Genomic DNA, 72,089 nt, shown 5'->3' with positions numbered 1-72,089 from the left:
ACAGGAACGGGCCGGCCAGAGGCGCTAGGTAAGTATCTCCCTCTCTCTGGTTTTCTATTTATTAATGTTTTCTATTTTCTGCAATTTGTTTGGACTTAGTAATAATACTAATCCATTTTATTTAATTCTGTCAAATTTTGCGGGGACCTAAGGAATTAATCCAAAGCCCCTCACCAAAATTCAGAATTTTTGGACATATATTATATATATAGCAAATATATATCCAAAGCAAATAATTACTGGATTAATTCCAAATTCCCAAAATAAATACTTATGAGTTCTTAAAAATATTGATTTGATTTTTATCGCTGTCCAATATTTTCAGAGAGCAACATGAGCATTTTTTTGGATCCTTTTGGATCAATTTTTACTTGGGTCGTTTTCAGAAATGATTCTGAGGGTTTCACAAATCCCCATTTCAAATTTAAATGGAATTTAAACATGATGCAAACATGAAGGCTAGCCTAGGTCATACCAGAACTGGGGATGTGACATCAAGTCAGATTCGAACCACTCTGTGTGAGGAGCACTCGGAGTCCCCGATTCGTCATAGACATAAACTTCCAAAACTTCTTTGTGTGTTTTGGTCTGACCGATTCATCCATTTCGGTCATACTGAGATCACTAAGTCGATCTAGGGTTTCAATCTCGGTGAAACCGATTCGAACTTTTCGGTCACACCGAGTTTCAGTAACTACTTGCAGTTACGAATCTTGGTGCCACCGAGTTGTTCCACTCAGTCACACCGACAGGATCGGGCTATATATACCCATGGGCAAAATTTTGGAAATTTTCTCCGAACTCTGTCGCCCGCGCTTAGCCCGCTCTGCCTCCAGGCTATCCGGATATTCCTCCTCGTCGCCAGTTGCCTCTTGCCTCTGGTCTCCGCCACCGTCAACGGGAATCATCCCCGTCGTAGCCACCATAGCAAGTTCATCGCCGAACTAGGGTATGGACTTGAACTTTGTGCTGTTCTAACTCCGATTCCCCAGCACATTGCTTTGCCATGAATCTTGCCACGATTGAAACCATTCTATCCATCGAAAACACTCCGTAGTTTAGTCGTGAATTGAGAATTTAGGGTTAGGTTTCCGCTGAAACCATCTCAGACCGACCGAGTTGATGAAATCGGTTCCACCTATTTGGCTCAGGCCATTGCATATGTGATTCTCGGTCTGACCGAGAATTGCAAATCGGTGTGACCGAGTTCAGCACTTTGTGAAACCTTAGCAGTCTTGATGCCACCGAACTGTGACTCGGTCTGACCGAGTTCACTAGTTTAGGTTCCAAAAGCTGCTTCGGTATCACCGAGTTTGCAAATCGGTAGATCCAAAATGCTTTCTATGGAAAACTAAAACTAAGTTTTTAATTCATTCTTTTGCAAAAACCTCTGTATTTTGTGATGCTCATCCACTCTACCTCATCTATAATCTATTCACAGGGTCTGTTGTCAGTGTTTGCATCATGTCAGATCAGAGTGACAGTCAGAACAAGTCAGAGGAGCAGGTTCACTTGAGTGAGGGCACTAGTCCCTCTAGCAGCTCAGATGATGGCAGCAGGAGAACACCAAGCAATCTGCCAAAGGCTGCCACCAGGGCCAGCAAGAAAAGAACCTCAGAGTCAGAGGATGAAGACTATGTGGTTGAGGAAGAAGAAACCACCTCAAAGAGGAAAGTCCTGAAGAAGGAATATGGCACAGTTGCTGCCACCAAGCGAGGAATGAAGCAAAAGGTTCCTGCCAAGAGAGCTCCAATGTCTAAGGCCAAAGCATCAACTCAAGAGACTTTGGGATCTGCACCCAAAGAGCAGGTTGTGGCAGAAAAGACAAGGAAAGAGAGGGTCAAAAAAACCACTGCCAGAGTGCTTGGGAGATCTTTAATCATGAAAGACTCTGAAGAAGAAGAGGAAGAGGATGCTGCACCCGCACCTAAGGCACAGAAACTTATGGGAGATGCCATAAGATTAGGGGCTGCTTCATCTAAGCCCAAAGGAACTTCTAAGCCATCTGCTCCAAAACCCAAAACTGCACCAAAGAGGAGTACCAGGAACATTCCAGCTGCTGAGAAAAACAAGGCCCCATTGCCTGAAACTGCTGCTGAAGAAGAAGATGATGAGACACATGTTTTGAGGAAGCTAAAGCCAAAAATTCCAGATCATAATGATGCTCATCAATGATGCAGAAAACATGAAGATCAGGAAGGACTCAGGATTGAGGATATGAAGAGAGTCAGATCCATATGCCACCAGAAGGAGAACAACTGTGGACTACAGGTTCCATACCAAAGAACATCAGGATTTTTATGAGATAGTGTTACTTGACAAGAACCAATAGTATGTGACATGAGATGGGTCAACTGGGAGTACATCAAGGAGAATGAAGAACATTATCCAGGAGTATATGACAGTTTCAAGGCTTGTGGAGTTAATGAGTTTGTGGCTCAGAAGCTCACAAAGTGGAATGATGAGCTTATCATGCAGTTCTACTCCACAGCTCACTTCTACCCAGATGGCAAGATAGTCTGGATGTCTGAAGGCACTAGATACCAGTCAACAGTAGCAGAATGGGCTAAGTTGATCAATGCCCCTAAGGAGAATGAAGATGACATGGATGTTTATGCCAAGAAGAAGAAGGATCACAACACCATGACACACATGTACAAGGAGATCCCAGATGCTGCTCTTGAGACACACAAGTTTGGATCTGTACATTACCTTCTGTCAAGCTTGCCAACTATCAACTGGATCCTCAGGCACACTCTCTTGCCAAAGTCAGGTGATCACACGATGATCAGAGGCCATGAAATTAACTTGATTCACATCTTTGATGTCCCACAGAAGTTCAAAGTCATGAGCCTACTAGTGGAAACCATAAAGAGGACAGCTGCAGATCAGAAAAGGAGTTGTGGATATGCCCCACAATTCAGGAGCTGATTAACTCCAAGATGGGCACTGGCACATACTTGTTGGACAAAGAGCACATGCCTATCTATCCAGACTTTGAGGACAACCAAGTGGTCATGAATGAGGATGAACCATCTTCTGTGCACGTTCAAGCAAAGAGGGAGAAGGCAAAGGCTGAGAAAGCTGCAAAGATGCCAACCATGGAAGAGGCATCTCAGTATCTTCTGAAGAGCAAGCAAGATCAGCTCGGCTACTTGATTGCATCCACTCTAAGGATTGAGAAAGGGCTGGCAACCCTGACTCAAAACCAGGAGAGCTTGGAAAGAATCATGGAGCCGAAGTTCTATGACATGGATGTGAAGGTAACTGATATCCAGTCTGTTGTGGAGCAACTTCAAGATGATATGCAGGAGAGGAAGGGCAAGACAACCACTAATGCTTTTGCTAGAGTGCCTAGAGGACAAAGATCTACTGAAGTGCCTGTTCTAGACACCAGATCAACTTCATCTGCACCAGCTACAACTTCAGTGGCACCAGCTCCAGCACCTACTCCATCAGCTCCATCTACATCGACTGAAGCCTTCGTTCTTGGAGTTATCCGGACACCACCACCTGAAGACCAAGCCTGAGAGATGATTTAGTGCTATGCATTTTCTATGAACTTTTTGGTAACTTATTGCCAAAGGGGGAGAAAAATGTATAGATCATAGCCTTTGAGAGAGAGCCTGCCTTTTTATTCTCTCTTGCTTTGGTGGTTGAACTTTATTTGCTTATTTGAGATACTTTATTTCTGTGTGATACTTGGATGATCATGTGTGTTTGATCATATGCTACATTAATGCTTGTTGGATGACATTATCATTTTATCCCTATATGATCATTCACTTTGCTTGGTGATGAGTGCATGTATTTAATTATTATCATTTTGAGCGCTCCACCAAGATGTATGTGACATGGAACTCTTGCTTTGCAGTCCAAAGCAAATCATAAACTATGCACAAATTTAGGGGGGAGCTCTTGCTTTTCACATACTTCTCAAAGCGACAATGTTTTTCAGTCTTATTATCATTCATCGAAGCTTTGATCTATATGTTGTCATCAATTACCAAAAATGGGGAGATTGAAAGTGCAACTATCCCTGGGTAGTTTTGGTAATTCCTAACAACATATATCTCATTGAGCTAACATTATTCCAAGATTAATATTTCAGGAAAAGCTCAATGAATGGCATGCCATGGATGAGGAAAGTGGCCCCTCAAAATACTAAGGACAAAAAGATTGGCTCAAGCTCAAAGCTCAAGACTCTACATTTTATATTTTAGTGATCCAAGATCACATTGAGTCTATAGGAAAAGCCAATACTATCAAGGAGGGATGAGGTGTTGCTTGATGAGGTTCTTGCTTCATAGTGCTTAGTGATATGCTCCAAAATCCTCAACTACCTTCCCACATCCACATATGACCTAAACCAAAAGTCAAACTCAGCCCCACCGATTCTTCCTATCCGGCGCCACCGAGTTCAGATGTCATAGCCACTGCCAAAAACACTAGGCAAATCGGTCTCACCGATAGGGATCTCGGTCACACCGAGATGGGGTTGTAATCTCTCTGTTTCCCTTCGTAACGTTTCGGTCCTACCGAGATGAGCGATCGGTCCCACCGAGATTGCAATGTAAACTCTCTGTTTCCCTTTTGTAACATTTCGATCGCACCGAAATGAGAAAATCGGTCCCACTGAGTTTACCTGACAAACTCTCTGGTTAGCTTATTACCAAAATCGTTCCCACCGAGTTTGTGTAATCTGTCACACCAACATTACGTTATACCCAAACCCTAACCATATCGGTCCCACCGAGTTGCATGTCAGTCCCACCGAAAATTCTAATGGTCACTAGGTTTGCTAAATTGGTCCGACCGAGTTTCTCAATTCGGTCTCACCAAGATTGGTAAATTGTGTGTAACGGTTAGTTTTTGTGTGGAGGCTATATATACCCCTCCACCCACTCTTCATTCGTGGAGAGAGCCATCAGAACATACCTACATTTCCAATACACATTTTCTGAGATAGAACCACCTACTCATGTGTTGATGCCAAGATATTCCATTCCCACCATATGAATCTTGATCTTAGCCTTCCCCAAGTTGCTTTCCACTCAAATCTTCTTTCCACCAAATCCATATCCTGTGAGAGAGAGTTGAGTGTTGGGGAGACTATCATTTGAAGCACAAGAGCAAGGAGTTCATCATCAACACACCATTTGTTACTTCTTGGAGAGTGGTGTCTCCTAGATTGGCTAGGTGTCACTTGGGAGCCTCCGACAAGATTGTGGAGTTGAACCAAGGAGTTTGTAAGAGCAAGGAGATCGCCTACTTTGTGATGATCTACCGCTAGTGAGGCAAGTCCTTCGTGGGAGATGTCCATGATGGGATAGACAAGGTTGCTTCTTCGTGGACCCTTCATGGGTGGAGCCCTCCGTGGACTCGCGCAACCGTTACCCTTCGTGGGTTGAAGTCTCCATCAACGTGGATGTATGATAGCACCACCTATCGGAACCACGACAAAAACATCCGTGTCTCCAATTGCGTTTGAAATCTCCAAACCCTTCCCTTTATATTCTTGCAAGTTGCATGCCTTACTTTCCGCTGCTCATAGACTATGTGCATGCTTGCTTGAATTGTGTTAAGATTGCTTGACTTGTGCTAAGATAGCTAAAATCTGCTGAGGCAGTCCTAGATTAGGGGGTCTCTAGACAGCCGGACTATCTCCATTGGCCGGATTGTTAGACTATGAAGATACAAGATTGAAGACTTTGTCTCGTGTCCGGGTGGGACTCTACTTGGCGTTGAAGGCAAGCTAGGGGATACGGATATGGATATCTCCTCCTTTGTAACCGACCTTGTGTAACCCTAACCCTCTCCGATGTCTATATAAACTGAAGGGTTTTTGTCCGTAGGCGACAACAACCACAACATACAATCATACCATAGGCTAGCTTCTAGGGTTTAGCCTCTCTCATCTCGTGGTAGATCTACTATTGTACTACCCATATCATCAATATTAATCAAGCAGGACATAGGGTTTTTCCTCCATCAAGAGGGCCCGAACCTGGGTAAAACATTGTGTCCCTGCCTCCTATTACCATCCGGCCTAGACGCACAGTTCGGTACCCCCTACCCGAGATCCGCTGGTTTTGACACCGACATTGGTGCTTTCATTGAGAGTTCCTCTGTGTCATCACCTTTAGGTTTGATGGCTCCTCCGATCATCAACAACGATGCGGTCCAGGGTGAGACCTTTCTCCCCAGACAGATCTTCGTGTTCGGCAGCTTTGCACTACGGGCTAATTCGCTTGGCCATCTGGAGCAGATTGAAAGCTACGCCCCTGGCCATCAGGTCAGATTTGGAAGTTTGAACTACACGGCCGACATACGTGGAGACTTGATCTTCGACGGATTCGAGCCACAGCCGGGCGCGCCGCACTATCACGATGGGTATGACCTAGCTCTACCGCCGAATAGTACCCCAGAGGCCGCGCCCGCATCAGCTTCGACCTTTAGCTCGGAGCCAACTGTGCCAATTGAGGACGGGTGGCTAGACACCGCCTCAGGGGCTGCAGTCTCAACGGCGATCGAGCCGAACACCAGCCTAATCCTCTACGAAGCCCGTGACTCCAAGGTGCCGGACTCTTTTCCGGACTCCGAACCGCCCGCGCCCCTGCCAATCGAATCTGATTGGGCGCCGATCATGGAATTCACCGCCGCGGATATCTTTCAGCACTCGCCCTTCAGCGACATTCTGAATTCACTAAGGTCTCTCTCTTTGTCAGGAGAGCCCTGGCCGGACTATGGCCAACAGGATTGGGATGCGGACGACGAAGAAATTCGACGCCCACCCACCACCCACTTCGTAGCCACTATCGATGATTTAACCGACATGCTCGACTTCGACTCTGAAGACATCAACGGTATGGACGATGATGTACGAGACGAATATGAACCAGCGCCTATAGGGCACTGGAAAGCCACCTCGTCATATGACATATACATGGTGGATACACCCAAAGAAGGCAATGGTCACGAGATAGCGGAGGATGACCCCTCCAAGAAGCAACCCAAGCGCCGACGTCAGTGGCGCCGCTCTAAGTCCTGCCAAAGCAAAAGTGGTGATACCGGCACAGGAGATAATAACACTCCGGATAGTGCCGAAGACAACAACAATACCCTCCAACAAGATTTAGAGCAAGAGGATGGAGGAGCCAGCTCTCCCGAGAGAGCGGCAGATGGAGAGGAGGAGGATGACAATTACATGCCCCCTCCGAAGATGAGGCAAGCCTCGGTGACTATGAATTCTCCATATCAGAGGATCCCGTCGAACAAGAGCGCTTCAAGCGCTGGCTTATGGCCACGGCAAATAGCCTGAAGAAAAAGCAGCAGCAGCTTCAAGCTGATCAAGATCTGCTAGCTGACAGATGGACTGAACTCCTCACGTCCGAGGAATATAAACTCGAGCGCCCCTCCAAGAATTACCCAAAGTGCAGGTTACTACCCTGACTGGAGGGAGAAGCGTATGATACGGCTGACCGGCCACCTCGTGGCCGCGATAGAGAGGCATTCCAGCCAAAAACTTAGCCTCCACCCCAACGCCATTTAAATAAAAAGGCATGGGGAGATACGCCAGACCTGCGAGACATATTGGAGGACAAAGCAAAGCATGCAAGATCGATCTACGAATCACAAGGGTGCACAACTCTGCAGGACGATAAATGTCATGCCGGATATAGTAAAAGGAAATCCGGCTGGGCCGAACACAGTGGGCAAGACCCATTGGAGGTGCCTTGCGATATAGCCCAATATAGAGGTGCCACACACCCCTTATGCTTCACAGACGAAGTAATGGATCATCAATTCCCAGAAGGTTTCAAACCTGTAAATATTGAATCATATGACGGCACAACAGATCCCGCAGTATGGATCAAGGATTTCCTCCTCCACATCCACATGGCCCGCGGTGATGACTTACACGCCATCAAATACCTCCCACTAAAGCTCAAAGGACCAGCACGGCATTGGCTTAATAGCTTGCCAGCGGACTCCATTAGCTGTTGGGAAGATCTGGAAGCCGCATTCCTCGAAAACTTTCATGGCACTTGTGTGCGACCATCAGATGCCGATGACTTGAGCCACATAATTCACCAGCCAGAAGAGTCGGCCAGGCAATTCTGGACTCGGTTCCTTACAAAGAAAAATCAAATCGTCGACTTTCCAGATGCAGAGGCCTTACCGGCTTTCAAACACAACATCCGAGACGAGTGGCTAGCCCGGCACCTTGGTCAGGAAAAGCCGAAATCTATGGCAGCTCTCACGACGCTCATGACCTGCTTCTGTGCGGGAGAAGACAGCTAGCTGGCTCGCAGTAATAACATATCAAAAAACCATGGTACCTCCGATACCAAGGACGGCAATAGCAGGTCACGTCACAACAAACATAAGCGCTGTATTAACAGCGAAAATACCGAGGATACGGAAGTCAATGCCAGATTCAAAGGCTCTAAACCCGGTCAGCGGAAAAAGCCATTCAAACAAAGTACGCCGGGTCCGTCCAGCTTGGACCGTATACTCAATCGCTCGTGTCAAATACACGGAACCCCAGACAAGCCAGCCAATCACACCAACAGGGATTGTTGGGTGTTCAAGCAGGCCGGCAAGTTAATTGCCGAAAACAAGGACAAGGGGCCGCATAGCGATGACGAGGAGGAGCCCGGCAGCCGCACAACGGAGGACAGAAGAGGTTTCCCCCGCAAGTGCGGACGGTGAACATGACATACACAACCCATATACCCAAGAGGGAGCGGAAGCATGCGCTCAGGGACGTATATGCGTTGGAGCCAGTCGCCCCAAAGTTCAACCCTTGGTCCTCCTGTCCGATCACCTTCGATCGCAGGGACCACCCCACTAGTATCCGTCATGGCGGATTTGCCGCATTGGTCCTAGACCCAATCATTGATGGATTTCACCTCACTCGAGTCCTTATGGATGGCGGCAGTAGCCTGAACCTGCTTTATCAGGACACAGTGTGCAAAATGGGTATAGACCCCTCAAGGATCAAACCCACAAAAACGACCTTTAAAGGCGTCATTCCAGGTGTGGAGGACCATTGCACAGGCTCAATTACACTGGAAGTGGTCTTCAGATCCCCGGATAACTTCCGAAGCGAAGAGTTAATCTTCGATATAGTCCCGTTCTGCAGTGGTTATCACGCGCTGCTCGGGCGAACCGCATTTGCTAGATTCAATGCGGTACCGCATTATGCATACCTCAAGCTCAAGATGCCAGGACCTCGCGGAGTTATTACAGTCAATTGAATCATAGAGCACTCTCTCCGAACATAGGAGCACACCGCGGCCCTTGCAACAGAAGCGCAAAGCAGCCTCTCAAGGCAATCAACCAGTTCGGGGCTTCAAAGCCTGGACACCTTCAAGCGCGCTTGGAGCAATCGGCAAATAGACCGCCTGGCGCGATCTGAGCTCGCGTAGCAATATGGCGGCCACCCCAATCCCAGCCCAACGGCGAAACTCATGTCACGCGTACATAATTATGCATTAAAAATACCATGGGCACAGGTGGGGAGGGGGGCACAACTGCGGCACGCCCCAAGACGCGGCTTAAACTGCACTAGGGGCTTCCCGTTTGGTTATTTTTCTCCTTTTTCTCAGGACCTTAATCTCTAGAAACACTGTCCGACAGAACTATTGCCGAACACATGATGTAGCAACCAAGGAGGCAGTCAGCTACGTCATACCACGGAATTCCTAGGTGGATTACAGTAACGAGCGAAATATTCGATTTAATATCATTCCTCAACTTGCCCTTGGAAGGGACATAGTCCTACTCTTTGCTTATCACACTATCTTTATCACTCTGCTTTAACGCAATTTTTTGAATAATCAATGCATGACATTACGACTATTATTGCATTCTTGTTATATATATATATATATGTGTGTGTGTTCATTAATGACGCCTTGCAACCGTACACTTTGGTACGGACAATACACCAGGGGCTTACGTACCCCACAATACGGTGTGAAAAGTCCGAACACTTTCACAAGTGCGGCACCCCGAACTTATAGCATTATATGCATTAGCTCCGAATCATGTCTTTGGTCAAATGTTGGGTTTGCCCGGCTCGTATGTTTTGGTACCTTACGTTCCGCTCTATCGGCTAAGGTAGCACTAGGAGAACTACTGCGATTGTGCCCCGGTTCTGCTGGGTTCAGCACCTCAGTAGAGAAAGCTAAAACTGACTGTCATGATAAGGCGAGAGACTTGTCGCTGTTCGGTGAGGTTTTCGAGTCCCTAAAGACTTATGCCGCTTAAAGCGAGGGGCCGACCCTGTCCGGCTTAAAGGCGTGTATCGCGCCCTAAATTCGGCCTTCTGAATACCAGGGCTTCGTCGAAATTTAAAATTATAGAATTCTATGGCTAAGTGAGAGTGATAAAACATCATTAGTCTGGTTGCCTTGTTCGCTGTGCTGAGCACCACCCTCGAAGGACCCAAACATGGGAACAAGAGTGCTCAGGTTTATCCCGGACACCCCAGCACTCATGGCATGGGGGAAAAAGTCGAGGACTAGCCATCTGTCAGATTGGATAAACAGCCAAACAGAAGGTAATATTTTAAATTCAAACAAGCGTTGCATAGCGCATATGAAACAAGTTTTCATAAATACAAGATAAAATGAGCAAGTCTCACTCAAATATTAGATCTTTTGAACACTCGTCCGCTATAAGACGGGCACCCGGCAGAACACCCTCATAGTACATCTCGGGGTGGCGGTGCTCCTTGCCCTCCGGTGGCCCCTCCTTGATCAGGTTCACGGCATCTAGCTTGACCCACTGCAATTTCACATGGGCGAAAGCCCGGCGTGCACCTTCAATGCAGACAGATCGCTTGACGACCTCCAGCCGTGGGCAGGCATCCACAAGCCGCCTTACCAGGCCGAAGAAGCTGTTCGGAAGGGCGTCGCCAGGCCACAGCCGGACTATAAAGCCCTTCATGGCCTGATCGGCCGCCTTATGTAGCTCGACCATCTGCTTCAGCTGGTCGCTCATTGGCACCGGGTGTACGGCCTCAGCATACTAAGACCAGAATAGCTTCTCCGTTGATCTTCCATCCTCGGCCTGGTAAAATTGTGTGGCATCGGACACGCGGCGGGGAAAATCTATGAATGCTCCTGGAGAGCTCCGGATTCGGGTATGTAATTGGTAATTTACTTTTACATGCTTGCTTTGCATATAGAAAGCCTTACCCGCCGCTATCTTCTTCATTGCGTCGATCTCCTGGAGGGCCTTTTGGGCTTCGGCCTTGGCACTTTTTGCGCTCTCGAGGGCCGCGACAAGCTCAGACTCCCGTGTCTTTGAGTCAAGCTCCAACGCCTCGTGCTTCGCCACGAGAGCCTGGAGCTCTTGCTGCACCTCGCCCACCTGAGCCTCGTGCTTCTCTCGCTCGGTGTGCTCCTTGGCCGCTTTATCTTCGACCTTGGTTAGCGCTTGCTTTAGGGTCGCCACCTCGGTCGTGGCCCCTTGCAAATATACGATGATCCTGTCATTTTGCAATCGCGTCTTCTTTTATATATACATATCTGTAGACAGGGTATTACTTACCCTTGTTCTCCTCGAGCTGCCTCTTGGCAAGGACGAGCTCTTTCCTGGACCCCTCGAGGTCCTGCTTCAGTACGGCGACCTCCGCAGTCAGTGCGGCGGACGCCAGCAGCGAAGCCTGCATATGCATATTGACATACTTATATTACACTCCTGCGATATTATTTGATCCTCTGTTTGGCTTTTCTTTGTGAACACCGAACAAAGCATCAGGGGCTACTGTCTATGCGGTAATATTTCTACTACATTTTAAAACACTTACCTCAAAGCCTCTTAGAAGGTTGGCACATGCTTCAGTCAACCCGCTCTTGGCGGACTGAACCTTCTGGACCACCGCACTCATAACAGTACAGTGCTCCTCGTCGATGGAAGCACTGCGAAGCGCTTCCAGCAGATTGTCCGGCGCCTCTGGATGGACAAAGGTCACCAGCACAGGCGTCTTGCCCCTCTTAGAAGGAGGCCACCTGCCCGAGCCCGAAACTGCTGGAGGTTCCGACGCGGTGTTCGGCTGAGTGCCGAACTCGGAGCTCTCAGGGGCCCCGTCCCCTCGGCTCCCGGAGTCCGGAAGGTCGCCTTGAGGCACCTCCGGGACTGTCTCCCCTCGGTCCGGTGCCTCTTGAGACAGCACCTCGGCGTCGTCGGCAGGATGAGGGGAGGTGGTGGTCGGGACTGGATCGCTATCCATGTCCGATGAGCCCAGGGAGCCATCCGATGATACATCGATACTGGCTCGTGCCGGCCTACATAATTATGTTCGGCGTTAGGGAAAGCAGTGCGACAAAGGAATGCTATGAGTTAATCTGGTATCTGAATACTTACGATCTCCCCAGGGGCTTGGCCCTGGGCAACCACTCGTCTTCGCCTTCAAACTGTCCGGAAGGAGAGTCCTTCCCTTCTTGGACCCTTCGGCCCCCCAGTTGGGGCGGCCTTCCTTTTCTTATCTCCCCCAGCCAGTGGGAGAGCATCTTCTTCTTCTTCCTCGTCTTCGGGGGAAGAGTGCGCCGCAGAGTCATCGGACGGTGGGTCCGATGATGCCTGGCGTCGGGAACTCTTTCGGGTTCCCTTGGCCTTCTTGGTCTTCTCCTGCACCGTATAAGGGGCCGGAGTTAGCATCTTCGCTAGAAGAGCGTCTGCGGGGCCTTCGGGCAAAGGAGCCGGACAGTCGATCTGTCCGGCCGTCTCCTGCCAGTCCTGTCAAAGGTATGGGAGTTTAGATCCTGCATGGAGTCAATCTATAAAAAATAAGTATCTTGTGAAAGGTAAAGCAGCTTACCGCACTGGCTTGGCGCTTCGCGCTGAATCCGCGATCCTCAGCAATAGGAGGGGGGACATCGACGCTTTTGAACAGCACCCTCCAGGCATCTTCGTGAGTTGTGTCGAAGAGCCTGTTCAGAGTTTGGTGCTGCGCCGGGTCGAACTCCCACAAGTTGAACTCCCGTTGTTGGCACGAGAGGATCCGGCGGTGGAGCATGACCTGGACCATGTTGACAAGTTTGAGCTTCTTGTTCACCATGTTTTGAATGCATGTTTGGAGTCCGGTCAGCTGTCCCAAACTACCCCAGGACAGGCCCTTCTCTTTCCAGGAGGTGAGCCGCGTGGGGATGCCAGATCGGAACTCGGGGGCCGCTGCCCATGCAGGGTCGCGCGGCTCGGTGATGTAGAACCACCCCGATTGCCACCCCTTTATGGTTTCCACAAAGGAGCCCTCGAGCCATGTTATGTTGGGCATCTTGCCCACCATGGCGCCTCCGCACTCCGCCTGGCAGCCGGCCACAACCTTCGGCTTGACATTGAAGGTCTTCAACCATAAGCCGAAGTGGGGCTTGATGCGGAGGATGGCCTCGCACACGACGATAAACGCCGAGATGTTGAGGATGGAGTTCGGGGCCTGATCGTGGAAATCCAGGACATAATAGAACATGAGCCCCCGGACGAATGGATGGAGAGCGAATCCCAGTCCACGGAGGAAATGGGTGAGGAACACTACCCTCTCATGGGGCCTGGGGGTGGGGATGAGCTGCCCCTCATCTGGGAGCCGGTGCGCGATGTCGTTGGGCAGGTATCCGGCTCTCCTTTGTTTCTTGATGTCTCCATCCGTGACGGAGGATATCATCCACCTGCCTCCCGCTCCAGACATGGTTGGAGAAGGTTGACGTAGGAAGTGTGGACTTGGGCGCTAGAGCTCGAGTGTGCGAAAACGGATGAGCAAAGGAGGAAGAAGGCGTGGATAGAAAGGTGAATCCTTATCCCTTTATATGGGCGGACGAAACTAAGCATCCCCACTTGCCTGGTAAAACTCGCTTATCCCCCAAGCCCCGTAATCGATGGTGTGGTTGGGTTACCCATGCTCGTATTGATGAGAATCCCGTAATAAGGGGACACGATCTCTGCTTTGACAAAGACGTGTTGAAAAACTGCCTCGCGTTATGTGCGGTGCTAGTTAAAGGAAACGGTTCGAATAATCACCGGGCCATGACATAACGTCATACTGTCAAAACAAGTCAGCAAATTAGATTTGCGAAAATATTATTCTCTCTACGGTGGTATGTGGAACTTATTTTGCAGGGTCGGACACTATCCTTGTATTCAAATTCTTCTGTGATGTATTCGGAGAAGGAACCCGCCTTGCAATGCCGAAGACAATACTGCGCGACGGACTCATCATCATTGAAGCCTGGTTCAGGGGCTACTGAGGGAGTCCTGGATTAGGGGGTCTCCAGACAGCCGGACTATCTCCATTGGCCGGACTGTTAGACTATGAAGATACAAGATTGAAGACTTCGTCTCGTGTTCGGGTGGGACTCTACTTGGCGTGGAAGGCAAGCTAGGAGATACGGATATGGATATCTCCTCCTTTGTAACCGACCTTGTGTAACCCTAACCCTCTCCGGTGTCTATATAAACCGAAGGGTTTTAGTCCGTAGGCGACAACAACCACAACATACAATCATACCATAGGCTAGCTTCTAGGGTTTAACCTCTCTGATCTCGTGGTAGATCTACTCTTGTACTACCCATATCATCAATATTAATCAAGCAGGACATAGGGTTTTACCTCCATCAAGAGGGCCCGAACCTGGGTAAAACATTGTGTCCCCTGCCTCCTGTTACCATCCGGCCTAGACGCACAGTTCGGGACCCCCTACCCGAGATCCACCTATTTTGACATCGACATCTGCCAAAGACTAAAATTGGGAAAAGGATATATTTTTAATTGGTCAAGTAGTCTAATCCCCCCTCTAGACATACTCTCGATCCTACACATCTCTTATTCTTCCTCCTCTCTTCTTCTTCCTCCTCTCTTCTTCTTCCTCCTCTCTTCCCCAGCGTCGGCCGCACACCATTTACCCCCGCTCACTGCTCGCCCGCCCGCACCATCTTCCTTGGTAGCTCGCGCGTACCATATCCCCCCGCTCACTTCTCGGGCACACGAGGAGGAGCTTCTTCGCTCGCCCGCCCGAATCCACTTCCCCGCTGGCTCACAAGCACCGAAAACCCCAATGGCAGAACCGACTTACACGCAGAGCCATGATTGGAATTCCCTCCCCGATGTTCTCTTGGAGTAGATCTGTAGTCGTATGGACCTACTCAGCACCGTTCGTCTGGCCGCATGCTCGGTGTCTTTGTACCGTCTACTCGTCTGCAACCGGCCGGCTCTTTTCAAGACACCCTGCTTGGTGATGCCCAATCCTCGCAGGTGGCCCAGACACCAACTTGACGATCCTACGGAGGTTGCCGTGGTGCCCCTCGACATGCTACCACTACCCGTCCACCTGTCCTTCATGTGCGGCCACTACTGGGCGGGCATGAAGGCTAACTGGATCGTCCTCATCCACCACACTGGTAGTTCGTGGCGTCTCGTGGATATCTACACCCAGCGAGACATCACCCTTCCATCGTTGGATACCGCCGCCATCGAGCCTCGCGGCCCGCCGGACACACCTGCCTACTATGCATGAGACGCGTCAAGCTTTTGGCTTGAGCTCTGTTTGCAAAAAGTTGTAATCTGCAAAGTGCCCACACAATCAGAAGACTACATGGATTACAAGCTCATTGCCTTGTTCAACATGGGATTAGTCTATCTGGAATCTGTTCGCCATACATGGTTATGGCTCATCATCAATCCTGTTGAGGCAACATTTCTGTCTGATGCTATAGTGCATGATGGCATCATTTGCGCGGTCGACGCATAGATTGGCTGCCTATACTGGTGGAATCTATTGTCGTGTAATTGTTCCATATCATCTCATCTTTACCTTATGAATACGACTGCCTGTTCATTTGTTACAAATTGAGAATGCATAGCATGTCTATAACCACATCATTGCTATATGTTCCTCCCATTTCCTAGATTTTTATGACCACACATGTTATTGTTAGAGTTGATATGAGAACAATTGGCATCTAATGATTGTTAGAATACATATTATGAGCATAACATCATGATTGCTATATGTTACTCTCGTTTACAATATTTTTATAACAACACTTGTTATTTCTTAGAGTTGATATGAGAACAGTAGTAGTAAGTGCTATGGTAGAATATGAGTAGGCGTTGTCATAACTGTTTTCCTCTCATTGTTACATGATGTTTGAACCATGACATATTGCTAGAATATGAAAGCCATTGGCTTATTTTTTTAACTTGGGGTATGATTATGACCACAGCATTGCAATTCTCTATCTATGATATGTGTCACTGTTATAATAATCTTAATTCCCCACATACTCTGAACATGATTGTTTATTTTTGTCCTTTTGGTCCCCAATTTGAATTGTTGCAGCAGACGCAAATGCACTCGCCTTCATGATTCCAGGACCTAGAATCATACCAGCCGATGGCTGGTGGTTTATCGCTCATTCAGCTGACGGCGGTCATTTGATGCTCATTCGCATGTACCAAATTGACCAAACCATTACATCAAACCGCATGCAGTACAATGCGTGGGGCATTCGTGACATTGATGGCTATGGCTGCTTCATGTTCAAGAAAGATCCCAGCTCCGTTGGGCCAGACATATTCAACTGGAGGCAGGTTTACAGCCTCGGCAACCACTCTTTGTTCCTCGGGCTCAATTATCCGATCATCCAACCAATCATCGATCATATCACCAGCGATTATTACTATGCTATGCAACTTCCATTCACAAGGGGGGATGTGTTTACACATCATACCATGGGTTTCATGAATCACCATATACAGAGATTCATCGACACAGCTTGTTGCCAGATAATCTTCAGTGTGTGAAAGGCATCAAGCTTCCATACGATGGATGGATTTTGCAAACCCGACATGCGGCAATGTGGTTCATGCCAACAGCAAATATGCACAACTTGATTCGTGCTGATATCTAGACTGAGCCATGTATTCTGCTGCTGTAGCACAACCCTCTTTTGTTGGATATTATGTACTGTTGTTAGTTTGAAGCACTCCTCTGGTTTGAAGGATAGATACCTTCCTGGGATCAAGTGCAGCCTAACTCACCTGCGTAGGATGTACTGATAATGATGATGGAGATGTTGTGCAGAAGCCATATATATATATATATATATATATATATATATATATATATATATCAGTTAGGCTTCAAGTGCGTACTTGTTAGTTAAACCTATGTATAAATTGTGACACTAAATACGACTATTAAGAACTCCAGTATAGTAGCAGTACTAGTATACGTCGGTCAAATTATTCATCATGTCCACACATTGAATTGATGTGACAACACGCTGCGCGTGATGTGACACAAGAATCCCGGCGGCATGTTCGCGTATTCCGGTCTTCATATTTGGAGTACCACTTGTCTGTCGAAATCTTTCATCATTCACTTAAAATAGTCGATAGATCATACATTGAGTACCATATAACTGGAATTACCGATGCAAATCAAAGAAGGATTGGCCAGTGCTGCCAGCTGGCGTCAAGTTCGATCCCATGGATCAGGAGCTGATTGAGCACCTTGAGGCCAAAGTGAGTGCTGACAGCGCGAGATTTTAGTCTCTCATCGATTTGTTCATACCAACCATCGACAGCGAGCACGACATATGCTACACCCAACCTGAGAAACTTCCAGGTAAGACACCGATCGGCCGTCTACTTGCACAAACATATTACTTTTTTATAGCTCTATTTTTCTTTTTAGACGCAGACCTGGTGAAGCAATTACAATTTGACAGTTAATAAAAAGTGAAACAAGTGACTGCACATGCCAAAGATGTTATGAAAATGCCAACTAGGTACACTTAAACATGTATTCCACAATACTGCAGGTATCACACTGAGTGGCCTAAGGAAGCATTTCTTCCAGCGCAATTCCAGGGCATTCAAAAGGGTCACGTGGACGTGTCACAAGATAAAGTCGGAGTGCGGCATGCACGCGATGTGGCACAAGACCGGCAATACCTTGCCAGTGATGGTCAACGGCCGGCAGACGGGTAGCAAAAAAGGTTCTGGTGCTCCACACCAACAAGAACTTCGACCAGCAGAGGACCAACTGGGTGATGCACCAGTACCACTGTGACACCCCGAGATCTGATGTGCCAGGTGTCTTCCAGTGATTCGTTGTTGTTGCCTTGTCATTTGCTTGCATGTCGCATCTTGCCATGTCATCATCCGCATTGCATCATCATGTTTTCAAAACTTTCATCCGTCCGGGTTCCCCCAGTTTCGTCCGTTGTCCGTTCTGAGCCCAGACACACTTGCACGCGCCTGCGGCATGTCCAAAGTAGTATTTTATAAGTGGCCGAAAAATGTTCTCGGAATGGTATGAAAGTTGGCGCGTGGTCTTATTATAGTGTAGATAGGCCGCCTGTCAAGTTTCATCACATTTGGAGTCCGTTTGACGCCCCAACGAATAACTATTGTGGCAGTATAGCCGGCCTAACGTCGGACGTTTTTGGTCTCCGGAAATGGTTGCCGGGTTGCATTCCCCCTCTCTCCTCTCAGTCCGCACACTAGACCTTGTCCGTCTAACCCTCTCTGCACAGTGCATCAAACCCTTCGCGCGCGTTCGAAAGTTGTCCCGGACCCGACCCGGACAGTCGTCACCGTTGGGTCCGGATCATCCCTAAACATCTACAAAACATCTCCGATTCTTTGTTTGGTCTCCCAAAGCATTTTATTCTCGACCGTCCGATTACGATCGGAGGGACGATATAGTCTTACCCTAGCCACCTACTATATACATAGCCAATGCATTTCTAGACCAAACCCTATTTTCTAGGGATCCTTCCCTATCCACTCATCGCCGCCGCCGCTCACCAAATCCCCCTCGGGATCCATCCATCCCCAACCATCGCTCGCCACCTATCGCCACTAGGATCCCATCGCCCTCTCCTTCATTTTCTTCTCCCTGCCTCCTTTTATTTTTCCTTCTACTTTCTCCTCCTGTTTGCCTCGCTCTTAAGATCTCCCGATCTCTCCCTGCTTGCTCTCGCAGGACGGCCCGCCAGCACCAGGGAACTGGAAGTCCGCCGCCGGTCAAGTTCCTCGCCGTCATCTGCGACCGCCGCCCCGGATCAGCTGGCGTCGCCAGGATCGCCGTCAAGTCAGCCGCCGACAAGCCCTGCCTCAGCCGCCGCGCCAAGTCCCTCTGCTTCCCTGCAGGTCGAGCATCAAGCGCCGCTGCCTCCCCTATTGACTGGAACCCCGCCGGATCCGGTGGCGCGAAGCACCGCTGCCGCTCGAAGCTTCCTTGACCCCGTCGTCGACCAGATCCGCATCTGCCCTGCGCCACCTTGCCTTCCTCACTTGCATCTCGCCGGATGGAGCAGCCGTTGCATCCCTACCGTCGCTGCTGCTTAGTCTCTGTTGAGCAGAGAACGAACGTAGCCTGCGCCTCCACTTGCCTTGTGTTGACCACGCCGCACAGACCATGCCTCGATCTCCTCCAGGCCCAGTTCTAGCCTGCCTCTTTCACGAACTAGGCCGAAGCCCATGGGTGAGGCCACCCCAAGCGACCCCTCCTTTTTTTCTCTTACTGCTGGGCCAGTTCAGTTTCGGCACAGTGGATGTTTTTTTCAGCGTCTGCGAATTTAGCTAATTATCCAAAGTTGGCAGTTTTGCAGAAAAGCCCTCATACTTCATTAATTTAATAACGAACAAACTATGCATCATATGCAAAAACTTAATATATGAAACTTGCTTAAAATTGTGTCTAGTTTCATAATATGTCATTTTCATCCATGTTCAAAATGTTTAAAATGCTGTTTGTTTGAATTTTCTCTTATGTCATGCTAAAATGCTTTAATTCATAACTAAATAACCGTAACTCGGAATTTAATAAACTTTATATGTAAATGGGGTAGAAAAATGCCTAGTTTAACATGATGCACTCATCTATCATGTAACAACTCTAAAATTATGTTTAGGGCAGAACAATACCAAACCTTAAAATATGCACATGAGGAGTTTCTAGACTTGTTGTTTGTTGTTCCAGCCTCATTTAAACTTGCCTAGATAGGTAGTTTTGTTTTGCTTCACCTCTTGCCATGCTAACAACATTTAATATTGTTGGGTACATAAACGAGATCGAACTAAATAACTTGAATTTGGTGTTTCGTCAATATGCAACGGAGTTGCATATTGAGCTCCACTTAATTTGTAGGGTTGTTTGCGCACTTTGCCATGCCATGCATCTTCAAACCGGACATGCATCATACTCGATTGTGCATCTTGCCATGCTTATGTGGTGGTTGTTTACTATGTTGTTTGCTTTCTTTCCGGTGTTGCTTCTTCGGGTTGGTTCCGATAACATCGCGTTTGTGAGGATTCGTTCGTCTACGCCCGTTTGTCTTCCTCATGGACTCGTTCTTCTTCCTTGCAGGATTTCAGGCAAGATGACCATACCCTCGAAATCACTTCTATCTTTGCTTGCTAGTTTCTCGCTCTTTTGCTATGCCTATGCTGCGATACCTACCACTTGCTTATCATGCCTCCCATATTGTTAAACCAAGCCTCTAACCCACCTTCTCCTAGCAAACCGTTGTTTGGCTATGTTACCGCTTTGCTCGGCCCCTCTTGTAGCGTTGTTAGTTGCAGGTGAAGATTGAAGTTTGTTCCTTGTTGGAACATGGATATTTTGTTGGGATATCACAATATCTCTTATTTAATTAATGCATCTATATACTTGGTAAAGGATGGAAGGCTCGGCCTTATGCCTGGTGTTTTGTTCCACTCTTGCCGCCCTAGTTTCCGTCATATCGGTGTCATGTTCCCGGATTTTGCGTTCCTTACGCGGTTGGGTTATAATGGGAACCCCTTGACAGTTCGCCTTGAATAAAACTCCTCCAGCAATGCCCAACCTTTGTTTTACCATTTGCCACCGAGCCTTTTCTTTCCCTTGGGTTCTACAGACTCAAGGGTCATCATTATTTTAACCCCCGGGCCAGTGCTCCTCTGAGTGTTGGTCCAAATTGTCAGCCGCCGGTGGCCACCAGGGGCAACTATGGGCTGGCCTACCGAAAGTTTGGACAATCCGGTGTGCCCTGAGAACGATATATGTGCAGCTCCTATCGGGATTTGTCAGCACACTCAGGTGGCTTTGCTGGACTTGTTTTACCATTGTCGAGGATGTCTTGTAACCTGGATCCAAGCCTGATCGGATTCTCTTGGGAGAAGGAATACCCTTCATTGACCATGAGAGCTTGTGATGGGCTAAGTTGGGACACCCCTGCAGGGATTTGAACTTTCGAAAGCCGTGCCCACGGTTATGGGCAGATGGGAATTTGTTAATGTCCGGTTGTAGAAAACCTGAAGATGACCTTAATTAAAACACATCAACTGCGTGTGTAATCGTGATGGTCTCTTCTCGGCGGAGTCCGGGAAGTGAACACGGTGTTGGAGTAATGCTTGACGTAGGTTGTTCTTGGATCACTTTTGATCATAGATTTCTCGAACGTGCTTTGCCTTCTCTTCTCGCTCTCTTTTGCGTATATGTTAGCCACCATATATGCTAGTCGCTTGCTGCAGCTCCACCTCATACCTTTTACCCTACCTATATGCTTAAATAGTCTTGATCGCGAGGGTGTGAGATTGCTGAGTCCCCGTGACTCACAGATACTTCCAAAACTAGCTTGCAGGTGCCGTTGAACCGTGCAGATGACGCAACCAAGCTCAAGGAGGAGCTCTATGAAGATCGTGTTCTTTATGTTGTTCCATTTTCCAGTTGATCAGTAGTGGAGCCCAGTTGGGTTGATCGGGGACCTGTGTAGCATTTGAGGCAGTCTTGTTTTATTTTGGTTCCGTAGTCGGACCTTGATTGTGTCTAGTTGATGTAATGCTTTATTCATGTATTTGTGTGAAGTGGCGATTGTAAGCCAACTATGTATCTTTTCCCTTATTGTATTACATGGGTTGTTTGCGAAGATTACCTCACTTGCGACATTGCTTTCAATGCGGTTATGCCTCTAAGTCGTGCTTCGACACGTGGGAGAGATAGCCGCATCGAGGGCGTTTCAAGTTGGTAATAAGAGCCTTCCCCGACCTTAGGAGCCCCCTGCTTGATCGAATCGCTAGCGTTATTGAGTCTAGAAAAATGTTTTGAGTCATTTAGGAATTATATATATCGGAGAGTTAGGATTTCTTTTTACTCCTCAGTCTCTTCGTCGCTCTGGTGAGGCATCCTGACGTAGAGTTTTGACTCTTCTCTTATCAAATTTCACTAATTTTTTTAGGATCACGCGGGTATTTTGGAATCATTTCGATGGTTTTGTGACGAGAACATTGTTCTTGGTGCCTCCGGACATTTAGGGGTTGTGGCAGTGTCCCGGGGAGTTGAGCTCTGAGGTGTTGTCGTCACAATTTTATCGTTGCAGTTCTAGAATACCTGAGTTTAGTTTCGCCGACATCGAAAATATCTTTTATGCAGTTGTTGGTGAGATAACCTCGACGCCACCCAGTACTGGGGCGGGAGTTCGGGAGTATTTCCATAACTCGTATAACGGATGCTTTTCGAAGGTTGAGGTAAACGATTTTCGAAGGTTTCTTGGTTATGTGTTGAAGGATGGATACAGCTGGATGTAGGATTTGTTAGTTTTGGGTGAGATATTATGCTTCCCCTGTATCCCCAACACCTAATTGCATAACCAGAAAATTTCGGGAGTTTATAAGTGGGAATTCAAGTAGCTCTTAGGATATCTTTCCGACAGATGTATGATATGAAATTGGGGTTCGACGTCTAGTGGTCTGCCTATCCACGGTTGGTTTTACAGTGGTCTCGTTGTGTCTTAAAGACTCCTTGGCTATGCCGACTCGGGGATGCTTCGTATGCCATGTGCACTGCCTTGTACATGATGGTGCTGTACGATCGAGCCTGTGTAGGCCCCACCACGAAAACTTCGGACGAAATCTCTATCATATGTTTGTTCCAGCTTATTTTGCAAGCCAATCCTTTGTTTTGTTTTGTTATGGTATTCGAGTTGCTTCGAAGTCAAGTGTTGATTCCATACCTTTCCTAAGCGGTGTTCTCATGTTCATATGTGAATACTAATCCCTCTCGATCATCGAGTTTGTCATTTCAATTTCTTTTCAACCGATGTGCTCCTCTTCAGGTGGATCCAATCTTGTCAACATTCGCAAGATCAACTCTAAGTATTCTCAACGGTGTTTATTTCATCCGTTCCCAAATTGTTTTTGTTTTCCCACCCTCCCACCCTTTTTCTTCAAGGACTCAGATTTCTTATTCAAGTATCCTTTTATTGATGGGAAGTCTCTCCATTCTTTTCTTTCAATGTTCTTATCCGGTGTTTCTCATGAAGATGTTCTACTAGTTCATCATTCTTCGTTCTCTTTCTTCTCCGGTGGATTCAATTCAAGCTTTGGTGTTGAGCATATTCTTTTCGTCATTTCAAGTGTTTTCTCATGCCGGTGCTCTTCTTAATCATCCACTTCTCGTTATTCAATTGTTCCGGAGTGCTGAAGATATCTCAGAAGACTCACGGTTACATTCTCGAGCCATTTGAGTTATCTCGAGGTTGTTATCTCATTCAAGCCATTTAATCCAACTGGCACAATCTCTCTTTTAAATTGTTCAATGGTGTATCTTTTGAGTGGGCCCTAACCCACAGGTCTTTTTCCAGGATCTTACCTAACTCTTCTAATTTTCCCGGAGCTTCTCAAATTCTTTTCCAAGTTTGACGTAAGAATGAGTTATCATCAGTCAAATGCCTGTCTCCAAGATCTGTCAAATTCTTTCATCGTTGGTTCAACCTTTCTAATATCCATTCCGGAGTATCTCAACATTTCATAGTGGTGTTTCTCGTCGTTATTCTCGAATTTGAAGACCGAATAAGATTTTTTTTCTCTCAATCTTGTCCATCCTCTCGAAGATTCGTGATTCTAGCTTGATGCCATCCCCTCATAATTGTTTTTGATTGTGAGAATTCTTTCCACCTATCCGGAGCAATTCAAGATTCTTTTCAGTTTGATTCTCCGAAGCCCATCATTTCAGAAGATTTGTTCATTCCCATCTTTCAACTATTGTTCTCCAAACCTTACCGGTGCATCGTTCAAGTTTTCTCTAATCAGCTCGTGATCTTTTCGTTCACTTGTATCTAAATCCCCTCAAGCATCTTCGTTCATGTGCTAATTCTTCTCGGTGTTTCGCTATTTTCCTTGATCGTTTTTAATTCTTACGGTGGTTCTTCCAAGATTTTCTTCCTTCGTTTATCATATCAATGCATTCGTGCTTTTCAAATTCTACCGGTGGATCATTGAAGACTTTCTCAAGTTTGCGCCATATCTCTATAAATCCTTCCAACGGGAATAAGTTGTTTGCAATCCGTTGCTTGTCATCAACTTAAATCGATGAAGGATATGCATAACGTAATTCTTATTTTTGTTTGAGCCAAATGATTAATTTCCTGTTCCGGAGGCTCAACAAATTCTCATCTTCATTTGTTTCATTTTTCTTTTTCGGAGTTCCAAGGTTTCTCTTTATCTCGTTGCTAAGCTTCATCTAATCATTGCAAGGCTTCAACCTGACTCTTCTCATCTTTCTTTCCGTTTGATCATTCTTTTGTTTACCGGAGTTCTTCAGGAAGGTTCTACATGTTGGTTCATCTATGAATTAATTCATTCTCGAAGTGTTCATTGAGATTCTTTTTAGAGAAGCTCAAGTATTCTGTATCTTGCAATTTAAATTGCAATTCTTTCAACCGTATCATTCGAGGTGGTATTATGTCATTCTTGATAATTTGAGTTCATGTCTCATGATTCACATGTTGTTAAGAATGAGGTATTGTAAATCCATCAACCTCTTCGTTGAGGTGATCTTGGGTTATATTTCACCTGAATTTTTCCCTAAAGGATTGTTACTTTTGGGGTGCTTATATATGAACCAAGTTCTTCATTTATCCTTCCGGTGAAATAAGCTTCTCATCTCCTTGTTCATATCAGTACAATCTATTGTTTTTCCCGTTAGTGGCAGAATTTCACCTCATAGTTTTGAGATGTTCTCCATAAGCCCACTACAACCTTGGTCTTTCCATTGTTGATTTCCCAACAACTTCGTTCAATCCTTCTTTTAAGGATGCTCTCTCAAATTCATTTCAGGCAGAACTTGTTGCCTTCTTCTCTGTTCTTTTGGGTCCATTCTTATATTTCTCCCGGAGGCTTTGTGAAGTTGCTCTATTCAACTCATCTTCTTGTTTGTCAGGACCTTGTTATTTTCATGCTTATCCGTTTAACCGGAGTGTTGTGCCCTTTTTCTCAAGTTCTTTTCATTTTATCAAGTTTTTGCCTTCCGTTTCAAATGGTGTGTTGTCCGAATTTGTTATTCCTTGAAACTCTTCCCTACCGGAGTGCTTTCAACTTTGTTCTACATCGTTGCATTCTTACTTTCAATTTGCTCAACTTCTCAAGGTTCTTTGGTTTCACTCGTTTGTCAAAGAAGAAACTTAGTTTTACCTCTTCTCTTTTCCTTCCGTTTTCCCTTCGGTGTCATTCTAGATCTCGGGACGAGATCCTCTCGTAGTGGTGGAGTGTTGTGACGCCCCGAGATCCGATGTGCCAGGTGTCTTCCAGTGATTCGTTGTTGTTGCCTTGTCATTTGCTTGCGTGTTGCATCTTGTCATGTCATCATCCGCATTGCATCATCATGTTTTCAAAACTTGCATCCATCCGGGTTCCCCCAGTTCCGTCCGTTGTCCGTTCTGAGCCCAGACACACTTGCGCCCGCGGCATGTCCGAAGTAGTATTTTATAAGTGACCGAAAAATGTTCTCGGAATGGGATGAAAGTTGGCGCGTGGTCTTATTATAGTGTAGATAGGCCGCCTGTCAAGTTTCATCACATTTGGAGTCCGTTTGACGCCCCAACGAATAACTATAGTGGCAGTATAGCCGGCCTAACGTCGGACGTTTTCGGTCTCCGGAAATGGTTGCCGGGTTGCATTCCCCCCCTCTCCTCTCAGTCCGCACACTAGACCTTGTCTGTCTAACCCTCTCTGCACAGTGCATCGAACCCTTCGCGCGTGTTCGAAAGTTGTCCCGGACCCGACCCGGACAGTCGTCACCGTTGGGTCCGGATCATCCCCAAACATCTACAAAACATCTCCGATTCTTTGTTTGGTCTCCCAAAGCATTTTATTCTCGACCGTCCGATTACGATCGGAGGGACGATATAGTCTTACCCTAGCCACCTACTATATACATAGCCAATGCATTTCTAGACCAAACCCTATTTTCTAGGGATCCTTCCCTATCCACTCATCGCCGCCGCCGCTCACCAAATCCCCCTCGGGATCCATCCATCCCCAACCATCGCTCGCCACTTATCGCCACTAGGATCCCATCGCCCTCTCCTTCATTTTCTTCTCCCTGCCTCCTTTTATTTTTCCTTCTACTTTCTCCTCCTGTTTGCCTCGCTCTTAAGATCTCCCGATCTCTCCCTGCTTGCTCTCGCAGGACGGCCCGCCAGCACCAGGGAACTGGAAGTCCGCCGCCGGTCAGGTTCCTCGCCGTCATCCGTGACCGCCGCCCCGGATCAGCTGGCGTCGCCGAGATCGCAGTCAAGTCCGCCGCCGACAATCCCTGCCTCAGCCGCCGCGCCAAGTCCCTCTGCTTCCCTGCAGGTCGAGCGTCAAGCGCCGCTACCTCCCCTATTGACTGGAACCCCGCCGGATCTGGTGGCGCGAAGCACCGCTGCCGCCCGAAGCTTCCTTGACCCCATTGTCGACCATATCCACGTCTGCCCCGCGCCACCTTGCCTTCCTCACCTGCATCTCACCGGATGGAGCAGCCGCTGCATCCCTACCATCGCCGCTGCTTAGTCTTTGTCGAGCAGAGAACGAACGTAGCCTGCGCCTCCGCTTGCCTTGCGTTGACCGCGCCGCACGGATCAGGCCTCGATCTCCTCCAGCCCCACTTCCAGCCTGCCTCTTTCACGAACTGGGCCGAAGCCCATGGGTGAGGCCACCCCAAGCGCCCCCTCCTTTTTTTCTCTTACTACTGGGCCAGTTCATTTTCGGCCCAGTGGATTTTTTTTCAGCGTCTGCGAATTTAGCTAATTATCGAGAGTTGGCAGTTTTGCAGAAAAGCCCTCATACTTCATTCATTTAATAACTCACAAACTATGCATCATATGTAAAAACTTAATATATGAAACTTGCTTAAAATTGTGTCTAGTTTCATAATATGTCATTTTCATCCATGTTCAAAATGTTTAAAATGTTGTTTGTTTAAATTTGCTCTTATGTCATGCTAAAATGCTTTAATTCATAACTAAATAACCGTAACTCGGAATTTAATAAACTTTATATGTAAATGGGGTAGAAAAATGCCTAGTTTAACATGATGCGCTAATCTAGCATGTTTAAAAACTCTAAAATTATGTTTAGGGCAGAACAGTACCAAACCTTAAAATATGCACATGAGGAGTTTCCGGACTTGTTGTTTGTTGTTCCGGCCTCATTTAAACTTGCCTAGATAGGTAGTTTTGTTTTGCTTCACCTCTTGCCATGCTAACAACTTTTAATATTGTTGGCTACATAAACGAGATCGAACTAAATAACTTGAATTTGGTGTTTCGTCAATATGCAACGGAGTTGCATATTGAGCTCCACTTAATTTGTAGGGTTGTTTGCGCACTTTGCCATGCCATGCATCTTCAAACCGGACATGCATCATACTCGATTGTGCATCTTGCCATGCTTATGTGGTGGTTGTTTACTATGTTGTTTGCTTTCTTTCCGGTGTTGCTTCTTCGGGTTGGTTCCGATAACATCGCGTTTGTGAGGATTCGTTCGTCTACGCCCGTTTGTCTTCCTCATGGACTCGTTCTTCTTCCTTGCAGGATTTCAGGCAAGATGACCATACCCTCGAAATCACTTCTATCTTTGCTTGCTAGTTGCTCGCTCTTTTGCTATGCCTATGCTGCGATACCTACCACTTGCTTATCATGCCTCCCATATTGTTAAACCACGCCTCTAACCCACCTTGTCCTAGCCAACCATTGTTTGGCTATGTTACCGCTTTGCTCAGCCCCTCTTGTAGCGTTGTTAGTTGCAGGTGAAGATTGAAGTTTGTTCCTTGTTGGAACATGGATATTTTGTTGGGATATCACAATATCTCTTATTTAATTAACGCATATATATACTTGGTACAGGGTGGAAGGCTCGGCCTTATGCCTGGTGTTTGGTTCCACTCTTGCCGCCCTAGTTTCCGTCATATCGGTGTTATGTTCCCAGATTTTGCGTTCCTTACGCGGTTGGGTTATAATGGGAACCCCTTCACAGTTCGCCTTGAATAAAACTCCTCTAGCAATGCCCAACCTTGGTTTTACCATTTTCCACCTAGCCTTTTATTTCCCTTGGGTTCTGCAGACTGAAGGGTCATCACTATTTTAACCCCCCGGGCCAGTGCTCCTCTGATTGTTGGTCCAAACTGTCAGCCGCCGGTGGCCACCAGGGGCAACTCTGGGCTGGCCTACCGGAAGTTTGGACAATCTGGTGTGCCCTAAGAACGAGATATGTGCAGCTCCTATCGGGATTTGTCGGCACATTCGGGTGGCTTTGCTGGACTTGTTTTACCATTGTCGAGGATGTCTTGTAACCTAGATGTCGAGCCTGATCGGATTGTCTTGGGAGAAGGAATACCCCTCGTTGACAGTGAGAGCTTGTGATGGGCTAAGTTGGGACACCCCTGCGGGGATTTGTACTTTCGAAAGCCGTACCCGTGGTTATGGGCAGATGGGAATTTGTTAATGTCCAGTTGTAGAAAACCTGAAGATGACCTTAATTAAAACACATCAACCGCGTGTGTAACCGTGATGGTCTCTTCTTGGCGGAGTCCGGGAAGTGAACACGGTGTTGGAGTAATGCTTGATGTAGGTTGTTCTAGGATCACTTTTGATCATAGATTTCTCGAATGTTCTTTGCCTTCTCTTCTCGCTCTCTTTTGCGTATATGTTAGCCACCATATATGCTAGTCGCTTGCTGCAGCTCCACCTCATACCTTTTACCCTACCTATAAGCTTAAATAGTCTTGATCGCGAGGGTGTGAGATTGTTGAGTCCCCGTGAATCACAGATACTTCCAAAACTAGCTTGCAGGTGCCGTTGAACCGTGCAGATGACACAACCAAGCTCAAGGAGGAGCTCTATGAAGATCATGTTCTTTATGTCGTTCCGTTTTCCAGTTGATCAGTAGTGGAGCCCAGTTGGGTCGATTGGGGACCTGTGTAGCATTTGAGGTAGTCTTCTTTTATTTTGGTTCCGTAGTCGGACCTTGATTGTATCTGGTTGATGTAATGCTTTATTCATGTATTTGTGTGAAGTGGCGATTGTAAGCCAACTATGTATCTTTTCCCTTATTGTATTACATGGGTTGTTTGCGAAGATTACCTCACTTGTGACATTGCTTTCAATGCGGTTATGCATCTAAGTCGTGCTTCGACACGTGGGAAATATAGCCGCATCGAGGGCATTTCAACCACCTTGGGGACCTGGAGCAAGAGAAGGAGCGGGAGTTGGTCCTCTGCAAGATTTTCTACCAGATGAACACTAGGGCTAGGAGTAAAAAGATTATTAGTTAGTTTGGTATTGGTAGTTGTACTACCTTGTCGTTCACCAACTGGTATTTTTGTTAACGATCTTTTGGTATGAACTTGCATTTGCTTCCAACCATCATGCCGAGGGTCGACGTGGATATAAAGCTGAATCATTTGTTTCGAAACGAATTTTCAGGCACCTGATTTTTATTTGATGGGTAGCATAAGCACCCGCCATTCGAATTCCCAGTTCTCCAATTTTTTTCGAAACAAGTGCATGCACTTATTATAACGATAAAAAAACAATATCCGTGCTGCATCCTAGTTATCAGTCTGTACTTGCAGAATTCTCTCGTTTATTGAGCACGTATATTGTTTTTTCAGGTCGAGCAAGTTTCAACTGGGCTGTAGACTGCCCAGGGTTGGTTTTGTTTTTTAACTGGCCCAGCCCATGACGACAATGAGTCACAAAGATCCAGCACGTATCTACTGGCCTCTGGCCCGCGAGCGTTAGTTATATTTTGTCTTACAACATCCGCATGCAGTTTTTTTACTGAATCAAACACACAGCCCAGTTCTATTATCCTCTTGAAACGCATGTCCTACATCCATTTTCTAATCTCTACCTATAGTTTTACTAGTTCATATACACGTATCATTATATTGAAAACACATAAAATTCCCTTTTCATATTTACATCCTTATTTTTTTTGTTTTTCCCACCCAGTGTTGATTTTATTACCACTGGTTTTCCTTAAACCAACTCAATTGTCCCACGTCTTATTTGCTTACAAAAACAAAACGATTTCTTTGGCAAATCAATATGTTCTTAAAGAAATGTTTATCATTTCAGGATTACAATAGTTCGGACTCCACCGAAATATGCAAAATAAGGTTGAACTTTTTGACCGTGGTCTTGGGCAGAAAATGGGCTGTAATAAATTACTTAAGAATTAGCAAATGGGCTACAAATTATAAAAAATAGAAAATGGGCTTTATGTTGTCTGCCACAGATTTGGAGGCTGACTTGTGGGCCTACTAAGTTCATGCGTACACAAGGTTTCTCAAAAAAGAAACTTAGTCAACAATCGACTCTACCAGCGTCAGACCGTTAGATGTCAATCTAACGGCAATTGTGCTTCTTCAGTCTCTGATCTTCCTGCCCCAGCCGCCCAAACCAGCACCGTCGGAACCGCCTGCTCCCGCCTCCCGTGGCTGGAAGTGCTGCCGGGTAGGCCTCACGGCCCCATCATACTCACATCCCTGGCCTGTCTATCCCTCTACTCACCCACACCTCCTGTTATTTTGCAGCGACGGCAGCCGAACCAGTCAACCCTCGTACTCTCCACTGCATGGGCAGCCACTGCCGTGTCTTCCCCGGCTCCGTGTCATTCCCTTCGTAGGCCTCGCCGTCGTCCACCGCCCTGGTGCTCTCGGCGCGGCATGGTCAACGATGTCCATCCAACGACCATAGTGCTTCTTCAACCTCTGGTCTTCTTGCCCCAGCCGCCCAAAGCAGCGCCGGTCGTGCCGCATGCTCCTGCCTCCCGTGGCAGGCTGTGCTGCCGCGGAGGCCTCATCGTCCCCATACTACTCCAACCGCTGGCTAGGCCATCCATCTACTCACCCACTCCCCCTGTTATTCTACGGCGACGGCAACCTCACACCGCCACCGAACCAGTGAACCCTCGTATTCCTCTCCGCGTGGGCATCCACTGCCTCGTCTTCCCCGGCTCCGCGTCGTCCCCTTCCTAGGCATCGCCGTCGTCCACCGCCGTGGTGCTCTCGGCACGGCGTGGTCAATGTGGTCAACAACCGACTTCCATCAGAAGAGTACTGTACGTGGAGAGGCTGACAGCTGGGTCCACGGCAGCCGCAAGGAAGTGTCTCCTTATTACGCACAAAATAATTATTCCTCCACCTGACAGCAGGGACCCACCGGACGGGCCACCAGTATTTCGCGGAAAAAACGTTTCCCCCTGACTGCTGGGACCCACCGGACGGGCCACCGTATTTTGCGAAAAAAACGTTTGCCCCTGACTGCTGGGACCCACGAACGGACCACCGTATTTCACGAGAAAATGTTCCCCCAGCTGTCAGCTCAGACCCACCGTTAGTGCCTCCTTATTACGCACCGAAAAATGAATACTCCCCCTGCTAGATGGGACCCACCATGGTGGGAGGCTGACTTGTGGGCCTACTAAGTTGACGGGGACAGAGGGCTTAGTCAATATGAACGATTGTAGCTCCAGTGATCATACGATGTCCATCGAACGACCGTCGTGCTTCTTCAATCTCTGCTCTTCATGCTCTAGCCGCTCAAACAAGCGCCAGCAGGACTGCCTGCTCCCTCCTCCCCGTGGCCGGCTGTGCTGCCGCGCAGGCCTCACTGCCCCACTGTACTCCCATCGCTGGCCTAGCCATGCCTCTACTCACCCACACCTGCTGTTATTCTCCAGCGACGGCAGAGGAACCAGTAAACCCTCGTACAGTCGTACTCCCCTCCGTGTGGGAAACAACTGCCGAGTCTTCCCTGCCTCCGTGTCGTTCCCTTCCTAGGCCTCACCATCGTCCACCGCCCTGGTGCTCTCGGCGCGGCCTGGTCAACATGGTCAATGACCGACATGCATCTGAAGTGGACTGTACGTGGAGAGGCCGACAGCTGGGTCCACGGCCGCACGCAAGGAAATGCCTCCTTATTACGCGCAAAATAATGATTCCTCCACCTGACATCAGGGGCCCATCAAAAGGGCCTCTGTATTTCGCGAAAAAAACGTTACCGCCGCTGACAGCTCGGACCCACCAGCTATATCTTTGCACGCAAGGAAGTGCCTCCTTATTACACACACAAAAAATGAATACTCCCCATGTTAGATAGGACCCAGTATAGTGGCAGGCTGACTTGTGGGCCTACTAAGTTGATGGGGGCGGAGGGCTTTGTCAACTTAGTCAATATGCATGATTCTAGCTCTAGTGACCGTACGATGTCCATCCAACGGCCGTAGTGCTTTTTCAACCTCTGGTCTTCTTGCTCCAGCCGCCCAAACCAGCGACGGTCATGCCTCGTGCTCCTGCCTCCCGTGGCCGGCTACGATGCGGCGGAGGCCTCACCGCCCCCTACTACTCCCACCACTGGCCAGGCCATCCCTCTACTCATGCACACCCCCTGTTATTTTGCAGGAACGACAGCCTCACACCGCAGCGAACCAGTGAACCCTCGTACTCCTCTACGCGTGGGCATCCACTGCCGCGTCTTCCCCGGCTCCGCGTCGTCCCCTTCCTAAGCCTCGCCGTCGTCCACCGCCCTGGTGCTCTCGGCGCGGCGTGGTCAACGTGGTCAACGAACGGCTTCCATCGAACGTGGACTGTACGTGGAGAGGCTGACAGCTGGGTCCACGGTCGCAGCAAGGAAGTGCCTCCTTATTACGTGCAAAATAATTATTCCTCCACCTGACAATTGGGACCCACCGGACGGGCCACCGTATTTTGCAAAAAGAACGTTTGCCCCTGACTGCTGGGACCCGCCAGCTACATCTTCGCACGCAAGGAAGTGCGTGCAAAAAAACGATTCGCCCCACTGACTGCTGGGACCCACCAGCTACATCTTCACAGGCAAGGAAGTGCCTGACAGTTGGGACCCACCTGGTCGAAGCGTACGTAGAGTTGTCATTCTGGTCGCGAACGTGTACGTACATATATACCGGTGGATGTAGAGGCACGCACGTGTTGTAGTAGAGGCGCGTACGTGTCGTAGTAGAGGCACGCACATAGCATGTACACGTACGTATAGCGGCCAGGGTGCAAGAAAGAAAATACGGCCACGTATGTGTACATACGGGCGGGGTCTCAAACGCCTACTCGCGCATATGTACGGCGAGGGCTCATGTACATGGCTGGGTTGGAACGAAGAAACATCGTCGTCGTCGTGTTCATGGGGAGGCAACGGAATGCGTCGTGTTCATGCGGAGGCAACGGAATGCGTAGTGTTCATCGGGAGGCAATGGAACGCGTGGGAGCCAACAGGCTGGGTCGGAACGGAATGTGTGGTCGTATTCATCGGGAGGGCTTGGATGGAACAGGCAATGGAAACGAGGCCTGAACGGGGTCCTCTTCATCGGGAGGGGTCTGGCGTACCGCAAACGGAGGAAACGGACCTCCTACGGTCGAAACGGCGGTCCTGTTGATCGGGAGGGGAGTGGCCTACCGCAAAACGGGCGAAACAGACATCCTACGATCGAAACAGGGGTCCTATTGATCGGGAGGGGTGTGTCGTACCGCAAAACGGACGAAACGGACATCCTACGGTCGAAACGGGGGTCCTGTTCATCGGGTGGGTGTGGTGTACCGCCAAACGGGACTCCACGAGATACTGTTCATCTCCACCGTCGACCTCCTCCAGCCTCCACGGGCTCCTGTTCATCCAGCCTCCACCGCGCGCTACTCCACCGGCTACTGTTCAACCACCCCTCCACTGTCTACTGTTCATCCAGCCCTCCACACCACGGGGTCCTGTTCAACCACCCCTCCACGGGCACCCCTCCACCGTCTACTGTTCATCCAGCCCTCCACCACAACACGGGGTCCTGTTCGTCCAGAGGCAACGCCACCGCTCACTGTTCATCCAACCCCCCCCACACAACACTCACTGTTCATCCCAGAGGCAGCATCGATCGGCTTCAGTTAGCAACAGTAGCGAAGGAATCGCTCAATCGGGTTCAGTTAACATCCATCGATCGATCGCTCGGGTTCAGTAACGCATAGCATGCTATGCAATCACTCGGGTTCAGTTAGAGCCCAGCGCCTCGCTCGGGTTCAGTTAGAGCGAACGCCTCGCACACACACGCGTACGTGTACGAGAGAAACGTGCATCGCTCGGCCCCCGACCTCCCACCGTAACCGGGAACTCCCCGAAATTTTCCTCCCCTTGCTTCTACCATGGTTTTTTCTGTCATGGACGGCCCAAAGAATGTCATGCAGCTGCGTCTCCGGCCCGCCCAGGACGAAAAGCCCATTTTCTGTCATGATTTTTTATCATAGAAGTAGGAGCCCACCACATCTATGATGATACCGGGTTTTGTCACAATTATCGTCATTGAAGTGTCAAATGTATGACAGAAAAAAATTTCGTTCGGCCCAAAATGTCACGGATGTGTCTTTTTTTGTAGTGTTTGAGGAAACGCAAGGTAATGCTTCTGCGTCGGGACTTTGATGTGACCCTGTAGCACAACCGTTATTGGGGGAGAACTTGTCAGTGTACCCGAATCATGGTGGCTCTTGATAAAAAACCTAGTTGGTCTTGCCAACGTGCGAGAGCTCCAAAAACTGATCTGGCTTTGAATTGGATCACCCATCGGCATCATTAACTCGACCACTTTTTGGCAGCACACATAATGCAACCCTACTTTCTTGAATTTTTCTTCATCTGATGAATTGCGAGCTTCTCAATCCTTCAGAGAGATCCCTTCAAGAACTCAACACCACTGTGTGTAGTCCCCACGGTGGGTGCCAACTGTCGTGGATTTGTCATGGCAGATGTCCTGGTGTGAGGACTTAGTCGTGAGGCCAGCGCATATACATAGTAGCTTGAGAAGGGTTGAGCAAGACGAGAGACACGAGATTTTTACCCAGGTTCGGCCCCTCACGGTGGAGGTAAAATCCTACAGCCTGCTTCATTGATATTGATGGTGATGATCATGATTAGAAGGGTGCTCTATCTCGAGAGCCATTGACTTGTCTGTCTAAACCTAACTTGTGAAAAACATGTCCCTCTTGGGGTGCCCTATCCCTCCTTATATAAGTTGGAGGGCCGGGTTACATGTGGAGTCCTAGTAGGACTAGGACTACTCTATTACAAGCGGAGTCCTATTCTTGCTTCCTTTTCAAGGGAATATTCCTTATGCCTTTCATATTAAACCGGCCCACTATAACATGAGCTGGCCTTCCATGAACCGCCTTCTGGGCCTCCGGGTCTTGTTGCTCCTCTGACCTGCCTGCTGGGTCACCAATGAGTCACCTAGCTTGGTCGGGTCATCAGTGAGTGGAGAGATCCGGGCGGGTCATCACTGAGTCCCCAAGTCCGGCCGGGTCATACCGCGGGGTATATCCCCGACATGTTCTGAGGCGGATCCAGATGTAGCTGACCACTCCTATTTACCCCCAAGGTGTTTGCTCTACCTTTACATGATGATGTTAGTCATATCATGCATATGTTGCCTTGCAGTGCCTACGTTTGACATCATATATGTCATCTGCTTAGTTTAGACATGTTCTGTAATGCCACCTGTTTAGTTTCTATATCATATATGGGAATTATGCATTCTCATGTCTTTTAGCCAGCCATAATATATGTGAAATGTGCAATGCCATCCTGTTTAACCTTGCATCATATATTTGAATGATATCTTCCCCATCCTTTTGTTCTTTACATTTCCATTTGTTGACAATGTTTGTGCATTAAACTACTCTTCCTATGAATCAGCCATTTGGGTGGGAGATGGAAAAATCTGGAGTGAAAACAAGGCCTTCGGAGCAGACAGTGCTACCTGTCGAACCAGATCTCTTGTTGGGTCCCGATAGCTCCTCAGAGATGGATTCAGAGACAGATGACCAGTCCTATTTCCCCACCAAGGTGTATGCTCTAACTTGGCATGGTTATACTGCTCATATCATACATATGGTGTCTTGCATTGCATACTTTAGACAACATTTACACAATATTAAACACCAAGTTCTTAGTTCAGACATCATATATGCGGATGCCCTCTGCTTAGCATATAAATCACATATGTGAATTAAATCATGTGATCCTGATTACTTAGATAACTTGTATGTGAATTATGTCATGCCATCATGTTTAGTTATTCATCATATGTTTGAATTATGTTATGCTATGCTATCCGGTTTAGATAAACACAATATATGTGAAATTATTTCATGCTATCTATTTTAATTAAACAATATACATGTCAACTATTTCATTCCCCCTTTTTTCCACACTATCTATTGCATCTGTCTCTCATATAATGTATGTACATTCAACTATGTTTCCTGTTTATCAGCCATTTGAATTGGAGCGGGTGATGCCAGTATCTAGCAGAGTAAAAACACGGTCTTCAAATAAAACAGTGCTACCTCTTGGTGGAGATAGCACCCTGGTTGTACATGCACGAGAACCAGCCCTACCACACATAACCCAGACTCTCGCAAATTGTACCCCTACTACGATGGACAGAGAACTAGCTTCACCCAATCTAACCCCAACCCCAGTAGATAGTAACCCAGTTCCTGTTGACACAGCACCATCCCCACCACAGAGCTCCCAAACAAGAGCAGTTAGTAAGGCAGCTCCACTACCCAAAGGGCCAATACTACCACGACGAACCCCAACTCCACCAATTAGAACACCTATTCCCGTGGAGGAAGCACAACCAGCCAGTCGTAGTTTAGCATCTATCGCATTTGATGTTGTTAAATCCTATGTGTGTATCTTCCCATCTTGGAAATATTATACTGAAGATGGAGGAAAATGCTAGTTGCAGGTGTTTGTCTAGATGTTATGTGTAAGTAATGTTATTCATGGCAATTACTTTGCTTTGTCCTATACATTCTACCTCCATGATGGTTATAATACAACAAGTTTTCCCATTTTTCTCTATAGAGAAGAACCGATTTGGAAACTCAGGATGAGGTAACCTGTGCTAATTCCTCTACTATCTTCAAGAATGCTTGGTGGCAGTATCGGAATTACCTGAACAAAACATACTTCACTGGCAAAGAAACTCATCAGATTCCCTTATGTTCTCCTGAGACACATTTACTGGATAATGACTGGGAACGCCTTGTTCTGTACTGGTCCCGAACCAAGAATGTGGTAAGGTCTATGAGCTCATTTTCTATTTTTAAGTACTATATTCTTGCGTCTTATTATACCCTGAAGAACAACTGTTCTAATTTAAGATTCCATTGCTATCATGCATACGGCTTTGCTCTTGTATCACTGTATTTACTCATACAAACTTATTTTTAAATTGAAGGATCCAATCGAAACTCCAATGGCACAGCAGGTATGTTCATGCATGTTTCTTTAATAGGTTTGCTCTTATCAATAGTGTTGGGGAATGTAGCAATAATTCAAAATTTTCCTACGTGTCACCAAGATCAATCTAGGAGATACTAGCAATGAGAGAGAGGGAGTGCATCTTCATACCCTTGAAGATCACTAAGCGGAAGCGTTCAAGAGAATAGGGTTGATGGAGTCATACTCGTCGTGATCCAAATCGCCGATGATCCAAGTGCCGAACGGACGGCACCTCCGCGTTCAACACACATACGGAACGGAGACGTCTCCCGCGCCTTGATCCATCAAGGAGGAGGGAGAGGTTGAGGAAGAGAGTCCAACAGCAGCACAATGGCGTGGTGGTGATGGAGTGGCACTTCTCCGGCAGGGCTTCGCCAAGCTCACGCGGAGGAGGAGAGGTATTGGAGGGGAGTAGCTGCGCCAGGTGCAAGGGTGTGGCCGCCCTCCCACCCCTACACTATTTATAGGTGGGGAGAGGGGGGGCCGGCCCCCCTAGATCCCATCTAGGGTTGGGGGCGGCGGCCAAGGGGGGAGGAGTGCCTCCCAAGTCAAGTGCAGGCCCTCCCCCTTAGGGTTTCCCCTCTCCCATGCGCATGGGCCTTGGGGGGGCTGGTGCCCCTGGCCCATTAAGGCTAGCGAGGCCCCCTACAGCCCATCCTATTGTATTGGACGTGGTGGAACATTTTCCGGACCTCCGGACCCCTCCGGAATCCTCGGAACCTTCTGGAAGCTTCCCGGTACAATACCGGAAAAACCAAACAACAACTTTCCATATATAAATCTTTACCTCCGGACCATTCCGGAACTCCTCGTGACGTCCGGGATCTCATCAGGGACTCCGAACAACATTTGGTAATGACATACAAGTCTTCCTAATAACCCTAGCATCATTGAACCTTAAGTGTGTAGACCCTACGGGTTCGGGAACCATGCAGACATGACCGAGACATCTCTCTGGTCAATAACCAAGAGCGGGATCTGGATACCCATGTTGGATAACCACGATGTCAAGGATTCAGTCAATCCGGTATACAATTCCCTTTGTCTATCGGTACGATACTTGCCCGAGATTCGATCGTCGGTATCCCGATACCTCGTTCAATCTCGTTACCGGCAAGTCTCTTTACTCGTTCCGTAACACATCATCTCGTGATGAACTCCTTGGTCACATTGTGCACATTATGATGATTTCCTATCGAGTGGGCCCAGAGATACCTCTTTATTACACGGAGTGACAAATCCCAGTCTCGATTCGCGCCAACCCAACAGACACTTTCGGAGATACCCGCAGTGCACCTTTATAGCCACCCAGTTACGTTGTGACGTTTGGTACACCCAAAGCATTCCTATGGTATCCGGGAGTTGCACAATCTCATGGTCTAAGGAAATGATACTTGACATTAGAAAAGCTTTAGCATATGAACTACACGATCTTGTGCTAGGCTTAGGATTGGGTCTTGTCCATCACATCATTCTCCTAATGATGTATTCCCATCATCAACGACATCCAATGTCCATGGTCAGGAAACCATAACCATCTATCGATCAACGAGCTAGTCAACTAGAGGCTTACTAGGGACATGGTGTTGTCTATGTATCCACACATGTATCTGAGTTTCCTATCAATACAATTCTAGCATGGATAATAAACGATTATCATGAACAAGGAAATATAATAATAACTAATTTATTATTGCCTCTAGGGCATATTTCCAACAGTCTCCCACTTGCACTAGAGTCAATAATCCAGCTCACATCGCTATGTGATTAACACTCAAGGTCACATCCCCATGTCACTAACACCCAAAGAGTTTACTAGAGTCAATAATCTAGTTCACATTACCATGTGATTAACACTCAATGAGTTCTGGGTTTGATCATGTTATGCTTGTGAGAGATGTTATAGTCAATGGCTCTGAACCTTTCAGATCCGTGTGTGCTTTACGAATCTCTATGTCATCTTTTATATGCAGCTACCACGCTCTATTTGGAGCTATTCCAAATAACTGTTCTACTATACGAATCCGGTTTACTACTCATAATCATCCAGATTAGTGTCAAAGATTGCATCGGCGTAACCCTTTACGACGTACTCTTTTACCACCTCCATAAACGAGAAAATTCCTTAGTCCACTAGTTACTAAGGATAACCTTGACCGTTGTCCTGTGATCCATTCCTAGATCACACTTGTACCCCTTGACTGACTCATGGCTTGGCACACTTCAGATACGGTACACAATAGAGCATACTTTAGAGCCTACGTCTAAAGCATAGGGGATGACCTTCGTCCTTTCTCTCTATTCTGCCGTGGTCAGGTCTTGAGTTTTACTCAATACTCATACGTCATAACACAGCCAAGAACTCCTTCTTTGCCGATCTATTTTTGAACTCCTTCAAAATTCTGTCATGGTATGTGTTCATTTGAAAGCACTATTAAACGATTTTGATCTATCCTTATAGATCTTGATGCTCAATGTTCAAGTAGCTTAATCCAGGTTTTCCATTGAAAAACACTTTTCAAACAACCCTATATGCTTTCCAGAAACTCTACATCATTTCTAATCAACAATAGTCAATAACATATACTCATCAGAAATTCTATAGTGCTCCCACTCACTTCTTTGGAAATACAAGTTTCTCATAAACTTTGTATGAACCCAAAATCTTTGATCATCTCATCAAAGCGTACATTCCAACTCCGAGATGCTTACTCCAGTCCTTAGAATGATTGCTGGAGCTTCGCATACTTGTTAGCATCTTTCAGGATTGTCAAAAAACTTCTGGTTTTATCACATACAACCTTTCCTCAAGAAAAACATCGAGGAAACAATGTTTTGACATCCTATCTGCAAGATTTCATAAATAATGCAGTAACTGCTAACATAATTCCAACAGACTCTTAGCATCGCTACGAGTGAGAAAGTCTCATTGTAGTCAACTCCTTTGAACTTGTCGGAAAACATCTTAACGACAAGTCGAGCTTTCTTAATGGTGACATTTACCATCATTGTCCATCTTCCTTTTAAAAACCATCTACACCCAACAGCCTTACGACCATCAAGTAGTTCTTCCAAAGTCTATACTTTGTTTTTATACATGGATCCTCTCTCGGATTTTATGGCCTCGAGCCATTCGTCGAAATCCGAGCCCACCATCGCATCTCCATAGCTTGTAGGTTCATTGTTGTCTAGCAACATGACTTCCAAGACAGGATTACATACCACTCTGAAGTAGTATGCATCCTTGTCGACCTATGAGGTTTGGTAGTGACTTGATCTGAAGTTTCATGATCACTATCATAAGCTTCCACTTCAATGGTGTAGGTGCCACAGGAACAACTTCCTGTGCCCTAGTCCACACTAGTTGAAGTGATGGTTCAATAACCTCATCAAGTCTCCACCATCCTCCCACTCAATTCTTTTGAGAGAAACTTTTCCTTGAGAAAGGACCCGTTTCTAGAAACAATCACTTTTGCTTCCGGATCTGAAATAGGAGGTATACCCAACTGTTTTGGGTATTCTATGAAGATGCATTTATCCGCTTTGGGTTCGAGCTTATCGGCCTGAAACCTTTTCACATAAGCATCGCAGCCCCAAACTTTTAAGAAACGGCAGCTTAGGGTTTTTCTAAACCATAGTTCATACAGTGTCGTCTCAACGGAATTGTGTGGTGCCCTATTTATAGTGAGTGCGATTGTCTCTAATACCTAACCCATAAACGATAGAGGTAATTCGATAAGAGACATCATGGTATGCACCATATCCAATAGGGTGCAGGTGCAGTTGTGATGTTCGGACACACCATCACACAATGGTGGTCCAGGTGGTATTAGTCGTGAAACAATTTCCATAATGTCTTAATTGTGTGCCAAACTCGTAACTCGGATATTCATCTCTATAATCATATCACACACATTTTATCCTCTTGTCACGACGATCTTCAACTTCACTCTGAAATTACTTGAACCTTTCAATAATTCAGACTTGTGTTTCATCAAGTAAATATACGCAGCATCTACTTGAATCATCTGTGAAGTAAGAACATAACGATATCCACTGCATGCCTCAGCACTCATTGGACTGCACACATCAAAATGTATTACTTCCAACAAGTTGCTTTCTTGTTCCATCTTACTGAAAATGAGGCCTTTTAGTCATCTTGCCCAGGTGGTATGATTTGCATGTCTCAAGTGATTCAAAATCAAGTGAGTCCAAATGATCCATCTACATGGAGTTTCTTCATGCATATCTACCAATAGACATGGTCCGCATGTCTCAATCTTTTCAAAATGAGTGAGACCAAAGATCCATCAACATGGAGCTTCTTCATGCGTTTTATACCAACATGACTCAAATGGCAGTGCCACAAGTATGTGGTACTATCATTACTATCTTATATCTTTTGGCATGAACATGTGTATCACTACGATCGAGATTCAATAAACCATTCATTTTAGGTGCAAGACCATCGAAGCTATTATTCAAATAAATAGAGTAACCATTATTCTCCTTAAATGAATAACCGTGTTGCGATAAACATAATCCAATCATGTCTATGCTCAACGCAAACACCAAATAACAATTATTTCGGTTTAACACCAATCTCGATGGTAGAGGGAGCGTGCGATGTTTGATCACATCAACCTTGGAAACACTTCCAACACATATCGTCATCTCACCTTTAGCTAGTCTCCACAGCCTTTTATTTCGAGTTACTAACGCTTAGCAACCGAACCAGTATTTATTACCCTGGTGCTACTATGAGTACTAGTAAAGTACACAATAATATGACGTATATCCGAAATACTTCTCTCGACCTTGCCAGCCTTCTCATCTACCAAGTATCTAGGGTAGTTCTGCTTCAGCGACCGTTCCCCTCATTATAGAAGCACTTAGTCTCGGGTTTGGTTCAACCTTGGGTTTCTTCACTAGAGCAGCAACTGATTTGCCATCTCATGAAGTATCCCTTATTTCCCTTGCCCTTCTTGAAACTAGTGTTTTAACCATCAACAATTGATGCTCCTACTTGATTTCTACTTTTGCGGTGTTAAACATCGCGAGTTGCTCAAGGACCATCAAGTCTATCCCTGATATGTTATAGTTCATCACGTAGCTCCAATAGCTTGGTGGCAGTCACTATGGAGAACCATCACTTTCTCATCTGGAAGATTAACTCCCACTCGATTCAAGCAATTGCAGTACTCAGACAATCTGAGCACATGCTCAACGGTTGAGTTTTTCTCCCTTAGTTTGCAGGCTTAAGAAACTTGTCAGAGGTCTCATACCTCTTGACGTGAGCACTAGTCTGAAATTCCAATTTTAGTCTTTGGAACATCTCATATGTTCTGCGACGTTTCAAAAACATCTTTGGTGCCATAATTCGAAACTGTTTGCATTACGCACTGAACTATCACGTAGTCATCAAAACGTGTATGTCAGATGTTTCCCAACATCTATAGACGACGCTCGAGGTTCAACGCACTGAGCGGTGCATTAAGGACATAGCCCTTCTGTGCAGCAATGAGGACAATCCTCAGTTCACGGACCCAGTCTGCATAATTGCTACTGTCAACTCTCAACTAAATTTTCTCTAGGAACATATCTAAAATAGTAGAACCAAAGCGTGAGCTACGACATAATTTGCAAAGACCATTTGACTATGTTCATGATAATGAAGTTCATCTAATCAAATTATTCAATGAACTCCCACTTAGATAGACATCCCTCTAGTCATCTAAGTGATACATGATCCGAGTCAACTACGCCGTGTCCAATCATCACGTGAGACGGACTAGTCATCATCGGTGAACATCTTCATGTTGATCGTATCAACTATACGACTCATGTTCGACCTTTCGGTCCTCCGTGTTCCAAGGCCATGTCTGTACATGCTAGGCTCTTCAAGTTAAACTAAGTGTATTGCGTGTGTAAATCCGGCTTACACCCGTTGTATGCGAACGTTAGAACTTATTACACCCGATCATCACGTGGTGCTTCGGAACAACGGACCTTAGCAACGGTGCACAGTTAGGGCGAACACTTTCTTGAAATTATTGCAAGGGATCATCTTATTTATGCTACCATCGTCCGAAGCAAATAAGATGTAAACATGACAAACATCACATGCAAATCATAAAGTGACATGATATGTCCAATATCATCTTGCGCCTTTGATCTCCATCTTTGAGGCGCGGCATGAACACCATCGTCACCAGCATGACACCATGATCTCCATCATCATGTCTTCATGAAGTTGCCTCGCCAACTATTACTTCTACTACTATGGCTAACGGTTAGCAATAAAGTAAAGTAATTACATGGCGTTTTTATTAACACACAGGTCATAAATAAATTAAGACAACTCCTATGGCTCCTGCCGGTTGTCATACTCATCGACATGCAAATCGTGATTCCTATTACAAGAACATGATCAATCTCATACATCACATATATCATTCATCACATCCTTTTGGCCATATCACATCACATAGCATACCCTGCAAAAACAAGTTAGACGTCCTCTAATTGTTGTTGCATGTTTTACGTGGCTGCTATGGGTTTCTAGCAAGAACGTTTCTTACCTACGCAAAACCACAACGGTGATATGCCAATTGCTATTTACCCTTCATAAGGACCCTTTTCATCGAATCCGATCCAACTAAAGTGGGAGAGACAGACACCCGCTAGCCACCTTATGCAACTAGTGCATGTCAGTCGGTGGAACCTGTCTCATGTAAGAGTACGTGTAAGGACGGTCCGGGCCGCTTCATCCAACAATGACGCCGAATCAAGATAAGACTAGTAACATCAAGCAAATTGAAAAAATCATCGCCCAAAACTACTTTGTGTTCTACTCGTGCATAGAATCTACGCATAGACCTAGCTCATGATGCCACTGTTGGCGAACATAGCAATAATTCAAAATTTTCCTATGTGTCACCAAGATCAATCTAGGAGATACTAGCAACGAGAGAGAGGGAGTGCATCTACATACCCTTGAAGATCGCTAAGTGGAAGTGTTCAAGAGAACGGGGTTGATGGAGTCGTACTCGTCGTGATCCAAATCACCGATGATCCAAGCGCCGAACGGACGGCACCTCCGCGTTCAACACATGTACGGAACGGAGACGTCTCCCGCGCCTTGATCCAGCAAGGAGGACGGAAAGGTTGAGGAAGAGAGTCCAACAGTAGCACAACAGCGTGGTGGTGATGGAGTGGCAGTTCTCCGGCAGGGCTTCGCCATGCTCACACGGAGGAGGAGAGGTATTGGAGGGGAGGGGCTGCGCCAGGTGCAAGGGTGTGGCCACCCTCCCACACCTACACTATTTATAGGTGGGGAGAGAGGGGGCCGGCCCCCCTAGATCCCATCTAGGGTTGGGGGCGGCGGCCAAGGGGGGGAGGAGTGCCTCCCAAGTCAAGTGGAGGCCCTCCCCCTTAGGGTTTCCCCTCTCCCATGCGCATGGGCATTGGGGGGGCTGGTGCCCCTGGCCCATTAAGGCTAGGGAGCCCCCCTACAGCCCATGCTGCTGTATTGGACGTGGTGGAACATTTTCTGGACCTCCAGACCCCTCCGGAATCCTCCGGAACCTTCCGGAAGCTTCCCTCTGGACCAATACCGGAAAAACCGAACAATAACTTTCATACATAAATCTTTACCTCTGGACCATTCCGGAACTCCTCGTGACGTCTGGGATCTCATCCGGGACTCCGAACAACATTCGGTAATCACATACAAGTCTTCCTAATAACCCTAGCGCCATCGAACCTTAAGTGTGTAGACCCTACGGGTTCGGGAACCATGCAGACATGACCGAGACATCTCTCTGGTCAATAACCAACAGCGGGATCTGGATACCCATGTTGGCTCCCACATGTTCCACGATGATCTCATCGGATGAACCACGATGTCGAGGACTCAGTCAATCCCATATACAATTCCCTTTGTCTATCAGTACGATACTTGCCTGAGATTCGATCATCGGCATCCCGATACCTCGTTCAATCTCGTTACCGGCAAGTCACTTTACTCATTCCATAACACATCATCCCGTGATCAACTCCTTGGTCACATTGTGCACATTATGATGATGTCCTACCGAGTGGGCCCAGAGATACCTCTCCGTTACATGGAGTGACAAATCCCTGTCTCGATTCGTGCCAACCCAACAAACACGTTCGGAGATACCCGCAGTGCACCTTTATAGCCACCCAGTTACGTTGTGACGTTTGGTACTCCCAAAGCATTCCTACAGTATCCGGGAGTTGCACAATGTCATGGTCTAAGGAAATGATACTTGACATTAGAAAAGCTTTAGCATACGAACTACACGATCTTGTGCTAGGCTTAGGATTGGGTCTTGTCCATCACATCATTTTCCTATGATGTGATCCCGTCATCAACGACATCCAATGTCCATGGTCAGGAAACTGTAACCATCTATCGATCAACGAGCTAGTGAACTAGAGGCTAACTAGGGACATGGTGTTGTCTATGTATCCACACATGTATCTGAGTTTCCTATCAATACAATTCTAGCATGGATAATAAACGATTATCATGAACAAGGAAATATAATAATAACTAATTTATTATTGCCTCTAGGGCATATTTCCAACAAATAGCTCTGTTGATTTCAATTTCAATTGTGTACACAGTTGACTTCTCATATCATGCACATTACTAGCATCGCAACAGAGCCAATAGTGTTGTTGTACATGTAGACTCGTGGTACCCATTTGAAATCTTGTTGTGCCGTGTAGTTTCCCACACTTTGTATTCTTTCAGTGCTGCTTTGTTTTGAACTGATATGATTTGAAATGTGTCTCTATTTTGATTTGGCAAGACAATGCAGTGACCATAGGACATAGATATATGTTTGTTTGATGCTTTCATTGTGTACTACTTGGCAATAGAAGACTTGGTAGTTTAATCCTGTCCACCTCACTGATGAACTGGTTCACCGAAATGCATATACTAATACAAGCTAAACCTATTATGTGTCTGCTTGTTTGTTCTTTTAGAATGCTGACGGAATATTGGGGAAGAGTGCCTTATTAAGAAATTGTAAAGGAAGTAATGCAGATAAGGTTCAGGATAGTGAGACATCCTTGTTGGTCTCCAACAAAGCTGATAAAACAGCTAAGGAAACCTATCTTGAAGACAGTGAGACAACCCCAAAGTCCTGTCTTGGTTTAGTGTTCGAGTTACTAGCCACTACTGCTTGCACAAGCTATTCAAACTCACTGTCTAAATCAGTTTGGTTTCTTGAGTCTCAACTACAAGCTGCAAGACATCGATCAGCTATGCTGTGACAAGAAGTGGATGGACCACGGAAGTCCCTGGAGCATTCAAATGTATACTTTCTGGTGCAACAACAAGCGTTGGAGGATTTTAGTGCCAAACAGGACAAAGCTAATAAGATTGCTAAGCTTATTGCGAACATGGTAGATACCTAGGATAATGTTTCTTGAGCTCTTCTGAAGTTGCTTCAGTTATGGACTTGTTTCGCTGCCGCATTTATTTGCAGTGGTGACCAGTTGTCACAGCCCTAGAATTTGGTTGCAGTTAGTTACATAAGCATTCATGTCATCATGTTTAATTTCAAATGAATTTGAAATGGGGGATGTTCAACCCTAGAATGAAATGGAATTCAAATAGGTTCAACCTATAAATATTTTCAATGATCCCAAAATTCCCTTAAAAATGTTCATAATTTAGGGAAAAGGTGAAAACCTTATCCTGTGATGATGCATATTTTTCATTGGCATTTTATGTCTTTGAATTAACTGACTACTTATTTGAATTGGAGTTGTAAAATTCTATAAGTAATATTATAGCTCCAATAATTTTGGAAAATATGGTGGGGCTCTGTAATAATCCATTTTGCGTCCTCAAAGTTTTTCCAGAATTTATAAGAAATGATTTGGTGTTAAACTAAATCAAAACAGAGGCAAACAATTAGAAAACAAAAGCATATTAGAAAACAGAAAAGGGAGAGAGAGAAGTGTTTAGCTGTAGCCCACCTGGCACAGCCACCTAGCACAGCACAGGAGGCCCAGCCCACAAGGGCATCCTTGTATTCTAACCCTGCCAGAAGGCAGAGGCGAACCAGAGCAAGGCGCCGGCCATGCCAGATCCTGCTTCACCCTGGCGAGCTCCCCTTCATCCCATCAGTGTCTGGAGAATGCGCTGGCCCCTCTCGCTTTCCCCTCCTCTCTCTAGACCTCCCTCGAGCTCATCCCCTCCTCTGCTCCCTCCCTTCTCTCTGTTCGAGAGCGCCCGAGAACGCCGATGAGCACCGCCGCGCCCACTGCCTCCCCCTCGCTTCTCCGACCGTGTCCAGAGCTCCACGACGACACAAGGCTACTTGACGACGAAGCAGGCGATCCCGGAGGCACCGTAGCGATGCCATCGCCGTCTTCTCCACCATTGGTCACCGGACCTCCCCGTTGTCAATTCGCTGGCTCCTGGATTCCCCCGAGCGTGGTGACCAACTACTCTGCATCTCTGTGAGCTCATGAATCTTTCCCCGCTAGCACCGCTATCGATTTCGTCCTCTAACCCGCCTAGCCGTCGTGGCCGTGAGCTTGTTGCCGCCAGCCATGGCGCCGCCGTGGCCATAGATGCCTTAGCTCGCGCCTGAGCACGCCCTCGGGATTACGATGTTCCCAGGAGCCGAAAGCACCCATCGGTTCATACGTAGCTGCACCAAAGCATCGTCTTCGTCGGTGCCTAAGCTCCGGCCGCCGCCTCTCTCGCTGCAGTTGCCACTACCGGCCACCCCAGCCGCAACTGCAGCCAACGCTGGACGCGCCGCGTCGCGGCCGTTCCAACGATACCTGCCGCACGTCCTCCCGATGCCGGAGTTGGCCGGACGGCGAACGCCGCCGTGCTCCAGTTATCGCCGACACTAACCCGCTGACGTGGGACCATCATTAGGGCCTAATTACTAGTTAGTTAACCCACTGACCGTTGGGCCCCAACCGTGTTAACTGATAATTAGGTTTTAACTAAATCATGTGAGCCACTGTGTGACTGGCATGTAGCACCCAACCATCAGGTTTGACCTGCGATGATGTTGTTGACTAGCTGACGTCAGCATGACGCACTGATGACACAGTTATCATTTTCCTGGATTATTTCTAATTCTGAATGATTTGGAAATTCCAGAAAATGTTTACAACTTCTAAAAATCATAGAAAATAATCTATAACTCAGATTGAAAAGATTTATATATGAAAAATTATCAGAAAAATCCAATCTATCCATTTGTACTAGTTTCATGCATGTCCAAGCAACTTATACCTACTGTATAAGTGAAATCACTTAAATGGCATATGAATAATCACATATGGTGTTTGAATTTGAATCTTGGATTCAAACCAACTTCGTTTAAATTGTTGCTAGTTGCATTAGCTCAGACCACAACATATTGCCATGTCATGATCATGCATCATATTGCTGCATTGCATTGATTGTGTTCCTTCTTTGTTGCCGGTCTTTGTCCCCTCTCAGTAGACGTGGTTCCGACGATGAGATCGATGAAACCGATGAAGACCTATACTATCTTCAGAAGTGCCAGGCAAGCAAAACCCCCTTTTTCATCCCGATACAATCCCACTCTCTAGCTTCTGCTCTCTTTTACTGCATTAAGATAACAACGCTTCAACTGTTACAGGCTGCGGTAGTTGAACCCCTTTCCTCTGCATGACCTGTCTTTGCCACAGTAAATAAATGAAACCCACTAGCATGAGTAGGAGTTGTTTGAGCCCGGATGTGCCTACTCATTCATGCTTGTTGTCATGCCTGCTACTGCTTAGAGTTGAGTCAGGTCTGATTCATCGGGGATGAATTGGAATGTGGTGAACAGGTCTTTCTGTTGAGAGCTAAGTGTGTGAACACGATATGTTAAAGGTAGTGGTGAGAGGCCATGTAGGAGTACACTCCTCAAGAACTGAGTTCTTTGTTTGTGATCCATGAACAGTTACTACCACACATTGGGTTCCGGTAACTCGACCCCTCTTGGCTTATTAATCGCCTCGATCTCTGTCCAGGAGTTGCAACTAATTTCTGGTGTTTGTAGGATATGTGTTGGGGGTCGTGCATAGCGCTGGCCCTAGGGGTGGGCTATGATGTGGTAGAGACACGAGGCACGGTGTACAAAGACACCCGTTTGGTGCCTCGGGAACCCTGCTATCATCGTTTGGGGTTGTGAGCGAAACCCCGACCGGATCTCCTTGCGGATGGAACCCAAATAGGCGATAAACCTGGACTAGAGACTTGTGTGTATAGTCAGGTCGTGGATAACTCCCTCGCCAGGCTTCCGCTTGAAGGTTGCCGAGATACAAGACGTGTACATGGTAGTAAGTGGCGAGAGCGTGTGTGAAGAAGTACACCCCTGCAGGGTTATAAATGATCTATTCGAATAGTCGCCTCCGCGGTAAAGGACCTCTGGGTTGCCTATACAGTTCATAGACAAGTGAAAGTGGATATTCTAAAATGCGCAAGATAATCGTGAGTGCTATGGATGGCGTCCTCGTAGGGAGACGGGAGCGGATCCATAGTGGTGTATTGATATGGTGAATATGTGGACTTGTGTGCGCCACCCCAAAAGAGTTACTTGCAGACGTAGTTCAGGATAGCCACTGAGTCAAAGCGGGCTTGCTGCAGTTAAACTCAACCACCCCCTTTGTTGATACTGATGCATATGTAGCTAGTTCTAATGTATGTCTTGCTGAGTACATATGTACTCACGTTTGCTGAATTTATGTTTTTGCAGAGAGACTTCAGTCTCAGTGGTAGTTCCGTGTGGACTTCGGCGTTTAGCTTGTTACCTCATCTATGATCTTGTACCTTTGGCAGGATCTTGTAGATAGTCAGTTTTCTCAACCCTTTTCATTTGTAGTTGTCTGTACTCAGACATGTTATTCTTCCGTTGTTTGTATGCTTTGAATGTTGGGTCGTGAGACCCATGTTGTAATATCTGGCTCCTCGGAGCCTAATGAATAAATACTTTGAGTTATAGAGTTATGTTGTGATTCCATGTTGTATTTGCACATATCGAGCATATTGTGTGTATGTTATTGAAATGCTTGGTATGTGTGGGATCCGACAACCTAGTTGTTTATACTTGGTAGCCTCTCTTATGGGGAAATGTCTCCTAGTGCTTCCACTGAGCCATGGTATCTTGCTACTGCTCCAGAACACATAGGCTGGCCGGCATCTGTCCTTCTTTGTTCCTGTGTCTGTCCCTTGGGGGAGATGTCACGCGGTGACTACCGGAGTCCTGTTAGCCCAGCTGCTACAGCCCAGATTCACTCGCTGATGACCGACACACTCGTTGTTGGGTCATGTATGCATGTCCCTGTAAGTTAGTGCCACTTTGGATTCACGACTAGTCATGTCGGCCTGGGTTCTTTGTCATATCGATGCTAGCGACACTATCATATACGTGAGCCAAAAGGCGCAAACGGTCCCAGGCCAGGTAAGGTGGCACCCGTGGGAATACCATGCGTGAGGCCGCAAAGTGATATGATGTGTTACATGCTAGATCGGTGTGACTTAGGATCGGGGTCCTGATAGCTTTGGTATTAGAGCCTGACTGCCTGTAGGATTACCAAGCCAAATTGGTCGAAGTTGAGTCTAGAAATTCTTTAGTTATATAAGGGAATTGATCGTGGAAGGGAACGTAAGGCTCTTTTTACTCCTTATGCCTTATGCCCTTCTGATCTGAGTCATCCTATCTTTCCTACGGGGTTAAGAAACTAGGCATTCTTATCTATCTATCAGGATGACGAGTTACTATGATAGAGACTTATAGGATTGATGGTTTCAAGCCTCGGTTTAGTTCCTACTACTTCCGTGTGTTCATAACTGGCCTCAGAACCTTGATATTGTGATGTTAAGTGGTTATGCCACCATTTTGCAGGATGTCTCAAATCTTTTTAAGCATTTACAGCCGTTATGTTGTCCAAGTCATCCCAGGTTTCTAAATAGTTTGATGCAATTGCAAATCTTTCTTCCTGTTCCCGATGTCCTTTGGGCCAGATTAACCACACTAACCAGTGTGTTGAGGTAGTCTGTTGCCTGTACATATATGTTGAAGCTATTATTATGACCCTAGGTGTCTTAGAGGATCACCTAGTAATCTAACCATGTTTTGTGTTCCCAGTGTGATGATTCTGGCCGTCATTCTTGAAAGCATCCCATGATGCCATTTAGTTAGAAGGCCTTCTATTTTTGGGTTCTTCAGCCCAAGATTCACTCTACTTACCTCGAGTTGGTAGTGTTTGCTCATTACTTTAGGATATTAGTAACCTTTGTGATAGTCTTTGAGGTTCATGGTATATCATTCTTCCAATACCATGGACCAATATGGCAGAAGTTCTTTTGAACCAAAAGATCACAACCAGAGTGCTCTTGATGAGTACTCCATTCATATTGTGACTCTGCCAGTCCTCCTCTTCTGCATGGGTTATCCGAAAAATATGTTGAACTTGCTCGACATACTAAACTATGCATCCACAACCCAGAAAGATATATGTTCCTTGAGTTGTCCCTCTTTAATTGTTATTCTGACCCTAGTATATCAGTTGATAGTCAGGAGTAGTTGTACATTCATGCTCATCGATACCTCATATTCATGTGGTCTGTCAAGCCATTCTATTCTGGAATGGCTAGGAGAAACAAACTCCAGTACCTTGTCCACTTCGAGGATTGGGTCAAAGTAGTTGTATTCCGTGGATCAAAATGCCAATCCAGCCTTTGCTCCGTTCTAGCTTGGAGTGTTACCATCTTTATGTCAAGAATGTCATGAGAATTGCACCACCTCTTATGAATTCTTGACGCAGTGATACTTCTCGCCATCATTATTCATTCCTTGGTCTCCTGTTGTTGTAACCAGAATGCCGACAAGTGAACTGTGATGTGTGAAATTAATACTCCTAGCAACCTCATTGCTTGGTAGTTAATGGACAATACTCTCACTCTTAGCGTGTTGGATATTGAACCATCATTCTAAGATTGATCGTGCTACCTAGTCCATTTTCCCTGGTGCACTCCTCGATCAATGAGATAGGATTGTGTCACTCCATCACTCTCTTGGTCACATCATCTTGCCCTGAAAAGCAAGATTATTCTCGAGCTTAGTAACATATCGCTGGTTCGTGATTGTTTGAATATCTTCTCGGAAGTATTATGAGGTTGTCAGCTGACCGCTATGTTGAGTTCATGATCAAGTTGGTTTCTTGTAACCACCCCTTCTCTAGGAATCTGTGTTGGATACCCCTGAGCTAGTTGGTTAAGCCAAACAACAACTTGGAGAGTTGGAGGATAAAGGCTTGTCTAGCTTAGTTCATTTCAAGGGATATAATTGTGTGTGTTGAAGAAAGATGATATGTTCATCGATTGGTCCCTATGATAGTTGTTGGACCTATTGTCTTATCAAAACTTCGATTTGAGTGTGGGCTATCCTCAAATCAAATCAGAACCAACAATGTTCTTAATGTTGTCTTACTCATGGTTTTTCCTCGAGCATTCTCCGTTATATCTTTTGTTTTGACCAATGCCATCGCCTTGTTCACATAGTTCTGGAATTCCATCTTCATGGGAATCTTGATGACTTGTTGTTGATCCCATCAGCAACATCTTTATCTCCTCCATGATTCGTGTTGAACATCCAACTAGTGTTGGAAACTTCTAAAAGCATTATCTTCATGCCCCGTTCATGAATCATATGTTGGATGAAAGAAGTGACTTTCTCTGATTCACGTGCATTTGGTGCAAGTTGTCGCCGTGAGTTCGAGAAAGATTGTTTTGGTTTCCTATGGTACCATCCCAAGTTATTTATGCATGTGCGAATGTATTCTATGGTTTGGTAGATTAATTACCTCCACTCCATATGAATTCCCTAGCACACAAAACCACTGATTGATTTGCTCAGGGAGAAGAAGTTCCTTCTTAAGAATCATGACTTATGTTAGGACTTCATTATCCTCGATGATGGTTCCCAACCTAAACTCAGTAGTGTTTTATCATAAGACTACTACATGGTCATGCTTGTCTAGTACAGCGTGTTCACATGTGTGTAGCAGAACCACTCATGTTTTGGAGCTTGCTACCGTAGTTCCTCTCCCGAGAATCTCGCAACGTCATCTCGCCGATTTGTGTTGCAACCTTTCCTTCTCAGACGTTGTCTGAATTATCCTGTTACCAACCAGATTTGAATCTCAAGCAGAGATGATGGTTAGAACTTCTTCCAAGAACTATGATATAGGTTCCAGTGAAGTGGACGCACCTAGCTGGAAGCACTATTATTGTAGTATCTTAATTAAGCTGTTTGGTCACTTCCCATGAGGATTTCGCATGACTTATTCGAGAAGTTGTTCCTTATGGATCCTTTGTCTTCCCATAGTCCGACCTATACTTTATGGTGACGTTAATGCTTTAAGTATGACTGTGGTATGTAGAACATCAAGGAGAACATTAGAAGCGAAGTGCTAAATGTCTCTCGGTCGATCATCCAGATTTTGTTTCCTTGGCATCGCTAAGGTGAAATCTGAGAAAGTGTTGTCTTCCTTTGCATCTGCATTCTCCATCATTGTTCACCATGGTAGTATGATGTGTTCCCAGGATCCTTGGCATGGATGTTGGTAAGATCTTGATGAGTATGGAAATGCTATAGTTCTTGAAAGCACACTCAGTTACAAGGTTATATCATCGGTATCAATTGGAAGCTCCTATTTGCCGAGTTGTTCTATAACTCTAGTTTCTTTTCCAAACTAAGTATGCCATTCCTTTGAACTCCTTCCAATGATCATTTATGAACTGCCTTAGCCTGGTATGAAGAGTTTCAATGACCCTTGTATCAAAAGTAATTCTTTTTGCCACTTAAGGGAATAGTTATGTCACACCTTCCGTAAGGTGCTCCATTGTGGTATTAAGGGCAATATATCTCCTCGCTACTCTGAAGCTAGTGCACCATGTTTTCAAGCATGGAATTTTTGCCTACCAAATTAAATGTTCGTCATCAGATCCTTACCATCATCTCTGGTGTGTGTTTTCTGTATCAACTCAAGAGGTGTTCTAATGTCTCATCTCGTGAGTTCGTCGTGAGTTGCTCGATCTTTGAGAAGATCAATTCTTGTAGGGTTTCCCATTCTTTTGGTCGTCGTGTTGGATGAAGATCTCGAAAGCAAAGACGTCAAGATCAATTTGAATCAATGAATCAACATCTTCGAGAAGGGAAATTGGATCATGAAGATCGTGTTAGCTCGGTGCCCCCTCTGTCTTCTTACCACACGTCTTGAATCTCGGGACGAGATTCTTGTTTAGTGGGGGTGAGTTGTCACAGCCCTAGAATTTGGTTGCAGTTAGTTGCATAAGCATTCATGTCATCATATATAATTTCAGATGAATTTGAAATGGGGGATGTTCAAACCTAGCATCAAATGGAACTCAAATAGGTTCAACCCAAATATATTTTCAATGATCCCAAAATGGCCTTAAAAATGTTCATAATTTAGGGGAAAAGGTGAAAACCTTATCCTGTGATGATGCATATTTTTCATTGGCATTTTAGGTCTTTGAATTAACTGACTACTTATTTGAATTGGAGTTATAAATTTCTATAAGTAATATTATAGCTCCAATAATTTTGGAAAATATGGTGGGCTCTGTAATAATCCATTTTGCATCCTCAAAGTTTTTCCAGAATTTATAAGAAATGATTTGGTGTTAAACTAAATCGAAACAAAGGCAAACAGTTAGAAAACAAAAGCAAATTAGAAAACAGAAATGAGAGAGAGAGAAAGAGAGAGAAGTTTTTAGCTGTAGCCCACCTCGCACAGCCACCTGGCACAGCACATGAGCCCCAACCCATAAGGGCATCCTTGTCTTCTACCCCTGCCAGAAGGCAGAGGCGAACCAGAGAACGACGCCGACCGTGCAGCTCCTGCTTCGCGCTAGCGAGCTCCCCTTCATCCCAACAGCGCCTGGAGAATGCGTTGACCCCTCTTGCTTTCTCCTCCTCTCTCTGGATCTCCCTCGAGCTCATCCCCTCCTCTACTCCCTCCCTTCTCTCTATTCGTGAGCGCCCGAGAACGCCGATGAGCACCGCCACGTCCACCGCCTCCCCGTCACTTCTCCGACCGTGTCCAGAGCTCCACGACAACACAAGGCTACTCGACGAAGAAGCAGGCGATCCCGGAGGCACCGCAGCAACGCCATCGCCGTCTTCTCCACCACCGGTCACCGGACCTCCCCGTCGTTGATTCGCTGGCTCCCGGACGCCCCCGAGCGTGCTGACCAACTACTCCACCTCCCTGTGAGCTCACGAATCTTCCCCCGCTAGCGCCGCTATCAATTTTGTCCTCTAACCCGCCTAGCCATCGTGGCCGTGAGCCTGTTGCCGCCGGCCATGGTGCCGTCGTGGCCATAGATACCTTAGCTCACGCCTGAGCACGCCCTCGGGATTGCGATGTTCCCAGGAGCCGAAAGCACCCATCGGTTCGTCCGTAGCTGCACCATAGCATCGTCTTCATCGGTGCCTGAGCTCTGTCTGTCGCCTCGCTTGACGCAGTTGCCGCTACTGGCCACCCTAGCCGCAACCACAGCCACCACTGGACGCGCCGCGTCGCGGCCATTCCAACGAGACCAGCCACACGTCCTCCCGATGTCGGAGTTGGCCGGACGGCGAACGCCGCCATGCTCCGGTTTTCACTGGCACTAACCCGCTGATGTTGCACCATCATTAGGGCCTAATTACTAGTTAGTTAACCCCCTGACCAACTGACTGCTGAGCCCCAGCCGTGTTAACTAATAGTTAGGTTTTAACTAAATCCTGTTAGCCACTGTGTGACTGACATGTAGGCCCCAGCCGCCAGGTTTGACCTGGGCTGACATTGTTGACTAGCTGCCATCAGCATGACACACTGATGACGCAGGAATCATTTTCCTGGATTATATCTAATTCTAAATGATCTGGAAATTCCAAAAAATGTTTAGAACTTCTAAAAATCATAGAAAATAATCTATAACTCAGATTGAAAAGATCTATATATGAAAAATTATCAAAAAAATCCAATCTATCCATTGGTACTGGTTTCATGCATGTCCAAGAAACTTATACCTACTATATAAGTAAAATAAATTAAATGGCATATGAATAATCACATATGGAGTTTTAATTTGAATCTTGGATTCAAACCAACTTCATTTAAATAGTTGCTAGTTGCATTAGCTCAAACCACAGCATATTGCAATGTCATGATCATGCATCATATTGCTACATTGCATTGATTGTGTTCCCTCTCTGTTGCTGGTATGTGTCCCCTCTCAGTAGACGTGGTTCCGGCGATGAGATCGATGACACCGATGAAGAACTATACTATCTTCAAAAGTGCCAGGCAAGCAAAACCCCCTTGTTCATTCCGATACAATCCCACTCTCTCGCTTCTGCTCTCTTTTACTGCATTAAGACAACAACGCTTCAACTGTTACAGGCTGCGGTAGTTGAACCCCTTTCCTCTGCATGACCTGCCTTTGCCATAGTAAATAGATGAAACCCACTAGCATGAGTAGGAGTTGTTTGAGCCCTGATGTGCCTACTCATTCATGCTTGTTGTCATGCCTACTACTGCTTAGAGTTGAGTCAGGTCTGATTCGTCGAGGATGAATTGGAATGTGGTGAAAATGTCTTACTGTTGAGAGCTAAGTGTGTGCACACAATTTGGTAAAGGTGCGGTGAGAAGCCATGTAGGAGTACATGGTGGGTTGTCTCATTGAAACCGTCCACAAGAACTGAGTTCTGTGTTTGTGATCCATGAACAGTTACTACCACACATTGGGTTCCGGTAACTCGACCCCTCTTGGCTTATTAATCGCCTCGATCTCTGTCTAGGAGTTGCAACTAGTTTTTGGTGTTTGTAGGATATGTGTTAGGGGCCGTGTGTAGCGCTGATGCTAGGGGTATGCTATGATGCGGTAGAGACACGAGGCACGGTGTACCGAGATGTCAGTTTGGTGCCTCGGGAACCCTACTCTCATCATTTGGGGCCGTGAGCAAAACCCTGGCCGGATCTCCTTGCGGATGGAACCCAAATAGGTGATAAACCTAGACTAGAGACTTGTGTGGCTAGTCAGGTCATGGACGACTCCCTCGCCAGGCTTCCGCTTGAAGGTTGCCGAGATACACGACGTGTACATGGTGGTAAGTGGCAAGAGCGTGTGTGAAGAGGTACGCCCCTGCAGGGTTATAAATGATCTATTCGAATAGCCGCATCCGTGGTTAAGGACCTCTGGGTTGCCTATACAGTTCATAGACAAGTGAAAGAGATACTCTAAAATGCGCAAGATAAGCGTGAGTGTTATGGATGGCGTCCTCGTAGGGAGACGAGAGCGGATCCATACTGGTGTATTGATATGGTGAATTGTGTACTCGTGTGAGCCACCCCAAAAGAGTTACTTGCAGACATAGTTCAGGATAGCCACTGAGTCAAAGCTGGCTTGCTGCAGTTAAACTCCACCACCCCTTTGTTGATATTGATGCATATGTAGCAAGTTCTGATGTAAGTCTTGCTGGGTACATTTGTACTCACGTTTGCTTAATTTATGTTTTTTGCAGAGAGACTTCAGTCTCACTTGTAGTTCCGCGTGGACTTCGACGTTTAGCTTGTTACCTCATCTAAGATCTTGTACCCTTGGGAGGATCTTGTAGATAGTCAGGCTTCTCAACCCTTTTCATTTGTAATTGTTTGTACTCAGACATGTTATGCTTCTGTTGTTTGTATGCTCTGAATGTTGGGTCGTGAGACCCAGGTTTGTAATATCTGGATCCTCGAAGCCTAATGAATAAATACTTTGAGTCATGGAGTTATGTTGTGATGCCATGTTGTATTTGCACATATCGAGCATGTTGTGTGTATTTATTGAAATTCTTGGTATGTGTGGGATTCAACAACCTAGTTGTTTATACTTGGTAGCCTCTCTTATTGGGAAATGTCTCCTAGTGCTTCCACTGAGCCATGGTAGCTTGCTACTGCTCCGGAACACTTAGGCTGGCCGGTGTGTGTCCTTCTTTGTTCATGTGTCTGTCCCTTGGGGGAAATGTCACGCGGTGTCTACCGGAGTCCTATTAGCCCAGCTGCTACAGCCCAGATTCACTCGCTGATGACCGACATGTTTGTTGCTGGGTCATGTATGCATGTCCCTGTAAGTTAGTACCACTTTCGATTCATGACTAGTCATGTCGGCCTGGGTTCTTTGTCATATCGATGCTAGCGACACTATCATATACGTGAGCCAAAAGGCGCAAACGGATCCGGGCCAGGTAAGGTGGCACCCATGGGAATACCGTGCGTGAGGCCGCAAAGTGATATGATGTGTTACATGCTAGATCGGTGTGACTTAGGATCGGGGTCCTGGCAGCAATTTAGACGGCCAGTGTATGTAATATGCGGCTTTGTTCCCTATATTTGCACTGGCGGTGAACTTTGATGCCCAGTGGATGTAATATGTATAATAGCCGTAATAGCCTTGCGTTAGTTCCTTGCTTATTTATTTCCATATTGTCTTGTTTAGTTGTTTGCTTGTAGTCATTGTAGTTCTTTTTGCGCGTTTTTCTAGTGGCCACAATAAACTAGGCCACAATAACCATCGCAACACACGGACTGTTGTGACCATGGTCCTACTACCTGCGTAGTGACCATGGCCCTTCACGGGCTATATGATCCATGGGCCTTCCACGGGCCGTAGGATCCATGGGCCTTCTACGGGCCGTAGGATCCATGGGCCTTCTACGGGCCGTAGGATCCATGGGCCTTCTATGGGCCGTCTCATCTATGGGCCTTCTACAGGCCGTATAATCGTTTCGCCAAACATGGGCCGTACTATTCATGGACCAATGACAGACCGCAAAATAGGCCGTAAACGGGCTAGAGTGAAAATCGTCTGTTTATGGCCCGACTATAATGGGCCGGCAATAGGCCGTAATTGATGACGCTATGAAAACAGCCCAACGTGTTAACGGGCCACAAGCAGGCTGACTGTAACCATGGGCTGAATTTGGCCCACAAGCTGAATAGGCCAGTAATGGGCCGTAAGTAATCGAATTCTGGAAATGACCCCAAGAATAAATGTGCACGTAGAAGGCCGAAAGTTAACACGAGATGGAAATGACCGACTGACTAATGGGCCGTTAATGGGCATAAAGCAATACACCGTTCATTACGGGCCAGTTTCACCACGGGCCGTTAATGGGCCAAGATTTACAAACGGCCTCATATGGGCAGAAAGACGTCATGGGCCAAACATGGGCCGGAAATTACAACGGGCCGGAATCATACTGGACAGCCCAGATGAAGCTACTGGGCCTAATCCGAGTAAGACGTAATGGGTCCTGACCTAGCGGACTGTATATGGGCTATATGGTAACAGGCCGTTAACAGGCTTTCCGTGGGCCGGCCCACTACCTCTTTGACCAAGTCAAACAGGTTGGCCTTTTTCACCGGCATGTGCCTCTATTGGGCCGTGCCACGTGTCGACCTATGATAGGCGCCTCCCGTCCAGTGAGTGGATGACATCTGTCCCAATGGTGAGCCAACACATGTTTCCTCCCGCCAATGAGAATTTTAAACATGGAAAATCCCCATTGGTCTAGGCTATTAATGGGTTATCGGATCCAAAACTGGACCTGATAGCTTAACGGCGACCCGTTATGGTGGATGCCATGTGTCAGTCACCCTTGACGAAAGCACTTCCATGACGCGCCATTTATCGTCATGGAAGTGTACACTTCCGTGATGATAATTTTGGTAATGTCATGGAACACTTCTACGATAGCACATGTATGACTATCTTGATTCTGTCATAAAATCGTCATAGATGTACATGCATGACGGGAAACGTGACCTACTGTGACAAACATGTATCATCACAGAAGTGTATTTTTTTGTAGTGTTAGGGGGTGGTTCGGGAAGTGTCCAATTATTATCAGTCCTCAATATATTATTCAGTAGCTCTTCAGCTTGTTCAATAGTTCGTTCCCTGAAAACTCAACCAGCACAATTATCTAGGTAATCCCTAGAAGCATCGGTTAGTCCATTATAAAAGATATCAAGAATTTCATTTTTCTTAAGAGGGTGATCAGGCAAAGAATTAAGTAATTGGAGAAGTCTCCCCCAAGCTTGAGGGAGATTCTCTTCTTCAATTTGCACAAAGTTAAATATTTCCTGTAAGGCAGCTTGTTTCTTATGAGCAGGAAGATATTTTTCAGAGAAGTAATCACTTATGAGGCACCCTGCTATACAAACGGTTTAACCCCCTTTCCGTGATGGGGTTTTAAACTGTCGCCTGGCCTGTGTGTGTGATAGGGGGGTCCTTTCCGGACAACCCAGAAACCATCAGGAACAGGTCCTCCGGTCACACACGCGGGGCAAATGAGCTCATGTGCGATTGGGCGACGCAACGGAGACAATTATACATGCCCAATCATTTTCTGTTCATATGTACATCCCACACAGTGAATCCCAGAAAGACGTGTCCATTCATATGTATATCACACACAATTTTTTATGTGGAAACATTTGTGCAAGGTGGCCTAATGCAAATAGTTCTATGACAGAAGTCATGTGTGATTCTTCTTTGATCTGACGCGCTACTTTCTAGAAACCGTGTGGGTTGTTTGAGTTCATCGCCCACGGTGTTGTCTAAGAAACTGTTTGCAATAGAAAACCCCAATAAGCATGCTAATTGGTCTATTATTGATAATCAGTTAGTAATCAAATTGACATTCCTTATAAAACACACCATATATTTCATATCTGTATTATGACAACCAGGATTACATAATTGAATTACATCAAATAGCTTCAGCACTTAGTTACACCATATAGGCATATAGCTAGCTACGCCATTACACAACAGCACCAAGTTTCACATGTAACATCGAAAACCTTTGGAAAGTAGTATCATACATGGTAAATAGAGAGATGAATCTCATTAGGGAAACTGCAGAAGCGAAAGGCAAACATTGAGCCTTCAGTGATGTTGAATGTCCTTGCAACTTTAGGCCAGTGGCTACGGACAATTGCCCGCCCAACCTTCTCCCTCTTGAGTAAGACTTAAATATTGTACCATGGGTGTTGAATGAATACCTTCCTCACCTCTTGACCATGCGAGAGGTAATCATCAGTGAACTGCTTTCGAAAGGACTGAAAACAAAGATATGCATAAATAGTTCTAAATTTGAAATGGCACAAGGGAAAAAACAAGGTAAACGAGTTAGTACCATCCTATAGTTGACTGATGTCTTCTTCGTTGTGCAAACAAAGATCTTGCTGTTATTCGTCGCAAGTTTCTTTATCCTAACAATTTTATGAGTTTCTTGACTTGACTGGTATTCATGGACATCTCATTTCCCCATATGCAAAATGGGTCAAATAGTGGGCCTAAACCTCTGACAGCAGGACCTACATGTGGAAGACCAAATTGTTAAAAACCTAAATATTAGAATGATTCCTTCAACTGCACAATAATGTGCTATTAGCCAAAGGACCATGCATTTGCAAATCTCGATGGTAAACCTCTTTGCGTCCCATTGTTTCCCTGCAACACATATAAGGCGGATCTTGATCAGGTTATTCGAGAGTTGGCATACTATGAATAGAGTATGTTATTGAAAATTAGACAAATTCCAGATCCAATAGATTAAGTCGACCTAGACCAACCTCATGCCAATGGCAATGAGGCAAATCATAGAGCAACCAAGCCGCTACACACCAACGCCTAAGACCTCTACAACACCACCAAGACCCAAGGATAACACAAACCTTGCTAAAAAACTTGGAAATAGATAAATTGTATATGTTTCTCGTGTATTTAGTACAACCAAACTCAATTTATTTCTCACATGCGTAACTATACAGAACTGTACCCACAACAAATGAACATCATATTGCCAAATTGAACCAAACAGTTAACTAGACAGCAGAACAAATGAACCAAACAGTTAACTGAGCACCACATGGTAGAATAGAACATATACTAGAAGATAAGACAATTAACCAAACCAAGAATTCTTGATAACTACTAGGAAATGTAGCAATTTTTGGACCAAACTGTTAAATAAACATTACATTTTAGAACATTAGATTGCATACTAACATCACAGAGGACAATTCACATGAAGGCACCGGCGGTGGCCTTGAGAAAATACCACGAACTATAGTATAAAGTAGCCAACCGTGTGGCAGCATTGACGGTGGCCTCGAAGGCTCCTCCAAGATCTGGCGGTCGGTAGGCATGGCAGCCATCGCGAACTCATCCGCGCATGCGGCCGTGATTTGCTTCTCCACTGCCAGATGCTCCTGAGCTCCTCGCTATACTGCGTGTAAAATGGTTGTGGGCGGCACTTATTTGGAGGACAAGGCAGTGATTTGGGTAGAAGGTGTCGCACCGTCGGTCAGGGCATGTGGGATGGAGAAGAAGGAGGATGATGGGGATGGGGTGTGGATTACCTAACTATATCGATGAGGCCACGCTGCAAGAAGAAGGGTCCCTGGCGAGGAGGCAGCGCTGCAAGTAAGCAGTGAAGGTTTGAACTTGGAAAGGAAGGACGAATAGTGGAAATGTGGATTTTGGTTGGGGGGAGGGGCGGGGATCTAGATATTTCCTCGGTTCCTGAAATTTTTCACTCGATGCCATGAGAAACTGGCGTGGTGTGTGGTTGAAGCGCGAGTTCTGGACTGTAGACGACGAAGCTTCCGGCATACGCCATACTAGAGGGTGCGTCAAGATATTTTATATCGCATCGCACACAGTTCTTGCTAGTAAACTGTTTGTGGTGTACCTGATTTTTTCATTATGATTTGAAAGATAAAATGGTATTACGAAGGGAATGATGGTGTTTGAATTTCTAGAACATTTATTTGTAGTGAACATGCAACTATACGAGTGTCATGTTAAAATTTGGAATTATTTAGGGTTCATTTGGCCTTTTTATACATTAATTAAGTTTCTAGGCATTTAATGTGCGTAATTCAAATTTGAACTACAAGCACATGCTTCAGTGCACGCACATGAGTTTAAAATACATATATGTGTCCTTGGGTGAATGTTTAGGTCCCATGCAAGAAATGGGAATGAATTTCAAACACCTTGGCATCGTGGCTCGGCCGGAAACATTGAAATACTTGGTTTTTAAATTACTGTAAATCTAAAAATCACCTAAAAATCACCAAACTTGGCATGGTTGATGGAAATATTCCCTAGAGGCAATAATAAAATGGTTATTATTATATTTCCAAAATCATGATAAAGGTTTGTTATTCATGCTAGAATTTTATTGATCAGAAACTTAAATACATGTGTGAATACATAAACAACTACCGTGTCCCTAGTAAGCCTCTACTAGACTAGCTCGTTGATCAAAGATGGTTAAAGTTTCCTAACCATAGACATGTGTTGTCATTTGATAACGGGATCACATCATTAGGAGAATGATGTGATGGACAAGACTCATCTGTTAGCTTAGCATAATGATCATTCAGTTTATTGCTATTGCTTTCTTCATGTCAAATACTTATTCCTTCGACTATGAGATTATGCAACTCCTGGATACCATAGGAATACCTTGTGTGCTATTAAACATCACAACATAATTGGGTGATCATAAAGATTCTCTACAGGTATCTCCCAAAGGTGTTTGTTGAGTTGGCATAGTTCGAGATTAGGATTTGTCACTCTAAGTATCCGAGAGGTATCTCTAGGCCCTCTCGGTAATACACATGATAAGCTTGCAAGAAAATGACTAAGGAGTTAGTCACAAGGTGATGTATTACGGAACGAGTAAAGAGACTTGCCGGTAACGAGATTGAACTGGGTATGAAGATATCGACGATCGAATCTCGGGCAAGTAACATATCGATGTGGACAAAGGGAATTACGTATGTTGTCATAACAGTTCGACCGATAAAGATCTTCGTAGAATATGTAGGAGCCAATATGGGCATGTAGGTTCCTCTATTGGTTATTGACCGAAGAGGTGTCTCGGTCATGTCTACATAGTTCTCGAACCCGTTGGGTCCGCACGATTAATGTTCGTTGATGATATAGTGTTATATGAGTTATATGTTTTGGTGATCGAATGTTGTTTGGAGTACCGGATGAGATCACAGACATGATGAGGAGTCTTGAAATGGTTGAGAGGTAAAGATTGATATATAGGACGATGGTATTTGGACACCGGAAGTGTTCTGGGATGTACCGGGAAGGAATCGGGTCACCGGAAGGTGTTCCGGGCACCCCCCCCCCCCCTCGACAAGTTATGGGCCTTATGGGCCAAAGGAGGGGACAGACCAGCCCACAAGGGGGCTGGTGCGCCCCCTCCCTTGTTCAGCCAGCCGTAGGGAAGGAAAAGGGGGAGGGCTAGCCCCTCCTTCCTTTCCCTCTCATGGGAGAAAAGGAAAGGGGGGGTGCCACCCTCCCCTGCCTTTCCTCGCACTCCAAATAAGGAAAGGGAGCACGGCTTGGGAGGGACCCCAAGTAGGATTCCTCCTACTTGGGTGCCTTATTTGGCTGCTCCTCCCTCCCTCCCACCTATATATATATATACTGGGTTATTTTGTTTCGCGTAATAGAATATTATTCTGTTACCCTACTTGAACTGATGCATTCGAGGGGTTGTATTGATTCTGTCATTTTCGTTGAACTGATCGTCTTTTATTAAAATTGCAAATAAGAGCCACTCCCGCTCTCCCCCCGTCCGTTCAGCCGGCCACTCCAGCCGTCGACCAAGCTGCATGTGGCCGATCCCTCCCGGCAACCCAGGCCCTACCTCCAGCGACCGCGACTTTCTCGGCTACATCTTCCTCAATGGCTCCGCCTCCTGGCTCCCCAACCTGCGGGCGCCCTACCAGTTCCGCCTCTTTCGCTGTACTGCCAAAGAGTACTCCTACCACCAAGTCGACCACGACGGTAACCCGCTCCTCCATGGCCGCCACCGTGTCCTCCACTCTGGCGAGGTCTCTTTCGCGGGCTCGGCCACGCGGCCCGAGCAGGTGCACCTCACGTTCGCCGATAGGGCCGACGAGATGCGGGTGACGTTCATGTGCGCATACGCCGGAAAGAGGGCCGTGAGGTATGGGCTTGAGAAGGAGGAGGAGAAGGGATGGACGGAGGTGGGCACAGAGGTGAGGACATATGAGCAGAAGCACATGTGCGACGCACCGGCGAACGACAGCGTAGGGTGGAGGGATCCGGGCTTCGTCTTTGATGGCCTCATGAATGGGTTGGATCCCGGAAGGAGGTACTTTTACAAGGTAAACCAAAGATTGGATTCCCCACAAGAAAATAATCAAAGATTGAACCTGCAAAAAAACACCTTAATTTATCAATCTTGACAGCAATTTAGTGTTCCAGCGGTAGCAGATTGTTCTTCCAGTACCTTGCCCAGCAGAGGAGTCGGCCGTTATCCTGAGCGGCGCGCTGTTCTCCATGTTGTCAGGTGACTTTCTGGAGTTGGACGACGAGCAGTGGTTTGGCGGCATGGTTGCCGGGTCGTACTATGAGAGCTTGGCGCAGGGGATGCTCATCGACCCGCCGGACTCTGGAGCGTGGCGAGAGGATAGGGAGCACAGCGGCATGGCGGAGACGCAGACGCTGTGTGGAGTTAATCGTTCAGCTAAGTAGAGCACAGTTATACTATACATAGTACTAGTTGTATTGCGTTCTTCCCAAATTGGGAAGAAACAGAGGAGGCAGTTTGTTCCTTAATTGTGTGTATAGCAAGTTTCCGATTTCTATTTTTTGAGAGAAAGGGCTAGATTGCTTATTTACATCCATCAATTATTGTTGTCCACGAATCCAAACCCATTTACTGCCAGAGTGCTTATTTGCTTATCCACGAAATTTCACAAAGAATTGTCAAATGCGAAACTTTCAAAGAGGCCAAAGATTTCAGTTCAACATCTACGCAATGCTATTGAAAATGTGAAACTTAGTCATGTTGAACGTTTTCTCAAATTCGCAACTAGTGAAGAATAATTTGAAATACGGTGAGACCCTTCATATTGTTTTCACGTCAGAAAAAACAGAGTACTCGTACTGATCTATGTGTATGTGTGTACTCAGGAGGTATTTTTCACAGAGTAATTTTGGATGGTTCCAAAAAATCTACTTGAACTGATGTCTGTATGGTTTTGTAATGATCGTGTTTTCGCAGACTAGACTTTACTCTTTTTTGGTATGGTTTTCCTCGTAACTTTTCAATGGTTTACAATATCATAGTCCTCGGACTTGCATGGTTTATATCTTGAATTGAATGATATTTTTTCAAAAATAAAATGTTTTGTGTGTTTCTTTTTTGAACTCTTTTTTTTGCAACGATGTTTTTGAACTTCTCGCGTTTTGTGACTTGAACTTTTACCATTTGAATTTCCATGGGCTTTTCTTTTATTTGAGTTTTTTCACAAACTTATCTGAGACGTCATGTTTGAATGTACAACTTTTGTAGTTGTGAACTTGTTATTTTTTTCATTTACTAAGTTGCTTTTTTCCTTCGAACTTTTACTACTACAATTTTTTTGCAAATATAATGTCCCTTGAGTCAGAACTGATGCAATTTTTTATTTTTTATTTATGGTACTAGAGAGTTTGTACTTCTCAAAAAATAATCACTCGATGTTCTTTTAGTTTTAGTTTTTAGTTTTCTTTCTCATCCTTATCCTTACTGACGGTGTCATCACACATCGTACCTTCATGGTTTATGTAGTTGAACGGACTTACATTTTTACCATTCCTCTCTTTTAAAAACTTATGTTTTCTTCTCCAAACTTCCTACCTGACGAGAATCAGAAATTATTTATTTTTCACATTTGTACTTCCAAGTATTTTTAATGACATTTTCACCTTTTACTTTGCTTTACCTCATCAAACAGGCACACAACACATTTCAAGAAACAAAATATGAATCTTGGAAGCACTTGGGGGGTAACCATTTGCACAGGACTTCATGTGTGCCTTCGTCATAGAAAAATATACTGAATATCACCAAGTTCTAAGGTTGAACATATGAATCATATAGAATATTGTCAAAACCCCGCATTTTTCTCACTAAAACAAACTTCTGTACTTGCATACGACCCTTTTTGAACTTGGACGGCACCTAGTCCTCAACTTGGATGATGACCAATGCTCAACTCGAACGGAGGAGGTTGTCGTTGCTTTTTAACCATGAATTCTTCGAAAGACACTAGGAATTGCTTCAAAACTGCTTTATACTTTTTAACACGAGGGTTTTCTCAGCTGGGCCAAGAAGCAATGCATACATCATTTTTCATTCTACAAGAACAAAATACATCATATTGTTCTCTAACACTCACAGAATACACACAGAACACACACACTTAAGTTCAGAGAGCTATCCTATTTATGTTTAGAGAATAAATGCATTTAAGCTCAAAGAGAAAATGTGTTTAGGTTCAGAGAACAAAACAATCTTTAGTGTGATTTTCTACATATGGATAATCACAGAAGGAACATATTTGGACTGAAGCTCTAATTTTTTTTGGAAACTGCAATTGGAAAGGTGAGCATCAAGTGGTAATTAAGGAAGGCTAACAAAAACGAAAGTAGCATTTTTTACATGACGGGTAGTGGTAGGTATTGGTTCATTGCTTTTGCAATCTATGGTGTCAACAAGGATGAGGTGGCTCTCGTCCTTGATGGGCGCCCAATCATCATCGAAGAGATTGAGGAGGAGCTTCAGGACTGGCCAAACATGCTAATTGGAGAAGCCAGGAGGCTTCATCACCTCCATCTCCTTTCTAGTAGCATTAGCATTGTTGGAAACCATGGACTTTAATGAAATGGTTCAGGGATCACTCCCAGTCAATCCCATTTGCTACTTGTGATGCAGAGAACATGAATATAAAGCAGATGGTGACTCATCGATTTTTCTTTACAATATATCTAAACTTACAGAATTTTGAAACTTGCACTGACGATATTAGGGTGATATATCTAAACTTTACTGAATTTTGAAGAAACTCACTACAAATCATTACTTATTTAGGTGATATATCTAAAGTTACAGAATTTTGATACTTGCACTGACGATATTTCTGCACACACACCAACTATTCTGTGATTTTTCATGGACTCGCTACAAATCATTACTTATTTAGGTGATATATCTAAAGTTACAGAATTTTGAAACTTGCACTGACGATATTTCTGCACACACACCAACTATTCTGTGATTTTTCATGGACTGAAGATAGAACACGCACCAAACTAATATTAAGTCTGGTACATAAATTTTCTATTCATGAACTGACAATATTTCTTCTATGTGGAACACACAAGATCTCCTCAATGGGCCATGATGCAGGCATCACCGCAGGAAATACTTGGCGCACCGAAGAACCTGTACTGTTGGATTTGTCGAGAGAGGAGTGAGGGAACACGCCAACGTTAGGGTGGCGGATGCAAGTATTGGAGTTCAGCCTAAAATCACAAGAGAATGGATCAAAATGAATTCAGATTGACTTCTAATCATTTATCAAGCTATAAAAGTTAGAACTGATGTTACACAAACTGAGGCATTTTTTATATGAACAACTCACGTAATTTGTATAGTACCACTGTTTTCTCATTCTCATGAACAAATAACCATAGACTAATGAGAGAATGTATTACTCGATAGTAGGCATTTTCTTCTCAGAACCACTTTGGTTTTCTTTTCTTTTTATTCACTTTTGCTCTGCTTTCTTTTTTCTTTGCTTTATGAAGTGCCCCATCAGAAAAGTTGAACTTTAGATTTTACTAATCTCCACATCTACTAAAACTAAGGGAGCTCCTTTTGAAACATGTATAATGAACTGAAAAGGCATATACAAGGTCAACTGAAAAACCATATACAAGGTGAACCAAAAAAGCTTCTGAGAAAAAAAGTGAACCAAGTTTTTGTTGTTTTTCTAGTTACTAAACTACTTATTACCATAACAACGGCTGAACTGATGCTGCATATGTATATAGGAAGGTTACTGGTACCAAAAATTAGGACAGTAAACAACATTATAAATTGAATTATGTTATATGAAGATGAGGCAATTGTACTTACGATTTGGCATTAGATGTACTGAATAGCACACAGAAGATGGACTGAAAAAATTGAACTAGCACAACCATTCTTCTTGGTGAAGATGGTGGCTTCAATTCTACATGGACTGATGTCCGTGCTCCACTTGGACGGCAGCGAGTAAGCATGGTGGACGAGCTCATGGCCGAGGGCGGCCAAGGCAACCACCGGAGATTGTAGGTGGTCATGCTTGTTCTCGGCAGCGAACTTACACGAGGTGGTGGTGATGGCCGAGGAAGTCAGAAATCGGTGCTGAACTAAAATAATAAGAATTGTACTAACTAAAAATTAGAATTTGAACCGAGCGTGTCACTGAAGATGAACTTGTGCATCTATTTTTTGCTCCCGCACCAGTGTAACAAATTTAGGATGACATGAATTTTGTGTGCATATAATAAGATGAACGAGTGAGAGAAGAAAGGGAGCAATAAAAGGATTTTTTTTTCACCTTGAGATGATATCTCTTCTTGAGATCTTGATGAAAAGTGACGGTGTAGGTACCACATAACCACCAACTAAACATCAGACCTTAACAAACAATGATCTCTCCTTCCAGAGTCTGAACTTACTAGCTTTTCATAAACTGCTGCAAAATCCCCAAATGCCATATAATATAAAATCCTCAAACTGTAGCAACATCCATTTCAAGATAAGTTATCCATTTAGATCTTAATAAGCAAGAGAAACAATAAATAAATGATGCATTTGTGTCCTCGGACCATTCTTTAGGCACACTAAAACAAACATGCCGCTCATGTTAAGTATTCTTTCCAATAAACTTTCTAGAGTATCTTTGTTTAAATGTACTATGGGGCGTACTTTTTCATTGTGTAGTTTTTGAACTCCTATGGTAGTAATACATGAACTCCTTGAGGACACGAATTCTTATATTAGCACCTAAAGTACAGATCACACATGAAAATTGCTCTAAGTGGAGAAATGATCACACACGAAAAATGATAATTGCAGGAAAACTTTTATCTGAAAAAGCTCTCTGAATACCTTATTGAACTAGTTGTTTTGAACTTGCAAACGTTCATTTTTGCACTTATCCAAAATGTTTGAAAGGAGCAGGTTGTTTGACATTATTTTGAACACACCTTTTCATCTCCATTGTATGGTATCCTCTCATAGGTATTTGCACAAACAGGTGGTGTGCTATGAAGAACAATGGTACTATGAGCGAGTGAAATCAGAACTGAAAGTCGTTACAAATTCTTGACAAAAATGAGCAGCAGATAACCATTAGTCCATTACTCACAACAAACAAAACTCATCCCATACATAGCAATTTCATAGATTTGCACGCACCTTTGGGATTCCACTAGACATAGACACTGAATCAACTATGACAGATTGCTCTGAACCTTGCGAATTGTGCTCTCTGTTCTTGGCATGAGTGGTCGGAGCAGTAGCAGAATTTGGTGCTAGCTAACGGATGCAAGTCTTGTAGCTCGAAGAGCCACTATGTGCCGCTGCAATACTTCGCGACGACCATACCAACAACACAGACTTGCATATCAGGCAAATGCATGTACTTGTATGTCAAGCATCATCAGGCACATTGAGGAGGTTGCATGTTTAGTTCATAACTAGTCTACATATGATGAACTTTACTACTGCTTGATGTGGCCATCCATGCACAACTAATTTGGGAACCCCTCTAGTCGAGTGTTCTCCCTCGATCACCACCATGGCTAATTCTCGGGTCAGTGGTTGGTCTAAAAAAATGAAAAGGTTAGTGCCTCCATAGAAGTAACAAGATGCAAGCTTAATTCTTAGGTCACAAGTTTTTAAATGCTAGCACTGCTACCAGCATTTGTAAATACTAGTGAACTTGAACTTATGGTCTCCCGAGATATGAACTGATTGTGTTACAAGCAGATGCACAAAATCCAACGAGCTGCTGTAAGTACATGTAAAAAGAAAATCAAGTTCATGTATATTAATTGGGAGAAGTTCAAAAAGAAACTTTTAAAAAGTTTGTACTGTTTTTGCTATAACAACTATATTCGTCTTTGCAAACAATGTATATTACACGGTTAAAATAAGTTCTTTGGACTGAACTAAAATAATAAATTGTACTAGACTAAAATGAGCAAACGGAAATGAGCGTGTTACTGAAATATTAACTGACCGAACTGTAGTTTAGTGGAGGAATTCACACGAGTTAGTCGTCATTGAAGATCATTCCTTGTGGACATCCTAACAAAACAGATGTAGTGTCACTTGATGCAAAAAAAATCTCATAGTCCTTTGGAGGTATTATAAACTTCTTCAAACTTATAACAACTAATCGCATGAACTAATTGCGAAAGAAAGTGTGACCTT

The 72,089-nt window shown here is 45.6% G+C and overlaps 1 pseudogene; it reads left to right on the top strand.

The window, feature by feature from the left end:
* The first annotated feature begins 18,312 nt into the window (after positions 1–18,312).
* Positions 18,313–66,307, top strand: LOC119357902 (annotated as a pseudogene).
* Positions 66,308–72,089: the final 5,782 nt, after the last annotated feature.

This window comes from Triticum dicoccoides, chromosome 2A (genome assembly GCF_002162155.2).
Source record: "Triticum dicoccoides isolate Atlit2015 ecotype Zavitan chromosome 2A, WEW_v2.0, whole genome shotgun sequence".
Lineage (NCBI taxonomy): Eukaryota > Viridiplantae > Streptophyta > Magnoliopsida > Poales > Poaceae > Triticum > Triticum dicoccoides.
Note: the sequence above shows the minus strand (reverse complement) of the source record. Positions and strands in the feature narration are given on the sequence as shown.